Source organism: Rhododendron vialii, chromosome 1a (assembly GCF_030253575.1).
Source record: "Rhododendron vialii isolate Sample 1 chromosome 1a, ASM3025357v1".
NCBI lineage: Eukaryota > Viridiplantae > Streptophyta > Magnoliopsida > Ericales > Ericaceae > Rhododendron > Rhododendron vialii.
The window spans coordinates 35,117,790-35,177,839 of record NC_080557.1 but is presented as its reverse complement, the minus strand read 5'-3'; the positions used below and the strand labels follow the sequence as shown (position 1 = coordinate 35,177,839).

The 60,050-nt window shown below is 39.5% G+C and overlaps 5 protein-coding genes and 1 long non-coding RNA gene across 6 annotated transcripts; 4 read left to right on the top strand and 2 right to left on the bottom strand.

Annotated features, from left to right (window-relative positions):
* The first annotated feature begins 6,538 nt into the window (after positions 1 to 6,538).
* On the top strand, positions 6,539 to 9,521 carry LOC131307642 (NAC domain-containing protein 43-like). Its single transcript, XM_058334267.1, has 3 exons — positions 6,539 to 6,797; positions 6,992 to 7,272; positions 8,798 to 9,521. Exons 1-3 carry the CDS (start codon positions 6,626 to 6,628, stop codon positions 9,293 to 9,295), a joined length of 951 nt encoding a protein of 316 aa, XP_058190250.1. The 5' UTR covers positions 6,539 to 6,625; the 3' UTR covers positions 9,296 to 9,521.
* Positions 9,522 to 27,075: 17,554 nt separating this feature from the next.
* Positions 27,076 to 28,623, bottom strand: LOC131307637 (uncharacterized). Its single transcript, XR_009194185.1, has 3 exons — positions 28,562 to 28,623; positions 27,496 to 27,557; positions 27,076 to 27,198 (listed from the first exon to the last, which is right to left on the bottom strand). It is a non-coding gene; the product is annotated as an uncharacterized LOC131307637 (long non-coding RNA).
* Positions 28,624 to 30,872: 2,249 nt separating this feature from the next.
* On the top strand, positions 30,873 to 31,376 carry LOC131331079 (uncharacterized). The gene has a single exon (XM_058364907.1). It carries the CDS (start codon positions 30,873 to 30,875, stop codon positions 31,374 to 31,376), a length of 504 nt encoding a protein of 167 aa, XP_058220890.1.
* An 8,340-nt stretch (positions 31,377 to 39,716) lies between these two features.
* On the top strand, positions 39,717 to 43,705 carry LOC131307628 (probable L-gulonolactone oxidase 6). Its single transcript, XM_058334249.1, has 4 exons — positions 39,717 to 40,560; positions 41,684 to 41,939; positions 42,016 to 42,117; positions 42,820 to 43,705. The coding sequence occupies exons 1-4, from the start codon at positions 39,871 to 39,873 to the stop codon at positions 43,521 to 43,523; spliced, it is 1,752 nt and encodes a 583-aa protein (XP_058190232.1). The 5' UTR covers positions 39,717 to 39,870; the 3' UTR covers positions 43,524 to 43,705.
* A 7,674-nt stretch (positions 43,706 to 51,379) lies between these two features.
* On the top strand, positions 51,380 to 52,783 carry LOC131331068 (protein FAR1-RELATED SEQUENCE 5-like). Its single transcript, XM_058364895.1, has 2 exons — positions 51,380 to 52,280; positions 52,341 to 52,783. Exons 1-2 carry the CDS (start codon positions 51,380 to 51,382, stop codon positions 52,781 to 52,783), a joined length of 1,344 nt encoding a protein of 447 aa, XP_058220878.1.
* Positions 52,784 to 55,691: 2,908 nt separating this feature from the next.
* LOC131331061 (uncharacterized) lies at positions 55,692 to 58,938 on the bottom strand. Its single transcript, XM_058364885.1, has 6 exons — positions 58,822 to 58,938; positions 56,711 to 57,042; positions 56,461 to 56,605; positions 56,218 to 56,328; positions 56,081 to 56,096; positions 55,692 to 55,966 (listed from the first exon to the last, which is right to left on the bottom strand). Exons 1-6 carry the CDS (start codon positions 58,936 to 58,938, stop codon positions 55,692 to 55,694), a joined length of 996 nt encoding a protein of 331 aa, XP_058220868.1.
* Between the last annotated feature and the right edge of the window lie 1,112 nt (positions 58,939 to 60,050).

Genomic DNA, 60,050 nt, shown 5'->3' with positions numbered 1-60,050 from the left:
GTGGAGAGTGAAAGCCAGGGATGGGTCCTCCTTCAGGCTGTCTGATTTTAAGACTTGCTTCTTGTTCGGGGTGATGAAGTTAGGTACCCACGGGGTGTCGAGGTCCGAGGGCAGCTCCATCCTTTCTTTCTCTCCCTCCCCCTACGTCCCCTTCGGTAGCTCTACCTCCTGGCTCTTCCCCTTCGGAGCTGTTTTAGTCTTTTTGCTCGCAAGTGGATCATTCGGGGAAGAAGGGGCGGTCATAGGGCATTTTTTCGAAAGTGTGTGTGTGTGTGTGTGGGGGGGGGGGGGGGGGGGGGGGGGGGGGGGGTGGGGGTTTCTTGCTTGGTATGGAGCCCGAAGCACTCGGAGGCATCTCTTCTTGCTTACGAAAGGGTTCATCTTCGGTGGATAAGCGGATTGTTCCTCGGAGAGGCTTATCAGAGCTCGGAAGAAGTTCCTCTAGAATGTCCTCTGAGCCAACTTTAGAAGCTTGCACACGCTCGTCGGTCACTTTTCGTCAGATGCGACCCCCGTACGTAGCTTTGTATCTAAGAATTGTTGGGGCGTCCCTTTCCTCCGCCGGAATAGTTAGGAGAGAATCAGCTAGACCACAACCCCATGCCGCCCTTAAGAGAATTTTGTTGAGCTTGGTAGTATCTGCCGAAGAAAAACACAACAAAAACAATAGATATAAGTATAATAAAAACAATAGTTAAAATAGCACCAAAATGATTAATAACTGTTCTTACTCGGAGACCCCCTTCGTGTGGCGATTTCGAACTGTCCGTACTCTAGTTCGGGGAATTGGAAATTTCCCCGAACTTCAATGTAATCGGAGGCCCATTTCTCTGAGTCGTACATACCCTCGGGAATGATTTTTTCCATCTTCCTTCGGGAGCACAGGTAGTATCGGGAATACCTAACGTTTCGTGACATCATGTAATTTTCAAAAAAGTGGTAGGCCTCGAGTCCGAACATCTTTACCTCAGCAAGCTTGATTACCGAGTGAATAATACGGCAAGAGTTCACACTCAACTGGCATGGAGTGAGATTGAAGCGGTGAAGGATCTCTCTTAGGACTCTATGCATCGGGAACCGTAGACCCCCTTCCGTGATCGCCATCAAAGGTACGGTGATGTGTTCGTCACTATATCTTATTCAGGGGCCCTGGACCGGCGTGATAACGACGTGGTCAGGAATGTCGTAAACTGCTCGAAAAAGGTTGAAGCTCTTCTCATCTTGGAAGCATTCCCAATAAGGACAGGGATCCCTTCCCATTCGGTCAAGAATTACATCGGGATCCAATTGAACAATTTTCCTTTTCACCCTTGGAGCTTGCGACGAAGACTCTCCGACGACGCCGGTTTCCTCGTTCGTTCGGCTTGACGAAGCAACAGGTGTTTCTCTTTCGGATTCAGCTTCGTTTGCTTCCTCAGCGTCTTCTTCCTCTTCCACTTCGTCGTGTGGAAGTTTTCTATCAGACGATTCCTCGTCTATATCTATTATATTGGGGTCTGGCCCCATTGTTCGGAGGGGAACTACCCTGGCGGGATAGTCAATCCCTTCTACTCCTTCAGGAACCCCTCCGCTCGACCCAGTTCGGTAACTCCGGGCAAAGTCTCTGATTACTTCGGCTAATTGAGGATCAACTCTACCGAAGTCCGACGCTCCGGTATCCATCGATTGATAAGATTCACTCGACGAGGTTGATTTCGAGGACTCCATACCTAGAAACAAACAAGTGCATGGGATAAGACCGTTAGCGATTTGCATGGCCAGGAGTCTAAGTGCCTATGTTCAGTGTTCTATGTTATTCCGAGTGATCACTAGTCTACTTAGTTACTTCCCGAGCGATCACCCTTTGGTAGAAATTCCGAAGAAGGGATTCCTTATCGTTCAAGGAAGTGATTGGGAACCCTACATGTCTCCAATGATGAAACTAGTGGTTAAGAAGCTTAATATGTATTATCAAGCTTCTTAATGAGTATTCCTTTGGGAAAACTCATGCTTAGAGGTGCCTTCGTGCTCGGAAGAACACGAGTTGAAGATGAACATGTTTTCAGAAGAACACATGAACATGTAGGAGATCAGGCGACTGTTTCAGTCAAAGCAAAAAAGGAAAAAGCCAATTTTAAGGGGGCTAGAGGCATTCGAAAATAACCAAAATGCGTTGAGAAGTGTTAAAACTCGAGAAATACCTGAAAATCGAGAAAAATCTGTGATCAAGTCCTTCAAATCTGCAGATTTCTGGCGATTTTCGGTCTTGAACGTCACTTGAACAGGGAAAACGATTGGGGGGCGGGGGGGGGGGGGGGGGGGGGGGGGAGAAAAGGATTTTCTCTCTCCATCCCCCGCCCTTTTATACTAAGTGCGGAATTCGAAGCGGTATCGAACCCCGGCCGTTGGATTGGAGCGGGAGATTGATGTGCCGTTCGATAGCTGACACTTGTCATGTCATGAAACGTGTTGTACTGCCACCCAGTGAGATCATGACATGTGTCATTTTTCCAAAAGGCGGTTACAGATGCATTAAATACAGATCAAAGGAACGTACAGTGAAGCTCAGGCAAGAATTTTTTGTTTGGTTTGCTTTAGCTATTCAACGAGCCGCGGTCCCCTCGGAGATAAGCTTATGTTCGGCCGTATTCATTCTACTCCTCCTTCATTTCCGAAGGAATGGAGAAGAAGTAGAGGGGCTATTGTAGTGGGCCAAAATATCCGAGGGGCAGACGAGTCCTGATGGGTCGCGCTTGTCTGAGCTCAGCACGTAATTGTCTCAGTTCATCTGTGGATTTACACGTGAGTTGGTATGATGGATGTGACCATTTCCCAAAGGATAAGGAGGTCCTGTAATCTTCGCCGAATGTGGAATTATCCGAGGGTATGAAGATTTGGTCTCCTTCGGTAATTTGTTCAAACGTTCGGTGATCACTATGTTCGGATAGAGTTCCTATTGTTTGGTAGATAATGAGTTCAATCGAATTGGTTTAATTCACTCGGGGATAAGTTTGTTCGGATATCGCTTCAGTAGAATCTTCTAGAAGCTACCACTGATATTTGGGTTGTCATCTCTGACAGCTGAGATGACATCTCTGTATAATGTGATTTCTCTGACACTGACAAACGCGGCTCTGCAACCTACAGAGAAGTGATGTCTAGTAAATACGCTGACATGTGACGTCATCCGAATGTAGCACACCACGTGGGTTGCAAACCCAGCCTGTGCAGCACTCAACATCTTTGACTATAAATACAAGACCATCCCCTCATGTGAAAGGGTCTAAGAAAAAAGGAAGGGAAAACACCTCCCTCTCTCTCTCTAGCTCTCTCTTTCCATACCTTCTTGCTAAACTTCTCATTTCTCCACTTACTGATTAGTTCGTCGGAGCTTCTTCCCGGAAGAACACTCCCCTCCGGTTCTGCAGGTACGCAAAGATTTCAACATTCCCACGGATTATAGAAGAAGGGCTCAAGAAGGAAAGGCACGGTGAAATCAGCCCCCCACACTACCACAATAAAAGGGAAAAGAAAATGCACGTCAATAATTTAATGACCCAATTCTTTTTATAGAATATTAATTGGAGTTATATGATTAGATTAATAATAGAATGTCCGGATTAATTTACGCACACCTCAACTAGTTCAAAGACTTTAAACTGTATTTGCTAGCTAGCTACCCCACGCTGCAAGTGTCTAGAAAATGAGACAACTTAAAGATAGTATATATCGAGATGTATGTCGTTAACATAACTCGAGCCTGCAGTAAATTCTTGATCACAAACCCGGTATGAGTGACTATTGTTCTTGATCACGTGGAAAAATCACCTAATTCATTTCTACCCTTGTACAATGGCATGGTACTTGAATGGAGAAGTCCTCCGAAGTTCAAACACTCTTATAACAGTTGATGAAAAGGAAAAGAAAATGAAAAAAAACATAATACTCCAATAAATAAAAATCTTCCAAGAACGTGGTGTAAGCATTTTGTTGGTAAGTACACGTGTCACAATTAAGTTTAACTTGAGTATCGCGTACGTATAATCAGGGCATGCATATAATTGTAGCAATTTTTGTCTCTTTCTCTATCTTTTTTTTCCTAGCAGAAATAATAAAAAATAAAAAAATGGGAGCAATTTGGGGGGGTACTACCGTAGAATTTGTACCCTAAAAGTCAACATATGTCCCCATGCAGTTTTCCCACCTATCATTTCCATGATTCCAAATTCCACAAAAAGGGTTTCTGAAAGCAACATGCCTCCGAACTCCTTCGGTACCCTCTCTCTTGTTGCGGTGGTTACAAAAGAGAAGAAAAAACGAGAGAGAGAGAGAGAGAGAGAGAGAGAGAGAGAGAGAGTTAAGGTGGTTTCGGAGGGGCTTTCCAGGGATATTTTTAAGGTCGAGGGTCTTAGTTTAGATGTGGGCATGCGCTCTGCAATTTCTGTTGGAAAACTGATTTCTTGTTCATACCCCATTTTATTACTTCACTTTGTTTTTTGTTCATTTTTATGTGAATTTACTATATTTCTTCATACACAAAAATAGGGGCGGAGCAGCAGAGGAACCTTTTGTACTAGTGGAATTACTTCATTACTATTTGTCATTCGATAGATGTCTAGCTTATTTCTAAGAGGATGAGAAAGGAATAGCGCTAAGCGACATACGAGTGGGATAAGCTCAAAGGACATCAATCACCATGACATCAATCACCATACTAAATACTCGCACTCTTGGCGAGACTCAAATCTCACATTCCATGTGGGAAATGTGAAGAAGAAGTGGGCATTGAGCTACAACTCCGTCGGCATGAAATAATTTCTTCCAATTAGAAGACAGGAGAATATTAAGTCGCAAGTATTTTTTTACTCCCACTAGTCTAGAATTCTAACTCCGCCCCTATATAAAAGGGTATTATCGTAAATTTACGCAGAAGATGACAAAAGAAATAATTACTAAAAAAGTTTAAAATTGCCACATTTTTTTTCCCTACCGTCCATTGTGGGGCTCACTTTTTGGTTGACCCCACATTTGAGTTACCAGAACTAAATTGACATCGAAAAAGATCCTTAATTTTGTTTTTCTATGCAGGTAGCTGGCCGCTCTCCAACGATAGTGAAACATTTCCCCAATTTATACTAGCGGCTTTACATATATATAGTAGGCAGCGGGTTCAAATGGAACAATTCTATTTTTGTTTTTTTATTTATGTTTTCTCAATAAATAAAAGTAGTATATAAGATTAAACCCACTTAACTACCACAATAGAACAGAGTAAAAGGGTTTTTGTGTTGTTAGATATTATTCATGTGATTCTTCAGAGCTATCGTGTTTATAAATGTACTCCAACACTGAGACTCTCTAATTGAACAGAATTTGTGATCTTGCTTGACCATGAATCTTTAAAATTAATTGGAATAATTAACTTGCATTTCAGCAATGATCAACTGAATAAACCAGGGCTAACCTTGATAAATTGGAGGGCAAGGCAAATTTAAGAAAGTAGGGGCTCTTATTTATATCATAACCAATATGATAAAATTCAAGTGTTTGTTTGTTGTTTATTGTTTATTTAGGCATTTTAGGCCCTTAGGTTATGGGATTTGGCTGTATTTTTCAATCTTTGGTTGGATTCCTTCTCCTTTTCCTTGATAAAATGTTATTTTTGTAGATAAAAACATATGATAAAACTTAATTAGATGATTTCATAATTTTTAAAAATCATGCATATCATTACAAAATTTTAAAAAGATCACGTACGTTATGATCACTATTCTTGCAGTTTTAGCCACAAAAGTACTAATTATGCTTAAATAATCAATTCTCAGTACTTATTTGACATGCTCATTTTGGATGAAAAAAACCTTACTTCTTTTTTTTTTTGAACGCAAAATTTTTTGTTATTAATTCTTGAAATTGTTACAAAGATCAAAAGACAAGAAGTAATAGCATTAAATCCTAAGTAAAACTAGAACTATCTTTTGCCCACATGAATAAAACTTTATAGACCTATGTTTAGTGATACAACACAACTTTTTGGGCCCTTCATTTTAGGAAAATTTTTAGGGTGAAGCGAATGCCTTGCTCGTCTTTGCTTAGGGCCAAAATTATGAATAGTAGATTAATAGCTTTTTAGTTAATAACTCGCGTGATAATGGATACGTCGAGAGGAAAAAGAAACAAGGCAAAACACAAGCAGAGAAAGATTAACCACTTGGTTTTTTTTTTGAAAGGCAAAAGAAATTTTATTAATTTTTGAAATTGTTATAAAGATTAAAAGGAACAAGGAAATGATAGGCATAATATCCGAAAACTTATCTTCATTTGCATTTCGATCACAATCTTTCTTTAAATGTTCAATACCCTTAAATTTTTATATTGGCCCACTGGAAATCTAGAGAAGCCCGGCCTGGAATATCAAACTGTACAAACGACTACACTACTAGTGAACGTGAGAACAAGGCTTTGCTAGCTCTTGCCCACATTTGTCCCGCAGTAATGTTGTTCCAACACACACACACCCCTATATGAATCCTCCTCTAGCTTCTTCTTACTCATGTGAGTTCACCAACTTCTTTTTAATTCTTCACCTCTCTCTCTCTCTCTCTCTCTCTCTCTAAAATACTTGCCAACCCTTATACCTGAGAACATGAGTATATCGGTAAACGGAGAATCTCAGGTCCCTCCGGGCTTTCGGTTTCACCCGACAGAAGAGGAACTCTTACAGTACTACTTGAGGAAGAAGGTTTCACTTGAGAAGATAGACTTAGATGTTATTCTCGACGTCGATCTCAATAAGTTTGAGCCATGGGATATACAAGGTACGTATTAATTTCCAACTTATATGTATCTGTAAAGAAAAAAAAAAAATGTATTAGCTCAAGTTCGATCAAATGTTCAATGTACTGTAGTTTTTTCTTTTCATGTGGGGAAAAACAAAATAACTTATGCACGTTTTGCTATCTGTGGTCGATATATATATCCATGGATGATGATTTTTACTTGGATCCACTAGAGAAGTGCAAAATAGGGACGACGCCACAAAACGATTGGTACTTCTTCAGCCACAAAGACAAGAAGTACCCTACAGGTACCCGAACGAATCGAGCAACAGCTGCGGGCTTTTGGAAGGCTACAGGCCGCGATAAGGTGATCTACAGCAACGGTAGACGGATTGGAATGAGGAAAACTCTTGTGTTCTACAAAGGTCGAGCGCCTCACGGGAAGAAATCCGATTGGATCATGCACGAGTATAGACTACTCGATGATACCATTAATGCCATCGATACAAATTGTGTAAGCTACTTACTCTTCTAATTTTTCAGTAGTGGCCTTTTTTTATGATATGATGTAGATTCTCTCCATTGCGTGACCAGCGGTAATTGGGAAGGGACACATCAAAACAATCATTGGGAATATGAAAACGGTTAAATGAAGTGTCATAAACATTAATGATGTGGCCCGTTCCGCTAAGGTTAAGTACTTAATTTTCATTTTACGAGACTGGTCATTTCACTTACAATACATCACATTTAATTCAGAAAATAAATACTTATTTTTCTTAGCAGATTTAGTACTAAGTTTAGGTGATGATAAAAACCCTACTAGGTTAAAAGAGCATTCTTGCTTTATCCACATAATGATCCGAGAATAATAGACCATGTTAGTTTTGAGATTTTGGATTTGAGATTCTCTCTCTGTGCATGATTCCTAATAAATTTTCTTTCAATTATTACTCTCAATTCTCTATCTATTTCTCTATACTCATTATCCAAAATCGCAAAACGAACATGTTGTGCCCTTGTCCTCTGACCCTCTCCCACCACGTACACATTGATATGAATTATATCATAAAGTGTGTAACGTCGGTCCCACACAACTGTGTAATGGGAAATGGCATTGGATCACTGAATATATAGTCACCCCATAATGTTGGCACTGGATACCATACAAGTGGACCCAATAATACGCCAGTCAATTAATGTCTTTTATATTTTGAGAAAATAGTCGAAGCTCCTCTCTATCACTAGATATTACAATGAAGTCCAAGTCTAAGTGGATGGACCCAGATCAATGTATAGTGCTAGAGGGGCTTAGGGCACTAAATATTCTCTCCTATTTCCAGGAATAATCTCTATATGTTTAGAATGGTGGTGGCATTTTGCAATTTTTCCTAGATGATTGTGGCATGTTCACGTCAAAATGATCGCAAAACTAGTAGTGGTGTTTATAGCAAAAAACTGAAGTAAATTTTTGAAATTGCTTAGAATTAATATATGGTCGCAAAAGCACTTCAAACTTCTAAAAATATCCAGAATTTGAAAATCTGTGCATAAGGAGCTTTGGGAAACGATACCAACCACATGTGAAAAACGAAAATCTCATGAATTCTATTTTTATGTCCAATTATTGTGCGGCTGTTACATAATAGAGATGGTATACAAAAGGAAATTGATTTTGACACTTTACTTTTAGCTATTGGCACTCTATTTTTTTTTTGTCTTTTTTATTTGAAATTATAATAGTACCCTTTAAAATGGATGAACTCTAACAAAATAAATGGTGATTTAGTAATTTCTCATAGGATAAAGACAAAAAGTAGAGTGCCAATAACTAAATACGGAGTGGCAAAATTACTTTTCTATACAAAACTTGGTAAAAATATTATGTCTGGTTTGTCATAATATGTCGCAATACGAATTCCTATCAGTCAAAAATGTTGCAACCTACCTAATGTGTGCCACAGTGCTAGCAATGGATTTGGACATGTTTGACATGGATATATATATATATATATATATATATATATATCTATGTTCAGGTTTCCGATGCCATGGAAGAAGCAACACAAGAAGAAGGATGGGTAGTATGTCGCACCTTCAAAAAGAAACTCCTCCACAGTACTCTAAACACCACCGCCGCCGCCAGTGCCAACATTTCACCTCTGATAAGTGCGGATACGGACACAAGAACCCAACAAAGAGTACACAGCTCAAGCGACGAAGGCACCTTAGAACAAATATTTCAACATGTGGGAAGCACGTGGATTAATAAGCAACCACTACCTTGTACTAATTACCAACAAATTCAGTTACATATGCTCGTGGGCAATGGCGATGAGAATTCCATGACGACCAACTCCTCAGTTAATTATCATCAGCAGTCGGAGATTACAGGGGTTAACGACTGGAAAGCCCTTGACCAGCTCGTAGCTTCACAGCTTAACGGCCAAATAAGTGATCCCAACATGCCTTTAAGCATTGGAAACCAGACACAAGATGATCAAAACGGCGATTTCGACCTATGGAGCTTCACATGAGCGTCCTTTCCTTCTTCCAACGCTCTATGCGATCATATGTCAACCACGTCGTATGACACCGATGGACTTTGTTAGATCATGTGTACGTGAATGTTGTTTTACATACACATATAATGACTGTTATTATTACGACATGCATGATTAATTAGAACTACATAGAATAAAGTTATAGAGCTCCTTTTTAATTGGAGCATAAAGTATCAATGATCACGAAGAATTATTGGAACTTTCATTTGGTCCATAGGCCAGGGTTGACCCCTTGAGTTCCATCCACTGATTAGTCCTTAAAGGCTATAAATTAAAGCGTACGAAACCATATCCACACAACAAGATTGGTCTCTTTATGAAGCATGTCATTGTCTACTTGTTTTCCCTTTGCAAATACAGTATAACTTGTAAGAGTAGTAGGCATAGATAATCTGGCCCAAAAAAAGTCTTATTTGCGGCGGTGAACAAAGACCACCAAATAATTTTGGGTACTGATTATCACGATGATCCCATTTTTATAATCACATTCCCATAATGTTCTTTGTGGTACTGTGTGTGCTTTTAGTTTGTGACTTAACAATCAATCTGGCAAGCACTTTTCGTGCAGGCGAGTGGTGAGTCCATCAGAGTCTTTTCATAATTGAAAGATAGTAGGAGCTTCTCTCTCTGAAAGCCCTTTTGCTTTCCCCTTAACAAGGGAGTGTAATGAATGAAGATCCCCTGCCTACACAATCTTCTTTTCCCATCACTTCACTTCGCTCGAAAAGATGCGACTCTCGAAGGGGCCACTGATAGGTGCTGAAAAGTACCCATTTACTCCCTCTAATTTACGCCTTGTTTATCCGTTTACCTTGTTACTTGACGCGTTTTAGTATTTTATGGTGTTTACAGGCCTCAAAGACTGATGGGTGCGAAAACGTGCAAATTGGGTTGAGTAGTAAGAAGACTAAAAGAAGCTTGGGGTCATAATGTAGATTGTCTAAAAGTTGCATGATTAATCAATAATTACCCAAAGTCCAAAGGCCTTAATGTAATTCATGGCTTAAAACCCTACACTATAAAATATAATGCTACTGATCAGGCGGAAAGAATTCCTCGACGTAATCAGGCGTGACTTCTTGCACGGGGGCTGCGGCAGTTCTGGGCGCAGGGTTCTCGACCGGATCAGTGGATTTTCTAGCATTCCGATCATGATTTCATCAATCCATATATCTACGGTTCTCATTCCCATGGCCGGCTAAACCCTTGTCTAGGGGGAAGATGAAACTTCGCGCCAAGTAACCTCTTTTATGCATAAGTTTTGGTTTGTTTTTTGGATCGATTGTAAAACTCAGAATTCTTTTCGTTTCAATTGAATGAATTAATTTTAATTCTTTCCATCGATTGAGTATTTGTATTCTAGATTTCAAATACCTAGTTTTGCAATGGTTTTCACTTATTGTGGTTGGAATTTTGAGATAGATTATGCTCGTAAGACGGATCGTGCCGTTAGATGGCCAAATCGTGCTATTGAGAGACGGTCCATGCTATGGGATAGTCTATGCCTTTTAACATCCTGATTATTTTCTTGACGATTATCGTTAGGATTTGCAAGCCTTAGCGATAATCCCTTTTGATTCGAATAAATAAACCTAACCTATGCATATTGTTGTTATGCGGTCGGAGTGGATTCCAAACCCTAGATATTTTCCTCCATCGTTTCTAAATCTTTTAATTAAATTGTTCTTTAGTTTAATTAGCTATTCAAAACAATTCAACCAATCAATCTTTACTTTTCCGAATTAATCTAGAAGTTGATCGAATTATAGTAACTTAGCCAATCTGTCCCTGCGGATCGACACTCGGTCTTGACCACTATTCTACGGAGTAGTAGTTAACTCCAAGCTTTTATAAATTTATTTTTGACACGGAACGATGCGGTCAAATTTTGGTGCCATTGCCGGGACAGTTTGCACTGTTACATTGTTTCGATTAGTTTTTATTTTAATTCTTAGTTTAGAATTTTTTTTATTATTACTATTATTCTTGTTTTTTTTTTTTGTAGCAGTTTTTCTAGTGCAGGACTATTGACTTTACGAGGAGAAAAAAAATGGAAGCTGACAACTGCTTTGTGGTGGGGAAAATTCTTTACAAAGTGCTGTAAGTTTTTTTTTTTTTTTTTACCTTTTTTTTTACTTGCATAAGTTGAGAAGCTTGCACTAGGTTTTTTTTTTATTTGATTTTTTTTTCTTGTTTCTGTCTGCTCTTTAAAAAAGAAAAATCAAAATACCAATAAATAAATAAATATATAAAAGATGGCTTATTTTGCAAGTTGCTATGGAGGGTATGAAAATCAATTTGATCGATCAGTGTCAACTTTACCCAATTATTGGCAACATGTGCTTGATGATACTGTTCCTAAATTTTATGGTATAGCTGGAGAAAATCTATACTTACATCTAGAAAAACTTGAGGAGATTTGTGCTAATGATGAAGTGGCTCTGTTTAGATTGTTTCCGTTGTCTCTAAGAGATCATGCTAAGAATTGGTTTCATTCTTTAAGCCCACAATCTGTTCGTACATATGGAGATATCCAAATATTATTTACCAAAGAGTTCAACCCCATTTACGAGACTCACATGCTATTTTGCGAAATCTCAAATTTTTATCAACAAGAAGATGAGTCTTTTCCTCAATGCTGGTGGCGGTTCAAATATTCACTTTGCAATTGGTTTCAACATACCTATGAACTTAGTTATGTTCTGGGTATATTTTACAAACGTTTAAATTTTGAAATGCGTCAGATTATAGATAAGAGGTGCAATGGTGAATTTTTGGACAAGGATGGAGAAAAGATTTGGGATTATTACGATCAATTTGCTAAGGATTGTCTCTCCTGCAATCAAATTGAAAATTTTGAAGTGATCAATTCTAATGCGTTGGCAGAAGAAACCACAGAGCCACTTGTAGCTTGCAAAATAGTTGATCCAAGCGATGAACCTAAAGTGCAACAATCTCCTCAAAAGCATTCTAGTACACTTGAGATGGATTTTCATGATACGACTCTTGAGAAATTGGTGCCAATAATTGTGAAAAGTCCACTTGATCTTGATAATCAAATATCCCCTGTCATAGATGATGCCATCACTTCTATTGAGCATCCACCATTACAAAAGATTATCGAGTTAGAACAAATTGATTTTCTTGGTGTTGATCTTTTTGATGTGGCTTACCAAACACTTTTATTGAAACACATCGACAGCTTGAAAATTAATTTGGTTTGGAATTCGCACTTGGTGGAATCTCAGTTTTCAACGCGGCTAAGGCAATTGAGATACTCTAAGTATTTGATTTTGTGGCATGGTCGCGTCGGAGTCCTTGAAGTGGGGTGAGACGTTCATATTAGTTGCTCTCCTTAGTGTAATGAATGATTGGATTTCACATGATGGGAGTGAATGTCATAAATTTTTTGTATATTTTCTGTTTTTTTTATTTTTTTATTTTTGTTTTGTTTTGTTTTTCTTCTCTCTTTCTTAGGTTAGTTATTTTATTTTTCTTGTTTCTTTTTGTTGTGAGGACTAACATTGCAGGACGCTTTCATTCACGTTGGGGGGTCTCCTTCCCGCTATCTTAATTATTTCCTACGTAGTTCTCCATTGCGAGGTGATACCTTTCCCTTCTTTTTCTTTTATGTCCTCTATTTTTGTTCTTTTGCATTCAATGAGGGCATCGAATGGTTCAAGTTGGGGGGAGGGACTACTTTGTAGTTTATTTTTTCTTAGAGTCTTAAAAATCCAAAAAAAAATTAAAAATTTTGAAAAATCTAAAAAATATTGGTACCCTTTTGCATGCGGTTTGACACTTGTTGTGATTACTTGTTGGATAACTGAGTTGAGGTGTGTTGCCTACCGTAATGATATCTGTTTTTGGCATGGTAGTTCTACTTGCTAGCTTGTCTTAAGAAGGTGATTAGGGCACTTTGGTTTGGCACTCTTGCACTTCACGTATACTTGGGCCTTGATCGCTTGTGAGTTGTGAATTGACTGTTCTTGATGGCTAGATTAGTGGAGACTTATGCCCTAGTGAGCTTTTAAGCCTTATCTTTTATTGGAGTGGTGTCAATTAAACTCTTTGTTTGTCATGGAAAGAAACACATTTGTTGTCAATCTCATCATCTTTGGCCGCCGAGTGTTGGAACTTGAATGCATAACAATATCCTTTGGTTTTGGTTTGTCACATGGATGTTACACCCCTGGGAGAGGATTACAGGCACTTTCTTGATATTTGGGCCAGTTCATTCCTTTGCGTTCACATTTATCCCTTGCGAGTCACATTGAGCCTTACAGATTTAGCCTTTTCTTGGTTAGCTCCACCTTCCATATTGTGTTTGGAGAAATGTGAGAATGTAAAGGTTAATTTTTGGGTAGATTGTTGAATTTTGTGAAGTATTGGTGGTGTCCCTTAAAAAAATATACACAACAAAATACAAAAGAAAAAAGAAAAGAAAAAGGGGCACCGATAAGTTGAAAAAAGGAGGAATGGTTGCTTTGTAATTGAAAAATGTTGAAAGGTTGAAATGAGAGATAAGGTGGAGTTGAATTAATGTTAGCGGGGTACACATTGCATATTTGCCCCGTTTAGTTGAAATACTCGCCTATTCTCTCACACTTGAATTTATTTTTACCCTAGCCTTGATACATTATCCCATCCGTAATGCTATGACCTTGAATAAAGTCCTGTTTGATCTTAGGGGTGTTGGGTTGAGGATTGATTGGTGGAGAGTTTCAATACTTGGCATTTTGTTCATGAGATTGTGTGTCCACTATATAAAGCGTTCTTTTCATGTCATAGTGTGCGGAGTACTTTGCTTTCTATTTACGTAACCTCCAAACCGCACACTCGAGAGTTCATAATGCACCTTGTTTCGAGTGATTTCATTTGAGAGTGCATGACACAGTAAGAATTGAAGTCGAGGCTCGGTCCGTAGAGAGCGGTTGGTTATTGTTCATATGTGATTGAGGCCCGTATTCACACACACTAAGCTTCAGTGCCACAATTTATTTCTTAATTGTTAGCACTCGGAACTATGTTTGCCTTGCTATATCTTTGTGGTAGCTTTGTGTCCTCTGCTTGATATGTCAATGAATTGCATGATTGATATGTCAATGAATTGCATGATAGGTTGTGTTCTTTGTGTTGAAAGGTTCCCCGTGTTTATGGGTGTTCACTGCTGATAACCCTTGCACTTTTACGAGACTAAACTCGTCCTACCGGAGCAACCGGGGGTTCAAATGTCTTATCTTTCATTGCTTTCATTAGTTGTTTAGTTCTTTTCTTTGCTTGGGACTAGCAAAGTGTAAGTTGGGGGGTGTGATAGGTGCTGAAAAGCACCCATTTACTCCCTCTAATTTACGCCTTGTTTATCTGTTTACCTTGTTACTTGACGCGTTTTAGTATTTATGGTGTTTGCAGGCCTCAAAGACTGATGGGTGCGAAAACGTGCAAATTGGGTTGAGTAGTAAGAAGACTAAAAGAAGCTTGGGGTCATAATGTAGATTGTCTAAAAGTTGCATGATTAATCTATAATTACCCAAAGTCCAAAGGCCTTAATGTAATTCATGGCTTAAAACCCTACACTATAAAATATAATGCTACTGATCAGGCGGAAAGAATTCCTCGACGTAATCAGGCGTGACTTCTTGCACGGGGGCTGCGGCAGTTCTGAGCGCAGGGTTCTCGACCGGATCAGTGGATTTTCTAGCATTCCGACCATGATTTCATCAATCCATATATCTACGGTTCCCATTCCCATGGCCGGCTAAACCCCTTGTCTAGGGGGAAGATGAAACTTCGCGCCAAGTAACCTCTTTTATGCATAAGTTTTGGTTTGTTTTTTGGATCGATTGTAAAACTCAGAATTCTTTTCGTTTCAATTGAATGAATTAATTTTAATTCTTTCCATCGATTGAGTATTTGTATTCTAGATTTCAAATACCTAGTTTTGCAATGGTTTTCACTTATTGTGGTTGGAATTTTGAGATAGATTATGCTCGTAAGACGGATTGTGCCGTTAGATGACCAAATCGTGCTATTGAGAGACGGTCCGTGCTATGGGATAGTCTATGCCTTTTAACATCCTGATTATTTTCTTGACGATTATCGTTAGGATTTGCAAGCCTTAGCGATAATCCCTTTTGATTCGAATAAATAAACCTAACCTATGCATATTGTTGTTATGCGGTCGGAGTGGATTCCAAACCCTAGATATTTTCCCTCCATCGTTTCTAAATCTTTTAATTAAATTGTTCTTTAGTTTAATTAGCTCTTCAAAACAATTCAACCAATCAATCTTTACTTTTCCGAATTAATCTAGAAGTTGATCGAATTATAGTAACTTAGCCAATCTGTCCCTACGGATCGACACTCGGTCTTGACCACTATTCTACGGAGTAGTAGTTAACTCCAAGCTTTTATAAATTTATTTTTGACATGGAACGACGCGGTCAGCCACCAACCGCCCGAATCATTGTAGCAAACCCTCCGGCGAAGGTAAGCAATGAAAGATGGTTGCTTCGCAGAGATCCTCGTCAACATCGATCTAATATTTGTTGATTTTGGAAGACTCCTTGGAATAGTGAGATTAATCATCTCATAAGGAGTGAGCGATTTTCACACTTTAATTTCATTTTATCTCCATGCACTCCTGTTGTCTTTACCTTTTGATCAATATTGTTCAAATAAGTAATCTTGGTTTGCAACAAGTATTGGAAGTTTGACAATTATTTTCTGGATACATGTGTTGGTAGAGGATAATATCCAGTGCAAATGATTGGGGGCCAGCCTTGAGCTAATTAAGGACTAACAGGCTGCCGCCTAAGACCCCTTCAAAACTGTAAAAATTAGGGCTTTCAATTGTTTTTAATTAATACACAACATATAAGCATAAAGCAAAATAGTTTTAGTACTCAGCACATAACTCGGGGAAAAAAAAAATATTCGGGCCTCCTTTTTGACGTTCGCTTTGAACCCTTCAAATGTAAAGGCCGACCCTGCCAACGAACATGTGATATCACCCTTATACGAAATTTTCTAATCTTTCCACGTGAAATAGCTAGCCTCTCAAATCATGCTTTGACACCTAATTAAGTTTCCCCCGCAACCACTGGACCCGCCAGTCCGAACTTTTTTGAGAGTTTCCATCGAAGTTGATGATCACACAGTTCATGGGAGCAGGGGGCGGGGACCCACTACAAGAAAAATGAAAATTAGTGACGAAAAAGCGGCAACGAAATTTAATTTTGTCACTAAATGAGTATATTTGGCAACGAAAAACTAAATTCGTCACTATTTTGATAACTTTCGTGACGAAATAATTTCGTCACCAATTATGCCTGTTTAGCGACGAAAAAAATATTTTCGTCACTAAAGGTATTCATTTGGCGATAAAATACATTTTTCGTCGCCGAAAGCTTAAAAAAGGTGACAAAATTATTTTTTGTCGCCAAAGATAATCATTTGGTGACAAAAAATATATTTCGTCGCCAAATGTGAGCAATTTAGTAACGAAATATTTTTTTCGTCACCAAATGCTTAACTTTGGTGACGAAAAATAATTTCGTCACCATTTTAACACTTTCAGCGACAAAAAATATATTTCGTTGTCAAATGGGTACCTTTCGTGACGAAATTTATGAATTGCGCTTTGTCACTAAATGTATTTCGGACATAACTCTTTACTAAAATCTCCGATTGAGATAATTCAAATTGGGCTTGAACAATAACTCAATTGCCTACAACTTTCATGTTTATCAAAATTGCTAATTTTAATGTTTAAATGTCCAAAATTACATTCGAAATATATTTTCATGTTAAACATATGTGTTATATATTAGATATTTCAAATATTTACTGAAAAGTGTGTGTAGTGCAGTTGGTTGGAGCTTGCGCGAAAAACTCAAGAGACTCGGGTTCGAAACCCAGCAGGAGCAAGAAAGATAGATTTCTTTTCCCTTATGAAAACATCTTTCGCAACGAAAAATTTCGTCACCGATTTCTTATATTAGTGACAAAAAATTTCGTCACCAATGTGACCTATCGGTGACGAATTTTTTCGTCGTCAAAAAGCACAATAAGTGAGGAAAAAAATTTCGTCACCAATTATCCACTTTTTGGTGACGAAATATTTCGTCATCAAAAGGCACTATAGGTGACGAAAAATAAATTTCGTCACCAGGTAGGAATCCTCGACAACCTTTAGTCGACAAATTTTTTTTCGTCATCTATATTATTTGTGACGAAAAACATGCAATTTGTGACGATTTTCATTCGTCACCCAATTGAATTTTTCTTGTAGTGACCTGTGGTGACCCAACTCACTACGGGGTGTAGTGACCAAAATTACGCCGTGGTTTTTGCTGTCCACTGACTCCACTCCCCTCCATCCTTTTTTATGTTTTTATGCCGTCGTTTTTGGTACCCATTAAATTGGCAAAAAATTAATGATTTTTTTTTTAAATTTTTGTGGAGCCCATTATAGATTCTATAAATATGATTCAAACTGCAAGTTATTCTTAAAATGTTTTTTTATGGGTTTCTGAAAAAAATTAGCACAATCCAATATCAGTAAATGGTGTTTCAGAATTCGTAGGGTGTTTTAGAATTTGTAGGGCGTAGGGCACCCTACAAATTTTGAAATAGCTCTTACCGATATCGGATTTAGTTAATTTTTTTTTTTAGAAACTCAAAAAAATATTTTAAGAATAACTTGCAAAGATAGGGAAAGAAGAAGCTTCAAAACTGGGCTATTAATGATCAATATAAATCAAAATTTGTGGTCATCTATATATCCATATCCATATATCAATTACATTTTATTAATGGAAAGAAGGCCTTCCAAACTTCCTTTAGAGGATCTGTAATGCGTAATTGCTACATTGACATGCCATGGCTTCGTTTATTATGTAATGCCAGTTCTTTTTTCCAAAAAAATAGGGAGAGAGTTAACACTACTCTATATTTAGGAAAACGGGAAGGGAACGTGTGTTATTAATTTCACCACGGAGTTGGGTATAAACCACCTTGCAACACTACGTATCTCGCTTATAGCACGGTTTAAACTCAAGACCTCCCCGTTGGGGGGTCAATGAAGCGTCATTTGGGCTAGAGTCCATTGGCACGTAATGCCAAAATTTACTGACCTTGTTCCAAAATTAATGCAAGAGATCCTATTTCATTTATTGAAAAATTCTTTAAAATTCAAATCCGAATTGCATTTGGCGGCTGTATAAGAACAGAGAAAAAAAAAGAAAAAAAAATCTAGTGTTAATAGTATTTGGTACTAGATTGCATACAAAGTACCCAACATGACCCTGGTTTGGCTTTTTCAAGTTTCGGTCATCCTATAAGAGGAAATGAAAGCACCGACTCTTGATGCAAGTTTCTTCCTTTTTTTTCTTTTTGAAATTCACTACAAATTTCCTCCTGAAGTCAAATATTTAATTGTACGAAAGGGTCTTACAAAGAGAGATTAAGGTTTGGCCAAAATTTGGAAAGATGGCTAAACTTATCAAATATCGCCATTCATTCGGCCATTGCCAAGTTTTAGCCATTACTTTACTCATGCAATGAAGCACCTAAAAGTTAGTTGTGGACAAAATTTTGCTTTAATACATCATATAACAGCTCCGATCCATTGAACCTGCTCTTAGCTACGCATTGAAGGGCTTCAAAGGTTTTTCTTTTTTTCTTTTAAATTATGTATATCAGTGATGGGTTAGTGGGGAATTAGTGAGTTAACAATCAAAGATAGTTCGACATCTCAGTAGACTCGAATTCCAAACCTTCCATTTTAAAGCCAAGAGGTACAACGAGATGGACTAAGAGCCACTTTGGCTATTGGCACTCATTTTCTTGTGTGTGTTTTTTAGACAAATCCTTTTCTTGTATGATTGTATGATGTTTCCTCTAAGTTTTGACATGCGTACACTTGCATGTAGAGGTGGCAAACGGGTGGGTTTGGGCGTGGGGTCAAATATGAGCGGGTCAAGTATGGGTCAATATTTGACGGGTTGAAATGGATCGAGTCGAATATGGGTCAGGTCATACCCAAACCCGATCTGACCTCCCTCCCTCTCTCTCTCTCTCTCTCCCCAACATAGGTTGAATATGTGTCGACATTATGTAAACTATTGTAAAGTACGTTTATGCCCTAGCGAAAATCGCAGAATTCGATTTCCAAACTGCTGCCAAACAAGTGAAACAACTCTTATACCAGAATAGAAGCCACACAACTGCTGCCAAACAATTCTTTGGCCTAAATATATATATATATATTTTTTGCCATTCGGCAATCCTAATCTACTCCATCCTCGAGGATCTAGGGAGGGGGATAGGTGTTTACGAGAATCGAATCCTGCCCATATGCATGAGAGTATAAAGGAGGCACCAACTGCTTTTGTCCGTATTTAATTTTTTTTTTCACATTTGTAAGTTTTTCGTCAAATATGTGAAGATTATCACTTTGTCATGACGAGAGGAATCTAAAAAGTAAAAAATTATGATCGAAATCTAATTTTTTTTAATAAGAATGGAAAAATTGGATTATTGGTTTATTTTTGTCTTTATTAAAAAAAATTAAATTTCGATCATAATTTTTTACTTTTTAGATTCCGCTCGTCATAAAAAAGCAATAATCCTAAAAAATTGACGAAAAATTAGCAAATGCAAAAAAAAAAAAATTTGAATAAAAAAAAAAGCCATTTAACTTATTTTTTCAAACAACTCCTAGTCGATATTCGCTCGGGAAAAGAAGAGAGAAGAATTAATTTAGATCCAAATGTAGAGAGAAAGGCTGGGCTACGCACCACACAATTTGTACCCCTATTTTCATAACACATGGGGCACCGAAATACTGGTTCATTCTGTTAGATCCGTGGCTGTCCGTTAATATGGATGGAAAACACAACGATAGGGGGTTTATCCGCACATTTTCAAAACCACAGGAAGGTTATGTGGTCAATTTTGAACCATGAGGGGGGTATCCGTACATGGCGATAACCACAGAGAGTCAAAGTGCACCTTGTCCTTTTCTTTTTTTAGGTGCTTCTCAGGTATCACTTGAAGCTTTTACGTGCCGCTTGAGTTGAGCCAACCAATGTACAGCCCTACTTTGCTTGGGGATTTGGGCTTAAGTCTCTAACATCAATACTTGTTTGCCCTGGGCGGTCGTCCGGTCGCTTAAGGGGATGTTTTGCCCCACTTTGAGTTTCAACAAGTAGCTCATTTTTTTCCTAGACAGTAGGATCTTGGTGTTTGTTACAGATTACTACGAGGGCAACCTCTTGTTCATAGGAATTGAATACTAGACCTCACACTCCAAAACAGCACTACACGACCAATGGGTTAAATCCCAAGGTTCAACAAGTAGCTCCTATTCATCCTGGAATACCAGTGCCATATAAAAATTTCATGGTAAACCAATTTGTGGATCTTATTCGGGGAAATGACGGTCAATGACGTGTTTTGATAATTAATATCCACTAAGGACAAGCGAAGAACATTTTTTAATGCGAAAAATGTCCTTGACGGGTATTAAATATCAAAACACGTCATGGGCCGTCATTTTCCCTTCTTATTCCAAGTGGGGGGGGGGGGGGGGGGTCAGAGATATGTAGTCTGCAATGGTAACTAAAGCCCTAAGCTTAGACCAGGCTTATTGGTGGGCCAGCTCCGGGCCGTACTTCCAGACACTAGGCCCAGGCCCTATCTGGGAATGTGAATGTGGGCCGGCGTTGGATTGGCCAGGTCGTAAAACATAAGGCCGTGCACCAGCCCAGGGCCATTCACATATGCAAGTAGGGCTGCAAACGAGCCGAGCTTTACAGTGTTCAAGTTTGTTTATTAAATTTTTAACGAGCTCGAGCTCCTATTCATCCTGGAATACCAGTGCCATATAAAAATTTCATGGTAAACCAATTTGTGGATCTTATTCGGGGAAATGACGGTCAATGACGTGTTTTGATAATTAATATCCACTAAGGACAAGCGAAGAACATTTTTTAATGCGAAAAATGTCCTTGACGGGTATTAAATATCAAAACACGTCATGGGCCGTCATTTTCCCTTCTTATTCCAAGTGGGGGGGGGGGGGGGGTCAGAGATATGTAGTCTGCAATGGTAACTAAAGCCCTAAGCTTAGACCAGGCTTATTGGTGGGCCAGCTCCGGGCCGTACTTCCAGACACTAGGCCCAGGCCCTATCTGGGAATGTGAATGTGGGCCGGCGTTGGATTGGCCAGGTCGTAAAACATAAGGCCGTGCACCAGCCCAGGGCCATTCACATATGCAAGTAGGGCTGCAAACGAGCCGAGCTTTACAGTGTTCAAGTTTGTTTATTAAATTTTTAACGAGCTCGAGCTCCTATTCATCCTGGAATACCAGTGCCATATAAAAATTTCATGGTAAACCAATTTGTGGATCTTATTCGGGGAAATGACGGTCAATGACGTGTTTTGATAATTAATATCCACTAAGGACAAGCGAAGAACATTTTTTAATGCGAAAAATGTCCTTGACGGGTATTAAATATCAAAACACGTCATGGGCCGTCATTTTCCCTTCTTATTCCAAGTGGGGGGGGGGGGGTCAGAGATATGTAGTCTGCAATGGTAACTAAAGCCCTAAGCTTAGACCAGGCTTATTGGTGGGCCAGCTCCGGGTCGTACTTCCAGACACTAGGCCCAGGCCCTATCTGGGAATGTGAATGTGGGCCGGCGTTGGATTGGCCAGGTCGTAAAACATAAGGCCGTGCACCAGCCCAGGGCCATTCACATATGCAAGTAGGGCTGCAAACGAGCCGAGCTTTACAGTGTTCAAGTTTGTTTATTAAATTTTTAACGAGCTCGAACTTGAACTCAGTGAAAACTTAACGAATCAAGCTTGAGCCGAGCAGGCTTTGGCTTGACTCGAGCTCGAGCTTGTTCACGAGCCTCAACAGACCAACGAAAAATGTATATATATCCTTGTATAGGCCTAATATAACCAAAAATATTTTGATTATGAATGTATATATCTTTCATTTTCTTATGGAGCGGGAGTGTACTAGTGTGCGTGTGCTCTCCCCTCTCTTGGTTGACTGGAAAGTGAAAACGGAAAGAACAAATTATGAAATAACCATAAAAATTTTAAACTTAAGTATCTATACCTCGGCTCGCGAGCCGACTCGAGCTGAGCTTATCCTTGCTCGAGCTCGGCTCGTTTACAAAACGAGTTAAAAAAATCGGCCAGTCGGGTTCGGGTTCAGGACCGAACCCAACCCGTCCGACCAGTGCACACCCCTAACGGACACAATATTAAAAGACCGATATACCCTCATCATGTCCCTTGATTATTATTCTTTTTTAAATCTAACCACATCATTCTCTATACCAAAAATTGAATCCAAACCGTTGATATTGTAAATTTTGACGAGTACTACATCTATGCCAAAATTCAAGTCAATCGAAAAATGAAAAGCTCATGGTCGAATTGATTTTGTTATGAAATTAAAATTTCAAATTTAAATTTACTAAAAATTAGATCACTGGATTATTAATGCTTGATCGAGATTAGTTTTTACAAAAATACTCTATTCTTTATTTAATACATTATGAACGACTCAGATTACATTCTAGAGGCGTGTGAGATACGTCTCTGTTAATGTGGATGGAAAACATGACGGCAGGGGGTCTATCCGCACATTTTCAAAACCACATATAGGTTATGTGATCAGTTTTAAACTATGATGGAGGTATCCGCATATGGCGATAACCATATGGGGTGAAAGTGAACTTTGCCCATAAAAAAAAGAAGATGATGTTCATCTGTTGTTCATGGTGGTTTTGTTCTGGTAGTGTGCTACAAGGTGTTTAAAATTGGTGTTGATCTTAGGGAAAATTTCAAAAATACCCCTGAACTTTCTGACAACTCGCAAAAAAAATCTGAACTTTCACTATTAACAAAAAAACACCTAAACTTAGCATTCCGTTAACAATTTGACCCCTGCCGTCCAATTCCGTTAGTTTGTAACGGATGGAGCTAACGGAAGGCGTTAACTTTTTTTTTTTTTTTTTTTACTTTTTACATTCAAAAATTACTTTTAACTCTTTAATTTTTCATTGGTAAATAAATATGCAATAATTTTTTTTCTTATTATTTATCGAAAATTACTTTAACCCTATTTTTTATTTTCAAATTTTACCTTTCCCCCCCTCTCTCTCTCCCCCTTTTTTTTTCTTATTAGAATCAACTCCACACCACCAATTAACCCCATAACCAACCGCCTAAGCCTTAGCCACAATTTCAGAAATTCAAAAGTTACAAATAAGGAAAGTAGTAAAAAAAAGAAAAGGTTACAAAGAGGAGGTTAAAAGAACTTTTGAATTTCTGAAATTGTGGCTAAGGCTTAGGCGGTTGGTTGTGGGGTTAATTGGTGGTGTGGAGTCGATTCTAATAAGAAAAAAAGGGGGAGAGAGAGAGGGGGGAAAGGTAAAATTTGAAAATAAAAAATAGGGTTAAAGTAATTTTCGATAAATAATAAGAAAAAAAAAACTTTATTGCATATTTATTTACCAATAAAAAATAAAGAGTTAAAAGTAATTTTTGAATGTAAAAAGTAAAAAAAAAAAAAAAAAGTTAACGCCTTCCGTTAGCTCCATCCGTTACAAACTAACGGAATTGGACGGCAGGGGTCAAATTGTTAACGGAATGCAAAGTTTAGGTGTTTTTTTGTTAATAGTGAAAGTTCAGGTATTTTTTTGCTAGTTGTCAGAAAGTTCAGGGATTTTTTTGAAATTTTCCGTTGATCTTATGCTTGGAATTCAAACCAGTTTTCGTGCTAACAAATCTCGCTTTTCTCATGCTTGGAGTTCAAACTGGAAACCAGAATAAATTGGTCAAATTGAACCAATAATATTTAATCATACCTCATAAATTTCCTTCAATGTTTTGATTCAAAGTTTCAAAATTTTGGCCGAGACAAATTTTTTTTTTCTGTCTCTTTCTCTTTTTGTTGTATTCCTCTGTTTCCTTTTCCCCTTCTTTTTCACTTTGTTTCTATTTCTCATTTGCCTTCAGAACTTTGGGACTTATAGAAGCTGGCCATGCCAGCAGGGCTTCGTGACCTTTCTGTAGATGCAGTCTTTAAGTCGTGGTCGGTAGCAATGTTGGAGAAAATACATGCAATATGAGTTTTCTGGTAGAATAATAATTCTAAACAATATTCATCAATCCAATTGACAAAATTAAATAGATAAAGGAATAAGAATAGCCTTTGGGGTGGTCGAGGCATGTGATAGCGCTCTCCTAAAGAACGATATACCCCCTCTTGCACAGTGTTATATGGTACTCATTCCCTAAGATACATCGACCTTCAAATTTCATTCCATGCAGTGAAGCAAACTCACGAACCATGTAGTTTTCTGACACTCAAAATCCATATGAAATCAGTAGCAAATATATGTACGGAAATTATGATGAAATACGAGCCAAACATATAGTAGTAGTGTTTACACTTGTTTTTTGCACCAAATTTTGGGCCAGTACTGGAGGGCTATTTGATTAAATATTAATTAAATTGAGCCGATTTTTATGAGTCTCGTGAGCTAAAAATTAATGGGCCGCATTAATTTTGTAATTTGGAGCAAGGCCCAATTAATTTTAGTCTAGAAGCTTGACTCATGATTTATTTTGTGAGAATTGGCCCATGATTTGTAGATAAAACGGTTGTGGATTGATTCCAACTGTTGGGAACAAAGAATATTGTGGACCATGATGCATGGAATAATTGTTCCATAGTCATGTGGTCAAATGGCCCCCACGTCCTTTGTTTCCCACGCATAAACGAGTAGTTGTGTTTCAGAAAATTAATAAGGCCAATTGACTAAGTCATAATGGCCCCAATATCCCATGATTTACAAGAAAAAGTAGTGGAGTTCATGGGTAAATTGCTTTTTGGCTCCAAGAATTACCGTGTAACTGCCATAAACCACCAAGCAGGGTAGTGAGGAGTTATGTCGGACACTTGGCAATATCTGGAGTCAACTTAGGACATTTGTCAGCTCGTGGTGAAGGCGGAAAATTTGGCCCAGATTTGGACTAGTGCAGTATTTGCTTATAAATACTAGTTCTCGAGACTAAAAAATGGTTCACACATCAATCAAGCCTAGCGTTTAAATCAAAGTCTTCCCAGCGAAGCATCTATCTTTACTTTTCCTGCATTCAACTCAATTACTTCATCAAGTAATTTGGGTTTTTACTTTCCCGTTGTACCCAAACTTTATTATTCTAACATAATAAAGTTATTTTACATTGTTACTTCTTTTTCTACACGGTTAGAAAATTGCTAAGTCCTCGCTCATTGAGGCAAAACCACGAACCATCACTGTGATCCAGCCCTTAGGGTCGCAGCACTCTCGCTCACGGCTAAGAAGTCAGAAAGGGGCATCCAGTCCTTTATGTTGGATGCGACAAGTCCTGGCACGCCCGCGCTCAGTCCTTGAGCCATTATGTGACCAAACATCTTTTGGCATGCCCGGTGGGACCCTTATCGTCTGAGGGTTTTATTATGGCAAGGAAGCAACAACAGTAACAATCGGATCCACCATAGAGTCTTGAAGGAGCGGCAGTCGACGTGCCATTACTCAAGGAAGTTGGTCCTCGGATCAGTGCTCAAGATCTTAGCGACGCTATAAACAATGTCAAAAATTATACTCCTTCCGTCTCATAATGTTTGTCCGGTCTGCAAAACGGAACCGTAAAAATAATACTATTTTTGTAAGAAAAGTTGGAAAAAATTCAACTATTTACTAGATCTCGACGAGTTCTTTTAACTTATGAAAAAAAATTAATTTTTTTCTTGAAAGAAATGCATTATTTTGTAGTTCTCGTTTTGCGGACCGGACAAACATTATGGGACAGAGGGAGTATGTTTTTGGCAGGACGTGAGATCTCCCACAATGTTATGCAGTCAATCTTGTAATCGTTCACTCAGTTCTTGGAACCTCTGACCATAGCAGTCAACAAAATGGTTGCTACGCTTACAGAAAGACTACCGCTCGCTCCTCAGCAGTCGGGCTTTCCACAGTTCAATTTTTATGGCAACGGTCAAGACCAAGCTGGCTCAAAGGTGACAATGCCACCTCCTCGAGTCTTTTACCATGCTTTCTCATCCAACAACCCTGCACCCGGGGGGCAAGGAAGTAAGGGAGTTATTATTGAAGGAGCCAGACGCCTCTAGCAAATAACGAACAAAGATTTATTTTGGTTGAAAACCAAATCAAACTTGACAAGCATGACAAGACGGACAAAAGGCCTCAGCAAGAAGGCCGGGGTTCTGGAAAAGATAAAGAAACTGCTCACACACCTCAGGGCTTTAATACTCGGTGGGCAATTCCAATCCAGAACCAACATGCATAAGAGGCACGCCCACAGCCGCCTCTTGTGCCAAACATGTTTATGGGAAGGGATGAAGTCCTAAACTTGCTTCAGGATAAGTTAGGACCTAGTTTCAGACCTTTGGGCAGGCCAATGTATAGGAAACCTCATACCGAAGATATGGACACTACACCTGTCACACCCCACCCTGGGCCAGCACTCAAATGAGCTTAAACCGACGTGAGGGTGCAACATCAACCACCAACCCATTTCTATAACTCAAGTTTTAGCAACTAAATTAACCAATAACCATTTTATTGATAACGCAAAACTTAACGTTCTTACAAACACAGCGGAAGTCTTAAGAAAGCATTAAATTATACAATAAACCAAATATGAACATAGGCTGCAACTACATCCCTATCTACAAAATTTTGCCAAAACTAGTCCAGCCTTCCCAACATGCTACCCTAAGCGAGCGTACAACCCCACGACGATCAGCAGTGGATATCTACAATGCCTGCAAAACTGGATTCCAAAATGGAATCCAGGAGTGTTATGAGACATGGATGCAATTCCATATTAAAGGTACAGCTAAAAGATATATCTCAACCAGTCAAACAGTGAACCAAGCAATTAAAAGCAACACTGGGCACACAGCCAATTATTTAAGGCATAAAGCCTTTTGGCATTAAGCCAATCACCGGGCACACAGCCAATAGTTTAAGGCATAAAAGCCTTTTGGCATAAAGCCAATCACCGGGCACTAAGCCAACAATCAAGTTTAATTTAATATAGAACAACATCTATGAATCAAACACTCACCTCGTACTCCAAAAGAAAGTACAACTATGGTTTCGGTGCTCCTTGATTCACCGACTCGTCACCTATCCACAAGCCAAATATTTTAGTATAGAAATACTTTTAAGGCCTTAACAAATGCATTAGCAATGTTCTGCATCAATTCAACTATTTAACGTATGCCGAACAAAAGTAAATTCACCAATTCGTACCCAAAACCAAGAATTCCACAATTTCACACATTATCAACAGAACCACTGATCGATTTCTGACTATAGAATTCTATAGGTTTCAAAGAATACTACAAGACCACCACTACTAGCAAGAAGACTTCTAGTACATCAATCTAGATATAAAGTTTGTCCAAATTGGACTCCGAATGACTAAGATATGCTCAATTGAAATTAAACATCTAAAACAGAAACTACAGTCCCAGCAGGACAGTCTGCGATCGAATGCTCATTAAAAATCACACACTCAATCTTTTCCAATATTTCCAACGCCAAAACAACACCAACTGATCAAGGTTTAAGACTCAACAGCATCCATAGTAAGTAAGCATATTCAACTATGACAAAACTGATGAAGAACACAGCTATAAAACCTGCCCAGAATTTCAGAATCACCAAACTATTAAATTCGGAACCAAAACTGATTTTGCTCAGACCAAACTAAGGCACAATCTTTACAGATTCAGAAAGATATACAAGTTTAGTTTCGGAATCAAGAAACGGTGCCTAAAACCGATACCCGAGCAAGAAGTTATGGCCGTTTTTCCAACATGTGTCTGGGCTGTCAGCACAGACGCGAATCTGACTGTAGTCCGGTTCAAGATTTTTATCTTTTTCCAGGTTTCTCAGAAAATTCTGAAATTTTTACAGCATAAACGACACTCACAGAGGCATCTACGGTAAAATTATCAGAAAATAACATGATCGGTATGTCAATGATAAAAATTCGTCAAAAACAGGACAGACTCAACTCTGCTCAAAACACAGTTATGCATATTCATATGTTATACACGAATTTTCAGGAATAAACTCAACTTCAAGCTCAAAAACCCTATCTCATGGCTTCAATTTGACCATACCTATTTCCTCCTTTCTTTCCTTCTTTCTTCTTCTTCTCCACCGGCTGATCTCTCTCTCTCTCGTTGGAACCTCCTGATGGGTTTTCTTTTTTTTTTTTTCTCTCTCTTTTCTTTGTTTTAAAGAAACCCACATACACACAACACATCAGCACACACACGGCACACATGCACAAATTTAAAAAAAATTGCACTTTAGCCCTTAAGTTATTAAATATAGCATTTAAGCACCTCAATTAAAAATGGTGTTACAACACCTTTCCTAAAGGGCTATAGAGTCCCGGAATTCTAGACCTAAAATAAAGAGAGCATGCAGTCAATTGTAGAGTACATTGTCAAATTTCAAGTTCAATGCATTGAAGTTGGAACCATTGATGCTCTGAAGTTGAGACTTTTTCCCAATTCTCTCACTGGGACTGCCTTTACTTGGTACATCAACTTACCACCAAACTCAGTGGAGACCTAGGCACAGTCGGAGGAGATGTTTCACCAGCAGTTCTACATGGTAGAACCTGCAGTGACGTTGGCAGATTTGTCCTGTTATCGTCAAACTCATCTCGAATCTGTGGAGTCCTATCTCTTATGTTTCAAGACTGCTCAATTTAAGTGCAAAATTGTCCTCCCAGAAGCCGAATATGTGCACATAGCATTAAGTGGCTTGGGCTACGAAATGAAGAGGAAATTCTATGGAATAGAGTTTAGATACTTGTTTGAGTTGTCCTCTAAAGCGTCTCATTACGAAAGGCTCTTGGCAGAGGAGCCGGACAGGAAGACAACATCTAAGGGAACGTATTATCGCGATCCTAACTACGAGGTTGCTGCAGTGGAGACAGAGGCAGACTCGGATGTGGCGGTGGTTGAAATCATCAACAAGAAGTCATATATTTGCAAGGCCTTTGTCAAGATGGAGCCAACGAAGCAGCCTATCCAGAACACCTGTAATAGGCCAACTAGGGCCTATACTTTTGACATCGGCAGGGCTGAGGCTATCTTTGATCAACTCTTTGCCGACAAGTTGCTCAAACTGCCCTTTGGTCACAAGATTTCAACTTCGAAAGAACTGAAGGGTAAGGATTATTGTAAGTACCACAACTCTTGGAATCATACAACTAACAACTGCATAGTATTTAAAAATGATATTCAGGATAAAATTGAGCGAGGAGAGTTCAAGTTCCCTGAAAAAGACAAGCAGCCCATGGGGGTCAATGGCAATCGCTTTCCCTCAGGGCTGAATACGAATATGGCCTCTGTCAACATGAGAGGCAAGCCTAAGACTGCTCTTAAACAGAAGATAAGTTTGAGAGCCCCTTCCAAAGAAGTTTACAAGTCCGACCGAGACAAGTATTCGGATCATTTTTATGATGAGGGGGATTACAAGACTGAACGGGTCACGAGGTTTGAGAAACATAAATCATGGTGGTCCAAACCTGCAGGGGAGAAGAAACTAGAAAGACCAACTTGCTCCATGATATGCACAAAGTGTGGACATCATGCAAGTCCTAGCAAACCAGCCCTGAAGAGCATTATCGTGGGAAGTGTTGAACCTAGTCCTGAGGAGTCACATGGATTTAAAGGGAAAAGGGTTGTACGTGAATCTGTTTTCAATAGGATTCAGCCAGGATTGGTGGAAATTGAAGATGAGCTGGACAATTTGAGAATATCTGCTCTTTGCAAGGACAAGCCAAGGGCTGTGAAACATCCAGTCACTCCTCCAGATGTATGGCACAGGGTTGAACATTCCAAGTTTCCTTCTGAATCTCCACCTTTGTCCGGATCTCAAAAGAGGCATAGCCAACGATTCAGGCAGACAGCTAGAAGAGCTGGAGAAGAGACAGAGTTATTAGATGATCTAATGGTTGAAAATGATCCTAAAGGGAAGATAAAGGTGAAAGTCCCAGTAGAAGAGCTTATGGTTGAAAAAAATAAAGCTAAGAGAGCATACAAGCCCTTGGAAAGAATTGTGGAAGAGGCTATCATTGAGCATCCTCTAAGGATTTTACCAAAGAAGCAAGTCCCCGTGTAGAAGACATACAAGGAGGTTGTTACTAGACCACCTCCAAAGCAAGCTACTGTACCTAAGAAACAATCTCTCTTGGAAAGAACTCTTAAGGAGGCTAGAATTGAGCATCTTCCAAGATAAGTCACTTTACTTAAGAAGACAACCCTTGAACCAAGGAAACCAGACTCGGGGGGCAAATCAAATTTGAATCCACAGGCCAAGGAGTTTAGGCCTGAACAGGGTCTTAATATGCAATGCAACGTGGTTGTGATCCTACTAACAAAACTAGAGGCCAAAAATAACGCTCCAACAGCTATGGAGGGGGATGTTGTAGAGATGGGGCAAACAGTTGAGATTCTAAACGAGTCATTCTCTATAGGACTGAATAGGCCTTCAGTGATTGTGCTAAAGGATGAGAGTGAAGGAAAGATAAAGGATCGGGCAGCAAGCGTGATCTTTGAGAGGCCAAGTCTCACAATGAATAAACACATCAAGCCTTTGTACATCACGAGTTGTCTTGATGGGATGCCGATCAATCGTTTTTTGGTGGACAATGGGTTAACAACCAATCTCATTCCTAGATTTATGATGCAGAAGCTTGGGAAGACAGATCAAGACCTAGTCTCATGCACTTCAACCTTGACTGATTTAACTGGAAAGGAGACAACTTGTCATGGTATTTTGATCATGAATTTAACTGTGGGGTCCAAGACCTTAACAACACATTTCTTTGTTGTTAATTCACATTCTTCCTTCAACGTTCTATTGGGGAGAGATTGGATTCACTCATATTTAGCAGTTCTCTCAACCCTTCACTAATGTTTTATCTTTTGGAATCAAGACGATGTGAAGGTGATATAGGCTGACCGCAGACCTGTCTAGGCCTCTAATAATCATGCTGAGGCCCATTTATATAATGAAGGGGTTGGTCCAATAAAGGTAGCAGGTCTTGATAAGTATGGCCACCACAAGATAGCCCCTATACATGATAACAAGTTAGCGGAAGAAATGAAAGCACTTTTCCAAGAGTTAATCAGTCCTATGATCATGGAGTCAAGCAAGCCAATTACAACTTCATTCAGACGCCCTTCTCAATGTCAGTAAGCCCTTCAGAAACAGAGAAACACGCGGCCCTTCAAGCCACATTGTCAAAATTTGAAGCTTATTTACTAAAGAGGAGGCTGATGGGAAATCAAGAGACAGAGACAGAGAAAGATTATTCAGCTTGTGCGGCCAAAGTAATCAATGAGGATAAAAACCTTATTGAATATCTCGATGAAATCCGGTTAGAAGACCTTGAAGCAGCCCCAGCCAAGTTGGATGATCTAAAGGCTAACGTGCAAGATCTCTTGGAAAAAGTTAATTTGGCAGACTCAGAGAATCCCAGACCTGTATATATTAGTCAACTTTTGCTAGAGGACATCAAGAAGAAATTCATCCCACTCTTAAAGGAGTTCAAGTCCCGTTTTGCTTGGACTTATGAGGAGCTTCTAGGTCTGTCTAGAGACTTGGTAGAACATAAGCTACCTATTCAACCAGGATTCAAACCTTTCAAGCAACCACCAAGAAGAAGGTCTAATGAAGTCTTTTTGCAAGTCAATAGTTATTCACTTGGCTTACGCAAAAACGTTGTGGTTGTAAAAAGGGCTACGTATAAAAAAGTCCTTCAAGAGGCCAAACAAACATCTCTAAAATGTTCGGTCAAGGCCTATCAGTCATTGAGTAGACTCTATTAAAGTTTTAATAGGCCTTTTTTTTTTGTAGAGATGGGGGCCTTTTTATGTCATTGAGCAGGCCTGAATAATTACTATCATAAGAGCTCAAAGTGGAGGTTCAGTCCTTCCAATATATTTTCAGTCATTGCCAGGCCTTCTCATGGTTCAATTGTTTTTCTACGATTAGACTTGAACACAAACCTTCGTTGGTGTAAATAGGCCTGATAAAGAGTGATAGCATTGAGATTTAGCTCTCAAATAGGCATGAGCATCATCCAATCACTCTAAATGGCCTTAGAAGAAGCAGATTAAGTCTTTTATCTCTGCGAGAGGCCTTTGAAAGGTCTGTCCAAAGATTGCTGATAGACTCCTTCCAAGGTGTGAATTTAGAGAATTTTGTCAAAGGTCTGAAGGAAACATAGAAAATGTCTAATGCCTACTAAGTCCATAGGCAAGACAAACAAAAAAAGATATGCTACAACAGAGAACTGTTTGAATGCCAAAAACAGTTTTCTTTTTTATACGCGTCTTGATCCTAAAAGTAAAAAATCAAGGCCAGGGGGAGGGGGGCACATTGTTTACACCCGTTTTTGGCACCAAATCTTGGACTAGCGCTGGAGGGCTATTTAATTAAATATTAATTAAATTGGGCCAATTTTTATGAGTCTCGTGAGCTAAAAATTAATGGGTTACATTAATTTTGTAATTTGGAGCAAGGCCCAATTAATTTTAGTCTAGAAGCTTGGCCCATGTTTTATTTTGTGAGAATTGGCCCATGATTTGTGGGTAAACGGTTGTGGATTGACTCCAACCGTTGAGAACAAAGAATATTGTGGGCCGTGATGCATGGAATAATTGTTTCACAGCCATGTGGTCAAATGACCCCCACGTCCTTTGATTCCCATGCATAAACAAGCAGTTGTGCTTCAGAAATTAAATTAATAAGGCCAATTGATAAGTCAAAATGGCCCCATTATCCCATGATTTACGAGAAAAAGTAGTGGAGTTCATGGGTAAACTGTTTTTTGGCTCCAAGAATTACCGTGTAACTGCCATAAATCGCCAGGCAGGCTAGTGGGGAGTTATTTCGGATACTTGGCAACATCTGGAGCTAATTTGGGACACTTGTCAGCCTGTAGTGAAGGCGGGAAACTTGGCTCAAATCTGGACCAGTGCAGTAATTGCCTATAAATACTAGTTCTCAAGACCAAAAAAGAATTCACTTACCAATCAAGCACAATGCTTAAACCAAGTCTTCCCAGTGAAGCATCTATCTTTACTTTTCCTGCATTCAGCTCAATCACTTCATCAAGTAATTTGGGTTTTTATTTTCCCGTTGTACCGAAACTTTATTATTCCGACATAATAAAGTTATTTTACGTTGTTACTTCTTTTCCTACATGGTTAGGAAATTGCTAAGTTCTCGCTCGTTAAGGCAAAACCACTAACTGTCACTGTGATCCAGCCTTTAGGGTCGCAACACTCTCGCTCACGGTCAAAAAGTCAGAAAGGGGCATCCTGGCACGCCCGCGCTCAGTCCTTGAGGCATTTTGTGACCAAACAAGTAGTCTGAGAAAGCATAGTGGAGCACAAGATGTTTGCATGAAAAAGAGAAGAAGGGTAAATTCTGCCATATAGAGAAGTCAGAGTATGGAATTAAGAATAGTATTATCTTTTGCAAACACTACTCCCATCAAATTTATAGCCAACGTCCAAGACCCCTAGGTTTTTATTTGTAACAAACCATTCCTATAACTTTGCAAGAAATAATAGGAGTATTAATAGGATAATGGTTTGATTAGTGAGAGTAAAAGTTGGGGACGAAGTCAATAAGAGGGTTTACAGCTAATTACCCCACGTTACAAGTCTTACTAGGGGAATAACCTTTTTAAGAGCACACCTTAGTCTCACAAGTAGGTGAGAAACTCATTTCAAAGACCAATCAAATTAATATATATGTAAAATATTAATTTAGTAACAACAAAACCGATGATTGTTCAATTTACAGAGATGAGAAGAAAAAAAATGAGTGCTCATCTGCGCGTTCACTTTTAGTTTTAGTTTAAAAATACTGGTGCGTAATAATGAGAGATAGCAAAGTGGAGGAAAGAGATTCAAGTTCTAAAGCTGTAGAATCCTGAAAATTTACAATCATGTACATCTTATCGGAGCAAGATCTCTCACAAGCCCTAGGCTTCACCAAGACATACTTGAGGAGGTGGAACATATTGGTGTGTTCGAGTATGGAGGCCTGTCCCCCACTTTGGGAAGAACGGGAATTTGGTGTATACGAAAAGCAGAGAGGGTTTGTACCAGTTTTAACACATATAAAATGATGTGCTTTTTTGTGGTCACTTCGCAAGAGATTAATATGTGCGCCTATACGTCACACTCGATTCAGTAATTTTAGACGTACCGACTAGTCAATTTTTTAATAGAAGTATAGACATGTATATCGAGAGATAACAAAGTGGAGAGAGGAAGATAGAAATGGGCCAAATGGCAGATCATAAGAGGAATAGAAATCCAACACAACTCCATGAAGCACAACCAAGTGATAATAATTATTACTCCCATTAGCTAAGCCTAAAGGGGTAATGGATCCCACCAGAAGTAGGTGAGTAGCTAGACTTGGATTCAACACATGTGATGTGAGGCACTAATTCTTCACCATTTCTCTTTCTTTCCAACAAATTATGACAAATAGCTTTGAATTGCAGCACCACCACCGTCCCATAATAACAATGGCTTCTTACAACTCCAATATACGCAAATACATACACGTAGCAGCACTCTCTAAAAGAAACCAAGAACAATTACAGGAAAGCTGTTAACTTCTTAGTGCACATCTCCACCTCTACTAAAGCACTATTAAGTCCATCATTACTTCATTTCAGTTTATTTCCAAAGGAGGTTAAAATATATATATATAGATATATATATATATATATATATATATATATATATATATATATATCATGACCCACGTGCCACAAGGAGTTAGGAAAAAATTTTAAAAAAATTACTGAAAAACAGTACAAGTCTGTAAATCAGATTCCAAAAAATTGACAATCGCGGCTAGTGTTATACACAATGTCCTTAAAAAAAATTACTGTCCTCCACACTGGTGTTGATGAGATACTCAAACTTTTGCCTCCCCAAACACACTGCAACACTTATTCTCCACTTTGAACCGGGGTGGGACTAGGGTTTTTTTCCCTCATCTACCAAGGTTCTTGTGGGCATCCTTGGAGTTAATTTCTCATTAACTCCTAAATGGTTTTAATAAAGCAAAATTAAGCTTGGGATTAATGTACGTCCTCATCAAGATAGACACATTTATATGTGGTTCCTAATAAAAGAACAAGTGGGACCCACTTCAACTTTGTTTAATAATGCCCCATAAAAACCCATTTTGCTAGCAGAGGGATCATAGAACAGGCCTGTCTTAAGAAGTAAAAATCGTTGGATAGCTCCTTTACTGCTATGGCCTGAGTTGTGTTCAAAATAAGTTTGAAGACGGATAACTTCCTTGGATAAAAGTTGACAGTGTCTTTGTAGAGAAAGACGGTGAACATTAGCCTCCGATTGATGAAAATTGTGTGGAAACTATCACAAACTAACTCATTATTACCAAAAAATGTATTGATTCAGTGGACCCTACACACCAATCACAGAAAAGGTAATGTTCACCATCTTTAAAAAAACGTAAACAAAATTATTCTCCATTACAAAGTAGGTTCTTTGCTAGTACACGGAAGAGGATTCATATTTTAGAGCACCATGGTGTGGACCCCTTTTTAAGGCTGGCTCAATACTTTTTTAGTTCTCAAAATTATCCTTAAAGAAAGTTCTTATTATTTCCAACAAAATGAAATAGGATCATTTCCATTAACTGCACGGGGTAAAAATGGAATTTGAGCTGCTACCATTTTTATCTATAGAAGACTACTAGCTAGCGTGACTCTCATCAACAGTGGATTGGAGGGGACCTCGTGTCTTCTAATGCCAATACAGCATATCCTTACCATTTTACCATTACCCTTACTATTTATTTGTCCATTTCGTGATGTAGATATTTGATGAGTTGAGAACTCATGTAGTATTTGGTTTGATTGATGCAGATGGTTTTGTTTGGACGATTTTGGGAAACTTGAAACCTTTGTACCAGTGTGGGGATGTGCATATGTTGCAAATCACAACTCTAGGCCGTTCCACTTTGTTTAAAAAAAACTTTAAGAAAAAGAAGATAATTTCAAAGTTAAAAATCATGCATTTATGCAAATAATTTTTCTATCGATAAAGATTTTGTTTGATAGATCTCATTGAGATATTTTAAACGGTGCAAAAAGAATTAAAAAAATTATTTTTTATTTTCGTTATATTTGAATTTGAAATTACTTTCTTTGAAAAAAAAGATTTTGGGAGAAAGCGGAACGGGAAACTTTCAGGAATTAATCAAAATTAATTATGTGCTTTTTTAATTTTAAAATTCAAGAAATTAGTCACAATTCCATAATCTTCGAGAATCGAATTTGAAATTTTCATGTGGGAGTTGATGAAACAAATGTTAATTTAAAGGCAGGATCATCTGCATATTCAAATGCATTAAATTTGGAGCATAGTTTTCTCATACTTTTATTTGGTTAGAGTCGTACGCAACGCATGTGTCACGAGGCGACATTACTGGATTTTGTGGAATCTATTTATTTTATTTAATATATAAAGGGGGAGCAGACTTTGGTGTGACCACTTTTTGAAGTTGTGTAACATAAGTGGTTTCCACCTTTGCCCCAACTGTTAACCTTTCCCGGACAATTCCGTGTATACACTCCTGGTCAATATTGTAAAAACATCACACGGCAACTGCCATTTCCCCACCTACTACACCACTTTCCCACTGCAAACCCCAAGAATTCACAGAGGTCATTAGCGTTTCGGCTGTTCTTTCCATGTACCCAGTCCCTTACAGCAGTCCTTCTTTGTCTCTCTCTCTCTCTCTCTCTCTCTCTCTCTCTCGTAGGTTGTTCAGAGAGTTAAACGAGAACAGGACAAACTCCCTTATCAAAGGTGTGCAGTTTTTGTTTCACTTCCATTTTATATACTCCATTAGATACACTTTTTGTTATTAGTTTGATTAGAAATTGGGCACACGCGATGCATATGTAAATCAGATTTTGATAAAATTTCTTCATGTTTATTGTTTGAACAAATTTTAACAAAATCTGAATTTCCGTTTGACCGGAAAAAAAAAAATTAAACAAAATCCGATTTGCGCATGCATCGCGTATGACCCAGCCTCTAGTAAATATAAATATTATTGTCTTTTGTAAATAATAGAATGAGTATGTGACATAAAAGAGAAAAAGTGTTAAAATTGAGCTTTTTCTTTTTGTATTTTCACCATAAAGTAATCAATAGGCGCAATTTTATAAACGTGACTTACACATGTATTGCGTGTGCACAACCTCTAGCGGATGAATAAAGACTTAGAAAAGGCTACCAAGACATGCATAATCACACTTTTTTTCTTAGGAGCAATGCATCGATTCCTCTGTGCACTGAGTGTTCTTTCCTCAAATTACGACGACTTTCACGTCCTGTACTCCCAGACCAATATTAGGTCATGCCCAACACAAAAAACTCAGGGAAAAGAAAATCATCAAATGTGTGGGAAAGAACACATTTAAGTATGTTTGCTACATCCCCTAGATTATACTATATCCAACTATCCAAACCGCATTTAGTATATAGAGAAGAGGACACGTCTTTAATTGCAGTATGGGTAAAGGTAAATAAGGATGGGTGAAATGCTGCATATCATATGGGTAAGTCGAGACCTGCAATTTCCATGAAGGTTTTTAATGCAATTATAGAGGAATGTGGTCAAATGCCGAAGGCTGCTATGGGTATAGACAAACGAGTTTAGACAGCGCGTACAGATGGCTTGGAGACTCGTCTCGGATCTCACAGAGATGATTGAAAATGTTTGTTTTGTCTAGGGTCCTTGTGAAAAAATCAATTCAATAGGATATCGGAAGGGCCTTTACAAAGCATCCAACTTTGTACCATAATTCAGACATGAATTCTGAAGCAAAGTTAGATGTTTCGTTAGCTTGTACATACTCGTATTCTTTCTGATACATAATTGAGTGGGGGAAAAACACTACTTGTAACCTTAGCAATCCCTTAAATTGATATTCACAAAGTGATGTGACAACTTTTAATTATCCAATTTTGATTAATCCACTGTGGATGCTCTAAGGAAGCAAGAAAGAGTATTGAAGGAGGGCGAGGGAGGCGGGGATTGTGTTGTGCAGCTTTGTGCTGCACAGCCGCCGGCGAGGCTTTTCCGGCATCGGTCCGATGATCGGAGACGTCCACCGCGTAGAGCTCGTCAAGTACTACAAGTGTACCAAAAATAATCTCGATCAAATATTGTTAAGTGCCTCATCGGAATACATATAATTTGAAAACAAATGAATCCTAATTGATATGAAACACTGGATCAAAACCACTGAATTCATTTTTTTCAAATTATATGTGTTCCAATGAGGCACTTAACGATATTTGATCGAGCTGATTTTTGGTGCACATGTAGAATTGGACAAGCTCTACATGGTGAACGTCTCCGATCGCCGGATCGATGCCAGCAAGGCCTCGCCGACGGTTGGGCAGCATAGCACAGCACAGTCCCCCAGTTCGAGGGCGAGAGAGGAAAACAGAAGAAAGGGTATGGGGATGGATATTTTTGTATCTCAATAGGAATGGCAACCGGACGGGGCGAGTTTTGTCATACCCGACCCAAAAATTTAGCTCCGCCTGACCCTGCTCCAAATGCTAACCGGGTATTTTTTGGGTACTCTCGACCCGCCTTGCTTCTATTTTTTTTCCATTGAGAAAATATGTTCTAAACTCTAAAATAAATGAGCATAAACAATAAAAGTTCACGAAATAATACAATTTAACCAAAATCTACTTTCTAAGAGAAAAATAAGAAAATAGTTAATATTTTATGTGGTACTTTAATTGTAAGGATAAAAATACAAAAGTAAAAATAGATTTTTATGCATAAAATAATTTTGGGATGGGCACCGAGACGGGGTAACGTCTACTTGAACTCAACCCAAATCCGATCGGGTTTCTTCAATTTTCCCCCGACCCCGACCTGATATCCGAAAAATTCAACAAAAACCCATCCCAATCAGGACGGGGCTGGGAGGGATTAGTTGAATTGCCAGCACTAATTTTGTCGGTGGAGGTTGATAATTTGGAACCGAACCAAGCAAACTTTATGTCTTTATGGGCTATGGGCGTGCTGGCTGTTGTGGGTGGGAGTAAAATCATAACAGACAGAAACCAGGCCAATTATGATTTGTCCAATACTCATGACAACAGAATGAAAATGCCAAAAGAGCCTGACACCAAAGCACCCCTAAATCTGGTTCAAGGGTCCACCATTTGGCCTCCACCATAATAAGCACTCAAGTTCCAAGACCCTTATAATAAATATCCACATACCTATTTACCAATAACCACAAGGCACTGCCAAATCTCCAATCAACCATAGGCTCCACCCTTTCCCCCTCAGTAACCATATGCTGCACTTGAATTCCAATAACACTATGGTTCGGCTAATTTTTTTGTTAAAATTTACAACCGTATTGTTCTCAATGGTGAATTCTAGCCTTCCGGAAGATCCCATCAAGTGTTCCTCTGCAAACAGAAACTGCACCATCACAAACTCCTATGGTGCCTTCCCCGACCGAAGTGTGTGCCGGGCAGCCGAGGTTGCTTACCCCACAACAGAAGAAGAGCTCATCTCAGTAGTAGCAACTGCAACAATGAGCAAAAGGAAAATGAAAGTAGCAACTCGCTTCTCTCACAGCATACCGAAGCTAGTTTGTCCCGATGGGGAGGATGGACTTCTTATAAGCACCAAGTTTCTCAACCGTACGTTAGAGATTGATAGAGAGAGAATGACGATGAGTGTTGAGAGCGGAGTGACATTGAGACAATTGATCAACGAGGCGGCGAAGGCGGGGTTGGCTCTACCCTATGCACCGTATTGGTGGGGCTTGACGGTCGGTGGCATGTTGGGAACTGGTGCACATGGGAGCACCTTGTGGGGTGAGGGGAGTTCTGTTCACGACTATGTCATTCAAATTAGAATCGTCACTCCGGCTGGACCTGAGGAAGGCCATAGTAAGGCCCGGACCATTGTGAGTGGTGATCCTGACCTGAATGCAGCTAGAGTCTCTCTGGGTGTCCTTGGTGTTATCTCACAGGTATACATCCTTTGATCACTTGATTTTAGGTTCGTGTTCAATGCGTTAAACTTATTAGGGAAAGTGGCAAATGAATTCATTTTTTCACACTCAAAAGACCAAAATAAGCTTGCATTTTAACGAAATAAGGATACATCAATGAAACACAATCATCATATCTGTTGGGATGAAACCAAACATAATTAAGGAGACTTCCTTCTTCATTTTTGCTGGTGTAATAAAAAAGACTTTAGCCTCTTAACTAATAATTATGTTTCAAAAGAGGTAGTCATACTCACTAAATTTCAATGTGAGTGGCCGGAGTTTATGCCACTCAACTGAAATGTGAACAATCCGTAGCTCATACTCCCCCGGGGCTAAATTGATGTCATTCTTTCATGCTAAATAATATACTCTTTACCGAATAAGAACCATCTATAATTACATATTTTTTTAATAACTCAGGTGTCCGGACCAAATTACGCACACCTCAACGAATTCTAGTGGCCCAATCCTACCGCCCACTTGTGGGAAGCCCAATTAAAGCCGGTGCAAAACTTCATATGAATTGGCTCCAAAGGAGTTGATAGAACCTAAGAGATTTCGAATTCAAGGCCTTATGAGAGAGCAAACCCTTAAACCTCATACCTTGACCACCACGCCAATCCTTGAGATGGATTCACATCTATCAAACACATCATCGTGGCTGGTGGAAAGAAAGAAAGGAAACGTACGCCAGCATCATAATAACATGTTCCAAAAGACACAATTCCGTAAGTCAGGAGCAATAGGCTAAAAGGACTTCAAGATTAGGACTCAGGAGGCATCAAACATGAGCCAAATAAGTGACCCTATTTCTTCGAGATTGTGGCGGACGGACCAGTCAATGCCACTCAACTGAATAGTGAATAACCCTGTTTAGCACATACTCCGCTGAAACTGATTTCCACTTACATATCGCAAGTATACACAACTCTCATGGTTCTTAAACAACTAAGATCATCCAAGTACTACTAACAAAAAAAAATTGCAAGTTCCCAATCAGTTTAATTACCCACTAATTTGGCAAACACACTCTTTACGTATAGAGAGGACCAAGAATATGTTCATATTGTGTAATGGAGTCTAAGCAATGATGTTACAGGTTACTCTGCAACTGCAACCGCTCTTTAAGCGATCCATCACGTTTTCAGTGAAGCATGATGTGGACTTGGGAGATCAAGTCGCAAGATTTGGCTACCAACACGAGTTTGCAGACATGACATGGTATCCGAGTCAGAGAAAGGCTGCGTACCGGATTGATGACCGAGTCTCCTCCAACGTCTCAGGCAATGGCCTTAATAACTTCATCGGTTTCCGCCCCATGGTTTCGGCAGTACTAGCCATCTTAAGAACTACAGGTTAGCTCATGGTCGCTCTAACTAAAGAGAGATGTAGGTATGATAGTGTTGATGGTTCATTTTGGTTGACGAGCAGAGGAAAATCAAGAATTCAAAGGAGATGCTGATGGGAAGTGCATCATTGGAGAACTTACTGCCTCGACTCTCATTATCAGTGCCTATGGCCTAACAAATGACGGTAATTCATTTCAAACCTGTGTATCAAACTATGTCAAGCAGAGGAAAATAGATAGCATCCAGAACTGATAAGCGAAAGACAATACAAGTTGGATGCTTAAACCTCCTATAATTAAATTAACCCGTGGTGCAGCGGGTGCTACAATGTATTAGCATGATGGATACCATACGCCTTGCTATGTTTAGATCTCAGATTGCAAAGGGGAAAATGAAAAGGAGAAAATAGAAAATGAAATTTCCTTGTCCCTACTCATTTTGAACATGATAACCAAACAAGGAAGAAGACTAGAAATGCATTTTTTTTTTATCTTGCATTTTCTTTTCACCGTCCCTCAATAAACACAAACCTAAGGGGTAGTTTGGTTCCATTACATCGTTTTCCCGAAAACTATTCAAACTGAAAATGAGCTTTTGTTAGCTTCCCATCTGCATGTTTTTTACTTATCCTGATTTTTTGTGTTTCCATTATTAAGCCTTCGTATGGAAAAAGTATTGAAGACAGTAAAATTAAAAATGCTCGACTCTTTTGAAAATATAAATACATATATGACACCATCCTTAGCAACTAATACTTCTAGTTCTAGATCTGTTCGTTGTTAACCATGCGTATGTAGCCCGCTTAGGGTAGGGTGAAAGGAACCGATGTTTTAAAAAACCCATCATTCTTTTCAACTCCAAAACTGATTCAATCTTTACTTATCAGGTATTGTCTTCACGGGATACCCCGTCATTGGACATCATAACCGACTCCAAGCCTCAGGAACCTGCCTTGATAGCCTTAACGATGGACGAATCACAGCCTGCCCATGGGACCCTAGAGTTAAGGGACTCTTCTTTCACCAAACTGCATTCAGCGTCAGTATGTCCAAAGTCAAAAGCTTCATTCAGGACGTGCAGAAGCTAATTGAGTTGGAGCCTAAAGCTATGTGTGGTGTAGAGCTCTACAATGGAATCCTTATGCGGTACGTTAAGGCTTCAAGTGCTTATTTGGGCAAACAGGAAGATGCCGTAGACTTTGATCTCACTTATTATCGGAGCAAAGACCCCATGAGGCCTAGGCTTTACGAAGACATACTGGAGGAGATAGAACAGATTGGTTTGTTCAAGTACGGAGGACTACCCCACTGGGGCAAGAATCGTAATGTTGGATTTGAGGGAGTAATCAAGAAATACAAAAAGGCAGAGGAGTTTTTGAAGGTAAAAGACATGTATGATCCACTAGGGCTATTCTCTAGCGGTTGGACAGACAAAGTCCTCGGACTGACGGATGGGGTGACCATTGTGAAGGAGGGGTGTGCTCTAGAAGGGTTGTGTTTGTGCTCGCAAGACATCCATTGCGCCCCAAGCACGGGATATTTTTGTCGACCAGGCAGAGTTTACAAAGATGCCAGGGTTTGCACTGGGTAACTTTGGAAAAACACAAATTTGTTACGCTCTCATATTTTCTTTCCCGCACATGAAAATTTTGCATTGTTCACAACTCATTTTATTAGCAGCATTTACTAGGTGAAAGTTCTTGCTTTATTTTGTACATGGGTGACATCCACTTGATGCCTTTTCAATAAAATTTAAGTACTTATGAAATAAAATTTATCAGGGTGGAAAAAGCTTCTTCATGGACCCTTAGTAAGATTTTTTCGGCTTCGACGTGTGGGTCAGCAGTTCATCCAATCCAGAATTGGGAATGGTCTCTCTACCTTCCTTCGGCTAGATAATTGGCATAGCCTTGGTCCTCTTTAAAAGAAATATGGTGAACAAGTGGTCTATAATTAACTCAAAAGTTAGTTCTATAATTCAAAATGGGGGATGGAGGTGGCCCCGTAGTAGGGATGTAATAAACAGAGAGATTATTGATCAAATTGCTCCCGACTCAGTTCCTGCTGTGGAAAGAGAAGAATCTGGTTTGGAACCCTAATAGAATCTTTTTTTTCCCGATCAAAACAAAAACAAAAAATAAAAAATCACGACCCCATGTGCCGCAAGGATCATAGAACAAGTCTGCGTTAAGAAGTCGTTGGATTACTCCTTCACAGTTCTGGTTGAATTGTTAATGTGTTCAAAATAAGCGTGCAGAAATAAACTCTTAACAACACACGAGCAAGCAGAACGGTTACAGAGAAGGGATTTAAAAAGCCCGTGGGATAGGTTGAGATAGCAGGCGCTCAAGTTCGGCCCACCACATCAACATCCAGTTTGCCAACGTACATGCGTATTAATTAGTTTGTAGCTGTGTACATGTTATTGTTTTATGTGTATATTGGGGGTATACAAGTAAATAAGAATAGGAGATATGGGGGAAGCATATGAAATTAAGATGGGCGTGCAATAAGGACAATCACAAATAAGATGGGTGTAGAGAAACTCTCCTAGACTCTATTAGAATTCAGTAATAATTAATAATCAAAACGCCCGAATTGCCCTAAGAACCTGCATAAGCAAGATCTTCGTCTTGAAAATGGAAGACAGAAATTATTCGACCTCCCCTCCGCAACCACTGGTCCCAAAGTATGCCACAACTCATTAACCCTTTGCTGCATAAGTTCGGGGGAAAACTGTCTTAACATCCAGCAGATAACTCACCAAACAACGCTCATATCTAACCGTCCCTGAGTTCCAAATACTCCGAGTAATTTCCATTTCTAACCCTGTTCTGCGTCGAAACTCCAAAAACTGAGGCAAGAGTACTTGCGCTGCAGGGAAGCTCCTGTATTTCTTCGGAATATTCACTTCCATACCCCGTTTCCATGCTATCAGTACCCTCATCGTCACTGTCAACGTATTCCGACATGGCAAGCCTCATGCTTCCAAAGGCCCGACCAAATAGAGAAGTGGACCAAAAACAAACCAAATAAAGCCAGAGGCAGTAGAGAAGGAGCAAGGTCAACTAGTATGAAACACCACTAAAATAGTAAAGTCCACCAGACAACAGGAATAAACTAGTAAAAATGGAAAGGTTCAATCCACGAGAATAATAGAAGTGAAAGTACTAAAAGAACATGCAGTACTGACTTAGTCACCAACGAAACTCCCGGCTTCTACTCTTTCGAAAGAGTGAATTTCAAGCACACACGAAGACTCACAGAGTCAGAAACGGCTATGAAGATTCCTAGAGAGAAAAAGTCAGAGAGACTGCCTTGGCAAAATGAGAACCACCAAGTGGTCCAACACCACACATTTCTGTGGAATCCATACGCTAAAGTCGTGAGTTCTAAAAAAAAATGCGCGGTGTTGGGGTACCACAAGACTGCCAAATAGTTTTTCCAACTGAGTAAAACACTAATAAAGTATGTATATATATCAATTAAATCATTGGCGCCAGATAAAATCGATGGCACTGCAATAGACTTTTCTGACTTAAATAAATCTTGTCCCCTAATATACTCTCTCCAAAAGACGTTTTTATCCTCTTTATTATGACTTCATCTCTTGAGAATGCCACCAAGCAAACATAATAGCAAGTCCAATGTCGGTAAAATGGACATTCTCAAAATATTGCCAAATTTTTACAAAAAAACCCTACTCCAATTGCCTCTCATTTCTCCAGCCATAAATTGCTCCAACCATATCTCCCCCTTTTTACCCAATACTGGACAACAAATGTTCAGTGCTGATGTTAGCTTTTTTCCTTTGTCCAATACTCGACAACAATTGTCAATTACCGGCCTCTCATTCACCCAAAGTGGAAAAAAAAAAAAAATGTCAAAAAAGCTTGACACTATTCAACTTGGGCTAAATCAGTCGGCTAGAACTCTTGTATCTCATTAGAAGATCAAGAGTTCGAATCTCTCCACCTGCGGCCAGGGACGAATCCAACAATTCTCTATAGTTGGGGGCACCAATTTTTTTTTAACTAACCTTGAACAAAAATTTACAATTAAGTACAAAAATATAAGTACAAAAAACAAAATATCTGTCACTTAGTGGTTTCGTAGGATCTGAAAATGGGTCTATTTTCCACGCGATTTTCTTAAAACGAGATACTTCTAAGGGTGATTTTTGTTTGTAGCTACAAAAATAAAATCGGTAATCGACTACTTGTCAAACAAGGCTTTATTTAAACCCCACACAAAATCCCCAAAATATAAAGAACAAGAAAGAAAGATGTAATTCACAAAGCAATTAAAAAGCCCTAATGTACAAATATATATACACACACACATCTATACATATATACACAAGCAATCAAGCTTCCATTAAACCAATTCGTAAGGAGATTGGCGAGGCGGACTGCAATAGAGTACGGTGAAGTCAGACGGCGTTGTGTAGCAATAGTTTGTTTTACCTTTTGGGTTAAATATCTACTTGCCCCTTAAACTAACCAACTTTTGCTTACTTCCCCCTCCAATTACTAATTGAACACACTTCCCTCTCCAACTACCAATTTGTTTCTCCATCCATCCAATCGTTCACTTCCGTCCAATTCACAAACGGAAAGCTCAGAATCCTCATCCTTCAATTACCTATTCAAGGCTATTAATGTCTTTCTTCCTTGTCTGTATTTCACAGTCCCTTCCCTTTCTTCCTCGTCTGTATCTCACAGTTCAACCCCCCCCCCCCAAGGGGGCATGCAATTTACAAATCTAATCTAGAACAAAACTTGTTCAAAATAGCGGCAGGATACAATAGAGGAACAAAAATTCAATTATCCAATATATGAAGATGGCTTTTTATTTTAAAAAGGACATCACTGCAATTATTTTGCTAATTCTTGGAATGTAAATTATTTCGGATCTCATACAGACAAATCGCAAATGCAAGTTTTTTGACTGAGTTGATCCTCCACCTTGCACAACAGGAATGGATTTTGGAATGTAAATGATTTTCGGATCTCTCTCTCTATTTTTTGATCCAGGTTCTACGTTTTTTCTGTAAAAAAAGAGATGAAGGTGTTTTGGTTGCATCATATTTTAGGGTTTCTGCTGATAAAAAACAAAAAAATGGTTTTAGGGTTTCACTTGGAATTCTAGATTATCCTTGTTATTGTGCCCCCTATTTTGCCGCCAAAACCATACTTTGGGATGTGGGGTTAAGTTTTCCGTTTGTGGATTGGACGGAAGTGAGGGATTGGATGAATGGAGTAAACAAATTGGTAGTTGGAGGGGAAAGTAAACAAAAGTTGGTTAGTTTAAAGGGCAAGTAGATATTTAACCCTTTTATTTTTGGGCTACTTAAAAAATCGTCCTCAAGCCGTCACCCATTCCATCCTCCACTTTTTTTCCATTTATGTTTTCACCCTCAATGTTTGATAATGCCAACAATGCCCTTTTATTATACGTTATATATATAGTACCGGTTTTTAGGATGGAAACATAATTCCGCCAGTCCCCGAGATTAATCCCACGATTGGTTCACCATGGATTTCGCATACCAATCCCGAAAATCTCGACAGAGATTTTGAGCGTCAATTTCCTCTCTCTCTCTCTCTCTCTCTCCTCGGATTCTCACCAAAAAAACCTAGCCACCACGGTTAGCTTCCGCCGCCACTAGCCGACGATCCAGCCATGCAACCTCACCGCGCATCGCCGATTGCCGTCGATCTAGAATGCCTGAGAAATGAAGAACTAGTTGTATTGTCTTATTCTCCATCATTTTCTGTCATTCTCAACAATTATGGAGGATTCGAAATGGGTTTGGCGATGGAGATTGAAGACTGCGATAGCGATGGAGGACGGTGACGACGGTGGAACACATTCGTATGGATTGTCGACAGGAGGATGGCGAGAATAATGGAGAAGGATGGCGAACTCGCTCTCGAAATTTCTAGAGAGTACAAGAATCTATATGCCTTTGCCGTAAAATAAAATCTCGTTAAAGTCCACTCTGGGATCTGTTGTTTTGTCAGCCGCACTACTAAAATCGAATAACCTTTGTTATCATTCGTTGCCCCACCCAATATAGTAGGTATCAATTGTTGATTCTATTATGTGTCAATTTAGGGATCGATGGTTATAGGGTCTGAGATGTGTACATATACACGTATATGCAATTAACTACTTGATTTTAAGGGAAATGGCGGTGGTTTGGTGCATGGTTTATTTTTTTACTTTTTATGGAAACATCAATTTTCATGGTAATTTTGCAGAAATAAGCCATAAAAAATATGATCGACTTGAATATCCACTATGTTCTGAAAAAAATATGGTCAATTTGAGTACGTGTTATCCATGTAAAATTTGAGTACGTGTAATCCAATGCAATTAACATGGTAATCCATGTTGCATGAATTAAGGTAATCCATATTTCAATTTATGAAACATGGATAATTTCACCATCAAAACTGGAATTGACCAATGTTTCATGGTCAGTTGACAATATTTTGCAAGAATTGATCAAGTTTAATCGTTCATGTAAGTACTCAGTTCATGTTGCACGGTCGAATCATTGAAACGGTTCATGATGAAAAGGCCTTTGGCGATCAGTTTCGTGGATTACATTGGTGATGTTAGATTGATCCACAACAAGGAATAGGTATTGGCCAACTTGACATGATAAAGTGACCATGTTTTATGACATATATTTACCATTAAATATTGGCCAACTTTCAAGTAAACTGATCTTGGCCAATATAAATTGATAAATTGTCCAGCAATTTGCATTACTTGAATTATGGTTCATAAACTTAATTCATACGACATGGATTACCTTCCATCAAATCTGGCATTGGTCATATATAACATGATAAGTTGACCACATTTTGGCATGTATTGATCATTCGAAATTGCTCTCGTATTACCCAAAAGGGTTATAGTTTTCCTTGATCTTAATTCATGAAACATGGTTAATTTACCATCAAAACATGTACTCCGTATTATCATGCTCAGCGTTTCATGGTGAAATTACCATAATAATTTCAGCGTTTCATGACCGTTCATAATCTAGCTTGAAACCAATTTAATAAACATGACATACCGCCAAAATATTATCATTGAAATCATGGAATATAACCCGCACAAAATGGAACAAGAAATCAGTAGGATTTGTTTATTGGGATATTTGAAATTTTGAAAATCCCCCTCGTCCCCTCCTATATCTCACCATATTCCCCCACCTCTCTCTCTCTCTCTCTCTCTCTCTCTCTCTATATATATATATATATATATGGGGTGGATCCGTAGACAACCAAACAAACACCCAAATAAACACCCCATCTCAACCCTTTATTTCAAGGGCTGAGATTAAATCTCAGCCCATACTTAAAACTAATTAGCTTCCCCCTTCTCCTCCCATCTCCCACTCAAATACAGACCTTCCCTCCACTCCGACCGACGAGCTTAGCTCCCGACGCTGATGAGCTCAGCCCCCACCGCCGACGCCCCTCTCTCTCCACCGACGACCCACCACCACACCGCCGCAGACCCACTTGCCAATTTGCATTCAAATCGGGACGCACCAAGGTCTCTCTCTCCCTGCACTTCGACCGACGACCGACGAGACGCCGCCAACGCAGACCCACCACCTCTCTACTCGAGGTACAGAAGGGATTTTCCAAAAATGCATTTTTTGAAAATGCGCGCGTACATAGAAAACGTTAATGACGTGAAAGAGGAATACGGGCTAACAATTAACAGAAAACTAAATTGGGCTGGGTCTCATTTTTGGGTAGGTAGTTTTACTTTTGAACCTGTTCTTAGGCCCAAATTCAAAACTTGGAGTGGATTTAGGGAAAGATTGTTCAGTGACCCAGGCCCCTCCAAGCGGGGTGATTGTGTCGTCCCAAGTCAAAAAGTAGATTAAGGTGAAGTGATAGTGTTGTACTGCCGTACTCAGAAGAATAGTAGTGAATTCCGATCGAGTGTCGAATTCGCAAGGATAGATTAGCTAAATTGCTATATAATTTCGATTGATTCCTAGATCTTGACCAGCGGGCCAACCCCTAATATTTAGTTGAATATGATTTTTTCTTTAGATCTCAAAAAGATTTTACCTATGTATGACATACTCATATTCGATTTTCATGAGGTAATAAACCAATATTCATACATACATGCGTGGAGGGCCAACCATTAGCAGTAGTTAAGTATAGTTAATCATTAAATATCTAAGCATTCTTTGAGTAATTCTATGAGTCACGAGCTCACTATTTATGCCTAATGTAGCTAGTGAATATGACTTTATTTCAAAATCTCTTGGCTATGCCACCCAATGTTGTTGAGCCCTAACATGGAAACATAATCAGGATTTACTACTTGAATTAAGAAAAGAAAAAGACATTCGTGTTAGTTTATGCATATATCGACTATTTTCTAGGGACTGAATTTTATCGTTCGTCGACACATAGCCTGTTTAAAATTAGGGCAATGCCCTATGTAGATGAACTCATAAGAGTTGATGATATATGAGAGGTATCGAACGTGAGACCTTAAAAGAAACAATACACATCTTAATTACTTTACAAAGAAGCAAACAAGTATCATCTGCCTTATAACTATATGGATCTCTTTTCTTTTTCTTGCAGGCAACTGAAGGGTGAACAATGGAGTTAGTGGGTTTATATAATGTCGAAGTAGATGATACAGAGACTATAGATAATATTGTGGAAGATTTAGCAACATCGACAATTGGGATGTATTTTGAGACAATTGAAGAAGCACAGATATTTTGAGACAATTGAAGAATCACGGAAATACTACGAATGTTATGGTCAAGAAAATGGATTTTGGATTCGTACTCGGGCTTCAGGCAAAGGACGAAACCGGTCAAATGAAGTCACTAAGGTGCTATTTGTTTGCAGAAAAAAAGGAAAGTATGTTCCGAGAAATCAGCAGGAGGGTATCGTGGAGGTGAATGATGAGATAGTCGGAGAAGAGAAAGTGATATCAAAGAAAAGAGTTAAAAGTTGTTCAACCGTTAAATGTGGATGCGAGGCTCATATGCGGATTATGCTTGACAAATGGAATTACAAACAGAAAGTAACAGGTTTCGATGAACGTCATAACCACCAACTAGTGACTCCATCTAAAAGGATGAAAATGAAGTCAAATCGAAATATGCCCAACCCAGTTAAGGATTTGACTGAGGTATTTCATAAAGAAAATATAGGAATTTTGAAAGTTCCTTCAATTTTTTGTGGGAAGTACATTGGCTTTGATAATAGGGACTGCTATAATCACTTGAGGCATAGAGACCTAGATTGCGAGGATGCACAATCAGTTCTTGACTACTTTAAGAACAAACAAGCATAGAATCCACAATTTTTTTATGCGATTCAATGTGGTGAAAGTGGGAGGACAGTTAATTTTTTTTGGATGGATTCTCGATCTCGCATGGCGTACCATTATTTTGGAGATGTGGTCACATTTGACACAACATATCGAACAAATAAGTATGATATGCCTTTTGCACCATTTACGGGAGTAAATCATCACATGCAGTCGATACAGTTTGGATGCGCACTTTTACAAGACGAGACAGAGGTGACGTTTGAATGGTTGTTTCGAACATGGCTTGAAGCTACGGGAGGACATCCTCCAACTTCTATCATCACTGACCAAGACTTGGGAATGAAAGGAGCTATTGCCACAGTCTTTCCCAACACCCGTCATCGTCTCTATCTCTGGCATATTAAGAAGAATTTTGTTGAAAAGTTGTCACAAGTGTACTACAAGAGATCGAAATTCAAGAAAGATATGAAAAAATGTATTAAGGAGACATACAAGAAAGAGGACTTTGAAGGGAGATGGATGTTATTGATGAAGGAAAACGAGTTAGAAAGCAACAAATGGCTTCAAGGGTTGTTTGATATTCGTGAATCATGGGTACCCGTTTATAATCGTGGTACATTCTTTGCCGGTATGAATACTACCGGATGTAGTGAGGGTATTAACTCATTTTTTGATGGTTTTGTAACTCACACGTCAAATCTCAAAGAATTTGTGGTGAAGTATGAGAAAGCCTTGAATAGGATTGTGAAAAGGGAAAATGATGAAGATTTTGAGTCCGAACATAAGTTTCGAATTGTTAATGACCATGAATTTTTGTTGAAGCATGTGGAAAAAGTGTATACTAGAAACGTCTTCAACAAGTTCAAGGAATCGTGGAGTAAAGTCTTCGACCACAAAGTTGAAAGTGTGAGAAATGGCAATGGTTTTCAATCTTTCGTAGTGAAGTCAAAAGATGATGAACTTGAAAAGTTCGAGGTGACATTGGATTCGCAATCCTATGAGGGTAAGTGTGAATGACAACAATTTGAGTTTGTTGGGATATTGTGTGCGTACATTTTGAAAGTATTTGTCCGGCTAGACATTGATGAAATACTGGAACATTTTATTCTTCCACGATGGAGGCAAAAGGCTAACAAATTTAGGATAATTGATTCCCAAGGATTGGTGCATGACGATGGCAAAGAAGAATGTGAGGCATTAAGACTTAGCCATATGTGTCAAGAAGCTACGAAATTGGCTTGTTTGGCCGCCCTATCAAATGAGGCATACATAATTTTTCTTGAAAGTATGAATGATTTATTTGAGAAGATTCAAAAAGTTTCTAAGGTGTCTCCAATTGAAATTTGTGCTGACAAAGATAACGAGAAATCTATCGAGCCGTCGAGGGCTGAGATATTGCTTTTGGATCCGAACATCTCACAATGTAAGGGTAGGAAAAAGGATGTCAAGGGCAAAGCCGCTACTCACAGTCCAAAAGATAGAAAAGTGGTATTGAGATGTCATTAAATTGTAGACACCCCGATTTGACTTCCCGATCGTTTTACTTTGTTCTTCGGTTTCTTGATTCCCCGATGATGAATCAGGTCGAAAACAGTCTCGAAAACTTGGAATGGCTTGAGTTTGGCATGTGAGGAACCCATTCTTAGCCCTTAAACCCTTGAATCAGAACCTGGACCTTGGGTTTGAATGTCGCGCGACATACTGGAACCCTCGCGCGATGGTCCATTTGCCAGGTGGTGGTCAAAGTCAAAGCTTTGACCATTGACCCTCGCGGGGTTGGCTGGACCCTCGCGCGATGCTCTCACTTCATCGCGCGATGGTCAACACCTGTCATTTTCACCCAGATTGCGTGGTGATCAGGGGGCTACAGGCCTATGTGATCCCGTTTTCTCGGCTGAACAGCGTTCTGGGGGGGCTCCCCTTGCACCACCTCACCCCCCATTCTCCCATCACCTTTGCCACCCCACTCCTCCACCAAGCAATTGTAACCAGCATTGTTGGCTGGTTACAAGGCCTTGGCTAGCCACCAACTAACCCCTTTTTCTATAAATACCCCCCCCTCCCCCCCCATGCTTCCTTGCAAAGGGTTACAAAAATTCTCCCAAAGAAAGAAGAAGTAAAAGCTCAAGCACAAGCACTTCACACAACACTTTCTCCTACATAGTCACCTCCTAAGCCTCATCACCTCATTTAAGCCATCTCCAAGGAACTCAAGCAAAGGTATAATATCTTTCTGCTTACTGTTCGAACCCCTGAGGGGGGCTGACAGGGTCAAGGCTGGTAATCGATACCAGTTCTGGCCCTAAAGCTGGCAAGGTTTCAAGAGCTGTTACCTAGGAAACCCTCGCGCGATGGTCCCATATACTCGCGCGACAATTCTGTCCGTGTGAGATTGGACCACGTGGGGAAGGGACCCTGGTCTTTAAGTTTATTATTGTGTTTGTAGTCTTTTTAAAGTCTTTTAAAGAGCTTTAGCTCACCGCTTAGCTGTTTTGCATGTTGAAAATCATTGTTTAGCTTAGTTTATAACACCTCTTGGTTTGGAATGCTCTTGGGATGCTCCTGAACATGTCTCAGAGCCCTAAGTATGCAAAGCAATTCCTGGAAGTCCAGTCTGAACAATCGCGCGCCTGTGTCACTCTGTCGCGCGATGGTTCTCAGTCTTCCAGGGACTGCCCTTGCATGAGCAGTTTGGCCTTGGCCTCTGTTTAGACACCCCCACTGTTTAGGGGTTGCGTTTTTATAATATTTCCATCTGTTCGTTGTAATATTGTTTACTTTCAAGTACCTATAAACTGCTTGGTTTGCACCTGGGTGAGCACTGGTCCTTCCAGAGCCCAGAAGGGGGTGAAATTCAAACCATTGGTGAAGCGTCAATACTCGCGCGAGTATATGGTTATGTCGCGCGATGGTTTGCTTGCATGCGTGCCAAAATCATACACAGCGCTGTCTTGATGTATGATCGACGTTTTGAACTTCATTCCATTTATTACTTGTCATCGCACTCATCCATACTATCTATCACATCTTGCAAACTGTTACAGTTTTAATCCCTTAAACTGTTCCCCCGCCTTAAATGGCTAAAAATTGATTAATGAAACAGAATCGCAAACAAACATTTTTTCGCAAATGCCTAAGTAGAGACCGATTTCCGGATTGGGCGAGAGGGGTGCCATAAAACCCTTCCCCTCTCGTAACCTGGCTCCCGAACCCAGATATGGTTATGACGGACTGGTTCCTTAACCTTTTCAAATCAAACAGCGCGGCAAGTGCTTCGAAATACGGTTCCTTGGGTGTCGGACCTTCAAACCCGAGTGGCGACTTTGTATTTTGCGAGCGCTTGCTTTCCCCTGCACGCGCTCCCTCGACCCGGGCCCCTTGCCTCGCGTCTCGGAATCCGGAAATTCCAAAAACGGGCACGCATGCCCACATAAATAAGAAGAAAAGAAAGTGTCACATGTGCTTTCAATTTGGACATGATAAGAGAACTTGTCCTTCGAATCCAATGCGTAAAACTAACAAAGGTAACTCAATGACTAATTCTATTTTTCTTATGGATATAGATGTTCTTATTTACTAATCTTATTTTTTTTAATTGTCAATTTTATTCAATAGACTTGGAAGAGGAAGCGGAAGGCTCAGATAGTGACCAAGAGGAAGGCTCAGATTGCTCCGAATGATCTCAGAGTATTTTGGCATGTTAGCTTTGTTTTGTAATGTAATGTAGTTATTGTGCTTTCAATTTGGAATTGAATGTAATGGAATTGACCAGTTTTTATGTTAACTGTAAAAAAGTTCATTTTATGGATCAGTTTTTGGGATGAAATGGAATGTAAGAAAGTTATTCTCATGGATCAGTTTCAATGTTGGTATTGAATGTAAGAAAGTTCTTTTTTTTGGGTGGAATTGATCACTGTATAAAAGTTCTTTTTATGCCCGAGCACTAGCCTTGCTCCGAATGATCTTAAGTTTCAATGTTGGTAACACTTGATTCATTAGGTGCTGAAAAATTGAGTTTTAGAAGTGCTGAAATTGAGTTTTTGGAATGCCGATGTCCGTGTCGTGTCCATTCAAAAAGGTAGGTTTTGAAAAAAAACTCGGCAAAGTCTCCTCTATTTTTGGTCCTAACCCGACGTCTCGCGTCTCAGTCAATACAACAATAACAATAGGCACCACATCAGGTTATGCACAAGTCCATGATAGGCATTTCTCATTCTAAATCACCATTCATAGGCCACATTCACAACAACTAAATAATGGAAAAGTGAATAGAATAGAATTCATAGGCATATTAGACAAGTGAAGGATATGTACAAACAAGTAGAAGAACACCAGAAAATATGTATAAACTAAATTTTTATTGAAGTTCTAATGTAATTACATCATCTGAGTATAAGTTACAAAATTCATCTCTCTAAACAAAATTCATCTCTCTGATGATGCATCCTTCCCTCTTCCTGAAGGCATGAGACTTTTTCAATTTGCAAAGAAATAGGAGCATCCAATTTTTCTTATAACTTCTGACATAATTGTACAATCCACTTTTCTTGCTTCCCATAAAATCAATCAAATCCTTCATTGCTATCTTTGCGTCATGAAGATTATCATCCGCATTGCATTTCCATCCCTTGACATCAGTCAAGACAACAACCAAACGCATTGTCAAAGAGCAAAAACTTTTCTTTGGATCTAAAATTGAAGAAGAATAAAAAGATCAGTACATCAGCAGCAAAATCATCTGGCAATATTAGAAAACAGAAAACGGAATGAGAAAGACAACATAGTTTAAAGCATCATTGCTACATTCATACTTAACTTCCTTTTTCCAATAAGAAGGACAACATAATTGAAAGACCAGAGTTTTACTATTTGCTAAAAAACAAAATTATTCAACATCCTTTGAATGCTACATCTTTCTTGTCATAATGGTAGTATTAAACCCCCTGGAGCGTATAAACCACAAAAGCAAACAAAATTGCAAGGAGCATGGTGTTAGTAGATCCACTTGATATTGGATAAAGATATAATTCACCATCTGCAATTTTACCTTTCTACATATTGACATGGGATCATTAGAATAAAAGGGAGGATATCCCATAAGCATTTCATTCATAATAGCACCAAGCGACCACATAAAAAAGCACCAATCATAAGTCTACTAGAAGTCTAAACCAAGCGTTCACCATTTTGTGAAGTTCCATTAAAACTGTTTGCCCATGAAAATCCTTCTCTTCGAGAGTGCTGCAATCTAAGGGTTTACATAGTCCAAAATCTGATAGACTCAAGTGACCATATCTATCAAGCAGCAAGTTATCAGGCTTAATGTCTCTGCAGCAGGCGAAAAAAAGGAATCCGATTATCTGAAAGTAGCAATCACAATAAAACTTTAAAATACAAATAACATTTATACATCAAACACTGCTAGTTACGAACCTATGGATGTAGTTATGCTTATGAATGGATTCAATAGCCAAAACTGTTTCCGCAATGTAAAACCTGGCCTCCTCTTCAGTCATTGTATCCTTTCTCATAAGCAAAGTCATCATATCTCCACCACATAGGTATTCCATGATCACATACAAAAACTCTTCATCTTGGAAAGAACAATATAGTTTGACAATGCAATTGCTATCCACCTTTGCAAGCAGATTTCTTTCAGCTTTCACATGTTCAACCTGAAGATTTGAAGGATAGTCGGAGACGCTCGAAGTATATAAATGACAGAACTTTGCAATATAACAACTGGTATGGATGGAATTTACAACCTAACACATGTTATAGACCCAATAATCAATGGGAAATAATGGTATACTAGTGGAATTCATGTTCTCCAGTAAAAACTTTGCAATCCAATTGTATATGGCTGAAACAAACCCTAATTTCGTAGTGGACCACAAAAAATCCCCAATTTCGTAGTGGATCACAAACCCTAATTTTTGGGGGTTTCAAAATTTTGAAACTCTAATATGGAGAATCTAGGGCTCATCTACGAAGAGAGAGAGAGAGAGAGAGAGAGAGAGAGAGAGAGAGAGAGAGAAAGAGAGATGCGGAGACAGAGAGGGGGGGAGGGAGAGCGTTACCTCGACCAAAGAGAGGGGTCGTCAAGCGTGGGTCGTCAGTGGAGAGAGAGGGGCGTCGTCGGCAGGGACTGAGCTCGTTGGTCGGAGTGGAGGGAAGGTCTGTATCTGACGTGAGAGATGGGAGGAGAAGGGGGAAGCGTGTAATTAGTTTTAAGTATGGGCTGGGATTTAATCCTAGCCCTTGAAATAAAGGGCTGACATGGGGTGTTTATTTGGGTGTTTGTTTGGTTGTCTACGGGTCCTATATATATATATATATAGTATAAAGGGTCATGTACATAACGCAAGGATGAAAACATAAGTATAAAAAGTGGGTGGGATGAATTCTTACATGGCATGGCTAAAGAGGATGATTATTTAAATTTTCCTATACTTTTAGGCATCATGTTTTGTTATACAAAAAAAAAAAATGAAATTTGACTGGGGGCGCGTGCCCCGGTGTATCGGTCCTTGCCTGTTGCGTGTGGTGTTCTCCTCTTAGAGAAACTTTTCATTTCTTTCTTTGTTTCTAGCCTGTAATGGGCTTATTTCGTAGAGTTCTGCTACCCACATAGACAATGGGTACACAGATTCGACACAAAAATTTTGTGGGGCCCATTTTTGGGTCGCACAAAAATGATCTGATCCGTTCATTAGTTTTAAAATATTGGTTTGAGGGTCGTCGAAAAAAATTAGCTCAATATAATAAATGTAAGTGTTTGATACAACCTAATAACTTTTTATTTAGAATCTCAAATTAAAATTCCAAACGAAAAATTGGGAAAAGCAAATGGGTATGACTAATCTGTGCTTCCAAAACAATTGATGTATGGGTTCGATTTGACGGGATTTTGACTGTGGTTCGGGTCTTGTTCCTTCTTACGTCACTCCGTGCTCTGACCTCCTGACCCTGCAACAAGTCACTAGGATTGTGGTTGCCCAGTGACCCTCCGACGATCAAGTTAGATGTAGGGTGAAGTGTATAGGTCTAGGGTTATGATAGAATGACATACCTCTCTAGGTTAGAATCCCTTTGTATTTATAGACCTCGGCTTGCTCGGCCTCTAAGCTAGTGCGTGGAATGTATGCTTGAGTAACCACATTAGTGACGTAGGGGATAAAGCGGTTACGGAGCACATAGCCAAGTTAGATCCCAATGATTACTCTATTGCGTAACCGCATGGACCCTCCTGGAGTAACCTTTACTTCAAGCAGCCTCGGGCAGTCGAGGTCAGGTATGCTCCGCGCCACTAGGCAGTGACAGGGCCCCGACCGAACCCTCCTTACCGAACGACCTAACCGAGGGAAACACCACGATCCTCCAGACTCTCATGTCAGATAGCAGGACGACACCCTCGTGACGGCTCGGAGCAACGCGGCTCGGTATGACAACCGAGCCCTATTTTCGGAGCCACTACAATAGCCCATCAACTCGTTGGGGCATCACTTTCGAGCTCGGGCGAGTTGATCATGCTCGCGAACTACCACACTGTCGGAGCCCTTCATCCGTACGCAACCGAGGCGGGAAGTGGCCTCGTCAAATGTCAGACTGCTAGCCCCAGCCTTAGGAGCCACGTGTTGATCATCGCCAGGCTGTTTCATGCTAGAGGTACCTCGGCATGTGTCGTGTCAGTTGATTGGTACGAAATGTCCCTTTGAGGACACGTGTCAGTCTCCCAATGGCTCGGTGATTGACGCCCCGACTCACGCGCAGGCTTTTCGGTACAGACTGTTCGATTACTGACACGTGTCAAGGATCCAATGACTCAGGGTGAGAAGCTTTGTTTCCCGCGCGCCTCTTCAAATCTTATCTTATAAATGGGGTGGTTAGAGAGAGAACGTCACTTCCTTTCTCTCTCTCTCTCACACTCTGTTGCTGCCGCCGCTGTTCTTCACACTCAATCGAGTCTCCATGTGATTTGGTGTCAGATCTTCATACGAATCTCAAATATGTTGATCCCCCTATGTCAATCTCCAATTTTTGATCATTTTTCCATGTTTTTCGTCATTTTTCGCATGCATTGAGACGGAGACGCCATCCGCCGCCGTCTAGAGCATGGCCGTGCACTATTCACAGCCCTATTCATGTTCTTCTCAACGCGTATATTCTTCCCGAGACATATCTCCTTCCCGAGGCCATCGAGATAGTTCCTAGACCCAGGTGTTCTTCCCGAGGAAGGATATCTTGTTATTGCCCAAGGCCTAGAGGTTCCGAGGAGTGATGACCATCCCGTCCCGAGCATTAGGTCTTTCTTTCCCCCCAAGCATATAGCTAACGGGTCTTGCACATCCCTTTTTGCTAGGTAGGGCGAATGGTCGTTGAGGTCTCCTCGGACAGTTGCAGTAGCTCGGACTCCTCTCTTATTGATGAACAGATACGCGAAACCCTTCGGCTCCAAGCATTCTACCGAACTCCATTCGATTTTATTGAGACCTTTGATCCTCTGAGAGCCTCGGGACTGGTTATAGCATTTGTCCCTTAGGAGTTGGACGCTCTCAAAACTTCAAATCAAGGACCAAGGCCTTTTGCTAATGCCCCCGAAGAGGTTCGGGGACAAAGGAGGGTGGTGAGATCATGCCCTTATCGGAACTAATTCTTTAGCGGTGCACCAGGTGCCCTCGAAGAATTTAGGAGGGTTTACAGCATCCACCCAGATGTCTAGGTTCGATTGCTGCCAACCACCAACCCCCATCAACTACCACACCGCCTGGGA

Bases quoted from the DNA above. Each gene is read 5' to 3' on its own strand.
- LOC131331068 (XM_058364895.1), top strand. From the start codon at position 51,380: ATGGCGTACCATTATTTTGGAGATGTGGTCACATTTGACACAACATAT. The intron at 52,281-52,340 runs GTAAGTGTGAAT...ACATTTTGAAAG, and splicing joins GGATTCGCAATCCTATGAGG to TATTTGTCCGGCTAGACATT.
- LOC131307628 (XM_058334249.1), top strand. From the start codon at position 39,871: ATGCTGCACTTGAATTCCAATAACACTATGGTTCGGCTAATTTTTTTG. The intron at 41,940-42,015 runs GTTAGCTCATGG...GTTGACGAGCAG, and splicing joins AGCCATCTTAAGAACTACAG to AGGAAAATCAAGAATTCAAA. The intron at 42,118-42,819 runs GTAATTCATTTC...TTTACTTATCAG, and splicing joins CTATGGCCTAACAAATGACG to GTATTGTCTTCACGGGATAC.
- LOC131307642 (XM_058334267.1), top strand. From the start codon at position 6,626: ATGAGTATATCGGTAAACGGAGAATCTCAGGTCCCTCCGGGCTTTCGG. The intron at 6,798-6,991 runs GTACGTATTAAT...TGGATCCACTAG, and splicing joins TGAGCCATGGGATATACAAG to AGAAGTGCAAAATAGGGACG. The intron at 7,273-8,797 runs GTAAGCTACTTA...ATCTATGTTCAG, and splicing joins ATGCCATCGATACAAATTGT to GTTTCCGATGCCATGGAAGA.
- LOC131331079 (XM_058364907.1), top strand. From the start codon at position 30,873: ATGGAGGGGGATGTTGTAGAGATGGGGCAAACAGTTGAGATTCTAAAC.
- LOC131331061 (XM_058364885.1), bottom strand. From the start codon at position 58,938: ATGAAACAGCCTGGCGATGATCAACACGTGGCTCCTAAGGCTGGGGCT. The intron at 57,043-58,821 runs GTAGTTCGCGAG...AACATGTGTTAG, and splicing joins TGAAGGGCTCCGACAGTGTG to GTTGTAAATTCCATCCATAC. The intron at 56,606-56,710 runs GTTCGTAACTAG...CGCCTGCTGCAG, and splicing joins AAGCATAACTACATCCATAG to AGACATTAAGCCTGATAACT.